This window comes from Juglans regia, chromosome 13, assembly GCF_001411555.2.
Source record: "Juglans regia cultivar Chandler chromosome 13, Walnut 2.0, whole genome shotgun sequence".
Taxonomy (NCBI): Eukaryota; Viridiplantae; Streptophyta; class Magnoliopsida; order Fagales; family Juglandaceae; genus Juglans; species Juglans regia.
In genome coordinates, this window is record NC_049913.1 from 21,637,872 (window position 1) to 21,709,960 (window position 72,089).

Below are 72,089 nucleotides of genomic sequence, written 5' to 3' on the forward strand. Positions count from 1 at the left end.
TCTAAAAGTTTATTGTAGCCCTGACCCTATTTTGGTTTTCAACCTATATTTGGAATTCTAGAAGTCAGAATAAAATAAGCTTAGGTGCATTGAAAATCTGAGAAAGAGATCTAAAACTTTTATGAAGGGCTAACTCGAAAATATGTCATTCTGATGCTCTAAATCCAGATGGAAGTTGGGAAGTCAAGAATTTCGAATTTTCAGCAGCAGATATGGGGAATATCTTTTATTTTAAAATTTGAAAAGAGAATCGATTTTTAATGGATTGGATGAACTCCAGATATGAAAGGAGGATTTTGAAGAAAAAAAGTTCCGAAAAAAAAAGAAAAAAGAAAAAAAGAAATCACAGAAGAATCCACAAGAAATTAAATTTCGAAATGTGCTAGGGATAGCTTGAATATACTTTAGTATTTGGACCGTAACTTCCTACTCACTTTTTGGATTGATGCTATTCTTAATGGGTTGGAAATCTATCGGAAAGGGCTACAACTTTGTCTCTAATAAGAATTTCAAAATTTGAACTTCTAAAGCACGTATGCATCTGCAAAGATAAGTCCTAAAAGTTGGGCAAAAATTAGAAAAACCTTAGGGTTTCTATCTAGCATGTATAAGCATATCATTAGCATGAAATTGAGGGGGAGGAGAGTCTGAGTTTGAGAGTCAAATAGTTCATAAATTATTCTTTAAATTTTTTTCAATGAGGCAGATATGGGGAGCAGATGAAAGAGTCGCATGCTTCTTCAATCGACTCTAACGAAGAACACTAGTTCTATTCTTTTTCTTGACAATTTTATTATGAACTAATTTTATTTTTTAGATTTTTGATGTAGGTTAGCATTGAACACGCAATTTATATTCTAAGTTATTTTATTTTCAATTTTTCTATGATTAAGTATTTATTCATTGTTTTTAATGTTGTAATTTTCTAGCTAATTATTGTTTGATCTATTGAATTGCAATTAGATCGAGATGTGATTTGTGATTAGAGTTTTATGATTAATCACCATTAGTTGAGCAAAAGTAGAGATATTTTACTGTGATTAGTGTGATTTTTAAGAAAAATCCAAAAAATTTAATGAATCTCCAATTAATTAAATTCATATAGAGATATGGAATTATTAATTGGAGATATTTTTAATATTGTTCAAGAGAAAATATTGAATAGTTAAGGGATCTTTTATCATCAACTTGGGATAATTGGAATTCTATAAGAATAAAGAATAAATTGTGTAAGATTCGTTTGGTGAAGTCAAATGTCCTAGATCTATTCTTATTATCTGTAAAATCTTAATTTTAATGCTCTTTTCTTCAGTTTAATTTAGATAATCTATTATGTAAATTTCAATTTTTCAAATAATAATTAATTTAGTAAATTTCAGTATTGAATAACATAATTAATCTCTATGGGTTCGACGTCCGTTTTCTTTAAAACACTTTACTATTTATTATGATTCTATGCACTTGTAGATATTTTCAGCATAACAATTTTAATACAAATAGTTGAAAAAATAGTTGATATGAGCAAAATAAATGTTTTCAAAATCATATTAGTTATAAATATAAAGATAGAAACTAAGTGGTAGATGAAAAGTTTCAAAAATTAAAAATATATTAGTAAAAAGTCATGTATTGCTAGCAATAATTAAAAACAACGTTTAAAATAATATTAAGTGATAGAATAAAATGGAGAAATGATTATGCGATTGAATTTTACTATTCATCATTCTACAAATAATATACTACACTTATTTTTATTTTTTTATTTTTTATTTTCTATTTTTTTTATTCCTCTTAAACTAATTGAGTTATATTTTCTAATCATTTATACCTAATCATTAAGACTTTTCCAAACCTACAAAAACAATAAAAAATTTTGAATTTATAAAACAAAAGATTATATTAAAAAATTATATTTTAATAATATTTTTATTCAATTTTTTTTCTCTCATTTTCGAAAATTCTATAAAATTCTTAGCTCAGACTATTTTTCTAATATAAACTCAATACTTGATGATCTTGTTTTGTTAAAGAGCGTAAGTTACAATTTGAGAAGTTTTGTATTTTTTTGCTTCATATGTTTATATGAGTGCTTTTATGTTATTTCAATAATATATTGTTCTTGACACATGATATATTTTATGTGAAACACAAGTTCTATTAAATGTATTTTATTTTATTTTTTTTATAGGTAAAAATATTTTATTTTTATTTTAGATTTTAATATCATATTTTTCTAAAGGGCAGAGAAAATTCTTGTTATATTTTTAGCTTCCTTGGCCCCTAGCTCTATTAATTTTAGATTGTTTTAAATACGTTTGAATATCGATTAATTTTCACTTGACACTTTTGTGATAAAAAAGTCACAAAGCCTAAAGGTCTCAAGGTATAGGTTTCTCAAGTCGAAGAACCAGAGTTCAATCTCCCTCCTCCTTGTGATAAAAGAAAAAAGTCAGTATACTCCAGAAATTACAAAAGAAGACTTATGCTATAGACGAAGAAGCTGGATGAAATGTAATTCCATTACCTTTCAAATTAATTTAAATTTATAGTTATTTAACCCAAGAATGAATGATGCGGTTCAACTCAAAGTAAGAACTATTTATAAATGAAATTAGGCAAATTGTTTTTGGCATTTAAAATATTTAAATTTATGGTTGATTTTTTTAAAAATCAAAATTTGAAGGATCTTTAAGGAATAGGAACCTTAAGGGTTTTTTATGAATTGAAGGGTAATTTAAATAAAAAAAATAAATGAAAAAAAATACTTGTGAGGAATTAAAATCCTCTTAATAATTATGATACAAATAATTGAACAAATAGTTGACATGAGCAAAATAAATGTTTTGAAAATCATATTAATTATAAATAAAAAGATAGAAACCGAGTGGTAGATGAAAAGCATCAAAAATGAAAAAAAAAAAAAACCCTTTAAAATAGTATTAAATGATAAAATGAAGTGGAAAATTGATTATATGGTTGAGTTTTGTTATTTATCATTCTAAGAATTACATACTACATACCATACTTATTTTATTTTTTTTTATTTTTCTTAAATTAATTGAATTATTCTATTCATGATCTATATACCATAAGTTTGATAAGAAAAAAAAAATCATGTATAGATAGATTGATGGTGAAAATTGATTTAAATAATTAACCTTTTTACTTAAGAAAAACATAAAGAATGGCTTATCAAAGTAAAGACAATTATTTTACGTACAATCGGGATGGGGAATTAGGACTGAACAAAAATTCAAAAATTTGATTCTAACTCTAACTCCGCTCCAACTCCACTCCAGCTCTACTTGGAGTCGGATGTGGAGTTGAACCGTCTCCGACTCCGATACTCCAACTCCAATTTTTCCCTCCGACTCCAACACTAATATTATATATACGAGCCTATAACCCGCACAATGCGCGGATTATTGTGTATGTTGTGTATGAGGGAGAGAAATTTAGAGAGAGATCGGATTTTATAGTGAAGAAATTTGAAACGGTTTATAGGACGGTTTATTTGACGAAACAATATAAATGTTGAAATAATGTCTTTCGGTGGAGACTTGAATCGGTTTATATCTTTATAAATAAGAAAAGAAATAAAACTTAAAAGTTACAACAATTCATAATGAAACATTATTTTTAAAAGGAATATCGCTCCATAAACATAAAACTTAAACTTTAATAGGTATAATGCCACATCGGAGTCATATAACTCCGCTTAAAATACAAAACAATATAAATGTTTAATTAGTGCTTTTGGGTGGAGTCTTGAATCGGTTTATATCTTCTTCTTTTTTTCTTTTTTTTTTATAAGAAATCAGTTTATATATCTATATATTAAAAAGGAAATGAAACTTAAAAGTTACAATGATTCATAAAGAAATATTATTTTTAAAAGGTTTACCGCTTCATAAACATAAAACTTCAAATTTAATGGGTAGAATGCCTACTCTTATGGGTAGAATGCCATGTCGGAATTATATAACTCCGCTTTTATAAATATATATGCATTTTTCTATATATTAATCATAAATTTTTTATATAATTATATTTTATATAATTAGTTAAACTCATACTATACTAGCATGAGCTCATTATTATTAAATAATATATTTATACTATAATTTATATAGATTAAATTGACTAATAATAATTTAGTATATGTAAACATCATACTATTACAATATTACTACCATGTAACAATAAATTATTAACATATAAATATAATAACATGTAATACTAATATATAAACACTAAAATGCATAATAACATATAATACTAATCAACTAAGTTATTAATGTATAATAGCATGTAATACAAATAGATAAACACTAATGACTACTACATAACTTTATAATAACATGTAATACTAATGTATAATAATTAAAGTATAGCTGAGGTCTTTTGAGCCAATTGGCAACATCTTGATTTCTTATTAAGAGAACAAATAATCGAATCCCCTATTCCCCATGTATCAAAAAGAAAAATTAAAGTATAATAACATATAATAATAATATATAATAACTAAGGTATAAAAATATATAATAGTAATGTATAATAACCAATGTTTCAATATATAATATATATCACTAGTGACTAGTATAATAAATTAAATATAGAATACTAAGATATAATTAAGTTAGAAACTAATATAATAATATATGATACTTTAGTAGAACAATATGTAACTAGCTACTAATGTATAAACATGTAATACTATTATACTGATATATAATACTAATTATACTTTAGCTATTAATAGGAAAAAGTTAGACAATAGTTATAGTAAAAGTATAATGAGTTAATAATATGTAATTAAACACTATTTATAAAAACTATAGTACAAGTCTATAGATTATAGCATGTAATTAATCACTATAGTACAAGTGTATAGACTATAACATGTAATTGTTAATAACATGTAATACTATAATATAATAATATTTCATTGTCAATAATCAATCCTATAGTACAAGTATAATACTATAGTATTATATGAATATATGACAAGTGATAATATATAATTAATACTAATAATTATAAAAATTATAAATAAAAAAGCTTAGGGTTGAAAGCCAGAATAAAATTAAAGTAAGCGTATCCATAAAAATCAAAGGAAACGGGGCCGTTTTTTAAAATCCCAAAACACCCCCCTAATTAATACTAACAATTATAAAAAATATAAATAAAAAAATTTAGAGTTAAAAGCCTAAACAAAGATTAAGGGTCAGTTTTTATCTCAAACCCATCTTATATAATTATTATAGTTTTATCAAATTTTAACATAAAATATAATAAATAATTTAACTTTTTAAAATTTTAAAATAATAATAATATTAAAAAATAATATTTTATTTAACTTTCAACTATCATATCAACTCAATTCATCTTAACTTAAAATTCAAATGCAGGCTTGTAAAATTAAAGTAAGCGCATCCATAAAAATAAAAAATCAAAGAAAACGGCGCCGTTTTTGAAAACCCCAAAACCCCTACCCCCGCGCCCCAGCGCGCGGCCTCAGGCCCTCACCCAGTCACTCTCCTCTCTCCCTCATAATTTCCATTTTCCTTCGGATTCAGCCTTCAAAAAACGCTAGCCTCCACAGGACCGCTCTACTCTGTCTCTCTCCCTGACCCTGATCCAGTCCCTGACCCTGACGCTAGCCTTCATAATTAACGTTTTTTATTTAAGAAAAACATAAAGAATGGCTTATCAAAATAAAGGAGACGCTGGATGTATAGAATATTTGATAAATATTGCGTAACGAGTAAATGCGGAGAATCTTTGTCAAGACAATTGGGATCGTGCTAAACCCTCGTCCTCTCCTCTCTTTGCCGCCGCCACTCCATTTTCTATCTTCCGCACCATCTTCCGCAACGAAGCTTCTCTGCAGGCTCTGTCCTCCTCCATTCTCTTCTCTAGCCACGACGTCGGCTACTCATAACATGTCCGATGCCGAATCCGAATTCGTGGAATGGCCGGCGAACCGTGTCAGGGACACTTTTATCAAGTTTTTCGAGGAGAAGAACCACGTAAACTGGCAGTCCAGCCCGGTTGTGCCGGTCAACGATCAAACTCTGCTATTTGCTAATGCTGGTATGTTTCTCGTTTACCATCTGCCTCGGTTTTGGTTCTCCAGAAAACTTAGAATTGGTTTCGTTTTAGATATACTGTTGAGGAAGCCAATGAAGACATAAGTGATGGATGCAATTTTCTTTTACACACCCACTTTGTTTAGATAAGCACTCATTGGGAATGGGAGTTTATGTTCTGGGATTTTATGTTCATTTCTTTGTAGACTCTGGGTTGCATAGTTATGTGATTGTGTATTGAGACTGAGACAAGTTCTGATACAAAAAACAGGTATGAATCAGTTCAAGCCCATCTTTTTGGGTACGGCTGACCCTAACACTGCCTTAAGCAAACTGACTCGTGCCTGCAACACCCAAAAGTGCATTCGTGCCGGCGGAAAGCACAATGATCTTGATGATGTAGGGAAAGACACGTACCACCACACCTTCTTTGAGATGCTCGGTAACTGGTCATTTGGAGACTATTTTAAGAAAGAAGCCATTGAATGGGCTTGGGAACTTCTTACAGAGGCAAGTTATTTTTAAAGATTCATATTAGATGCTTGATTGTTGGGTTGAATGAAAATGCTTTGTAATTATACTCATTGTAATTTCATATTAAATACTAGGTCAACTTGTTTGTATCAATAGATTAGTGGATGGGAAATTTTGTTGATGACCCCATTGCATTGCTTCGACATTCTTGTATGAGATTTGTTTTCATTCGGCTTTTTGATGGAGATTGCTAATGAGATTTTCCTGTATGCCCTGATTTAGAGTGAAAATTTCTTTCATATGATATTCTTGCATTTTATATCTAAAATGTGTCACATCTAATAATCTTTCCTTGTTACAGGTTTATAAACTACCTAAAGATCGTTTCTATGCCACATATTTTGGTGGTGATGAGAAACTGGGTCTTGCTCCTGACAATGAAGCTAGAGACGTATGGCTAAGATTTTTACCACCAGCACGTGTGCTGCCTTTTGGATGCAAAGTATGACTTTCCACGATATTTCTCTTACATGTTCTAGGGACAAGGGTCTACACAACCCCTACGGGTTGGCTCAAGTGGTAAAGGCCTTGGGCTTTGGGGTACGCTCCCCCTAAGTCGAAGGTTCAAATTCCTTTGAGTGCAAACAATTTCAAGGGGCCATCGGACTGAGAGATTTTCTCCTTGAATTACCCGATGTGCACTTGTAGGAAACTCCTTGCCGAGGGCCTATGTATTCCCGGAGTTAGTCGGGACACTATTCCTGAACACCCAGTGCCAATAAAAAAAGGGGTCTACACTTTATTTTCTTTGATAGGTGATTAAGAAATTTTATTCATAGAAGTAGGCAAAGCCCAAGTACACAAGGAGTATACATGAGAATCACCTAATTAGAGAAGGGTCTACAGTTTTACATTCTGTCACAAATATTCTTGGAATTTGATTTCTTATGTGATATTTTGGGACATATTCCATTGCTGCTGAATTTACATGTTTTAAATGCCAAAAGGTGAAAAAAATATAGAAATACATGTAAGGGGCTACTTATGCGTTTAGCCATGAAATTGTCTTTATGTTATTACACGCATTCGTAACTTTGTAATCACATATGTGCTTGTTTTTCAAACAACTTACGAGTGCTCTAACTCTTGCAATCAAGATCTTATTTTTCTGTTTACATTAAAAAAAATTTAATTTAGTTTAAACATCCAACAATATGCCATATACATTCCTTTCTCACTTAAGTGCAAAGGTTCCATCTAGTTGATAATTTTTCTTGTGCATTTGTTTTCTTTTTCATATTATTCTTCTAATTTGGTTTAGTATTTTTGTCTCTAAATAGGACAATTTTTGGGAGATGGGTGATACTGGTCCTTGTGGACCTTGCACTGAAATTCACTATGATAGGATTGGTAATCGGGACGCTGCATCATTAGTTAACAATGATGATCCTACGTGCCTTGAGATTTGGAACCTTGTCTTTATCCAGGTATGTGATACTGCCTTCGTAACAAAGCTAGGAATGTTACTTCACTACTCAATAACATCAAGAAAAAAGAGTTTTGTAAATATTTTAAACTCAGACAGTGTCAATTACTTTTAAATCTCAAAGTAAATATGGATAAACCATAATGCTGTAAAACAGGCATAAATAAAGTCCTTATAACATATGTGATAAACAATGATTTCAATCTTTAATATGTCAAAGGGCTCCTTAATTTACTTTGGCTTGTAGACTTGTCCTTATGGTAACGTAAGATATTTTAAAATATGAAAAATGAGGAAAATATTCATTAAGTAGCACGTGGGCAATAAAAAGGTAATTGGGCTTCTTTGAAAACATCGTTATAACATATCTAGTCTTTTTTATTAACATGCACACAAACAAAAAAAATCCTAGTTTCATATTTTTTCCTTCTCATTCAACTCTCCCACATTCCATGACACCATCTTCGGTTCATTAAGATTTGTTTGAACCCTCCCCTTACCTTTTCCTCTGGTTGATTATCCTCCCATGCGTCATAAATAACTAAATATATTGGCCTCCTCAACTCACGATCTCCTCTTTTAATTTTCTTCAAACCGAAATCTGGAGCAGTAGCTAATCTATTCTTATGTCTACTAACTTTGACTTCTAAGAAAACCCATCACTTGATCATCAAAACCATCACATAAAAATGGTAAAACCCACCACTCGACATAAATCCTTTACCCTTTCTATAATAACCTAGACTAGATCAAGTGAAAATTCCATTATCTAACATCTTTTAGACTATATTTATGCTTAAAAACCTCATTTTTACTCCAAACCATAAGGCCATATTTGCTTATCACCATTTCTCTAATTTTTTGAAAAAATAATTTTCAACTTCAAGCCAAAAATCTTTCAATGTAAAAAAAAACTTTCTACTTCTATTTTTCATCCAATTATTTGCCAAGATTTCAGTGACTAATAAAAAAAAAAAAAATACAAAAACCAAAACATTTAGAAAAACAAAAATAACTAACCTAAAAAAATTTATTCAAACAAATTTTCAACTCTACTTGCCCAATTTCACAAACCCCAACATAAATCATATCTAAAATAATTTTTATTCAAAATTTCCTATCTACTTTCCCAAAACATAGTAAAACACATCTTAAAAAATTTCAAAAAAATTCTTAAAAAAATTCAAAATTTGCCTTAACCAAGCACACCCTAAACATTCCAAAACAAGAAAGTTCCCGTTCAGGAACTTGTCAGAAATGAAAATCATAAATATACCAAGTATAGTTATATAGAGTCAGGATGTTAAAAGGTATGAGTTCTCCACTATATCGCGTGGATACCATTTAGCATCTCTGAAATGAGATGTCTGAATCTTCTTCAAAATATGCCTTACTGTAGCTATGATGTTATTCTTTCTCTTTTTGGTTTATTGTGGCGCCTGGCGATTAATTTGATTTTTCTTACTTGTTTTGGTTATTTCTTACAGTTCAATAGGGAAAGCGATGGTTCCCTAAAGTCTCTACCTTCTAAGCATGTTGATACTGGCATGGGTTTTGAAAGATTGACGTCTATACTTCAAAGAAAGATGAGCAACTATGATACCGATGTGTTTCTGCCCATATTTGATGCAATCCAAAATGTAAGATGGTTATGCTGACAGTTATATAGTATATATTATAATATTGTTTTAAGGTATATATTATTTTGAGCTTTAAGGTTAGAAATATTAACGGAGGTGCAGTGTTCAAGTTGACGTGTTTCCAGGGTATGGCTATGATGGAATGTAATTTTGCATTGGACCGTTGCTGCGTTTTTTGTTTCCATGGTTCCTTTTGCTATAATTTCATTTTTAATTGTTTGTTTTTTAATATCTATTTATAATATTTTATTGAATATTTTTTCTTTGTATTAGCAATTCTCCATTTTGACATTTTTTAACTATATCATCTATTAGTTATCAACAAGGGTTTAGACCTGCATGATTTTCTTGTTTCCTTTTCTTCATCCTAGATAGGTGTTTCCTTTTGTAATACCATCTTGTGTACTTGGGCTATGCCTATTCTATTAATGCAATCGTTGACTTATAAAAAAAAAAGTTATCAACAAGGAGTTTCTTGTATCACTTTCTAGCTCCTTATTATGTAACTTGGTGTATTAGGTCATTATGAATTATAATCGGATAACTGGAAATCCATATTGTTTTTAATATGAATTGTTGACAATCCATTTATTTGTAGGCAACTGGGGCTCGATCATACTCTGGAAAAGTTGGACCAGATGATCTAGACAGAGTTGATATGGCATACAGAGTTGTTGCAGATCACATTAGAACTCTTTCCTTTGCCATTGCTGATGGGTCTTGCCCAGGTAGAGTATTATAAAATGAGAATTGTTTTCCACCCATTTTTTCTACCCGGCTCTTTATTCATCTAGTTGGGTATTTGGTCATGATTGTTGGTTTGAATAGAGACCTTTGATGTGCTATTTTTTTAAACTTTAGAAAATGAATGGGAAAAAATAAATGTTTTTACTTTATAAGAATCCTCTTCTGGATTGAAGTCTTAGATTTGGTCATGAAGGTTTGCTAGCATGTATACCATTTAAAGATAAACCAATGGCAATTCTACCAAACATACTTGATATTTTTCTTTTCCTTCTCATTCCAAAACAATTGCCTGTGCAAATGAGAAAACATTATCCTCAAAAAAGGAGAGACTTCCCTTTGTATCCTCTCCTTGTTACTGAAAGTCTGAAATTTTGATCCTGAAAGCTCCTAATTCTGAGCATTTTTTCCTCGCCATTAGAAAAAAATATGTAAAGATTTTTATAAGAGACTTCACTCAGCCCCTTACGTTGGAACACTAGAACGTTTTGATAAGTAATGTAACTTTTATTGATGATCAAGAAAAAGAAATAAAGGCATTGTGAAGATACAAAGGAGTAAACACCAGATACACCTAACGATAGAAAGAAAAGAAAAGAAAAGAAAAATCCTGGAAGCTAAGGCTAAAGAAACATACATGGGCTGCCACCCAAACGTAAAGGGGACTGAAAAAGAAAGCCTTGAACTCTTATGTGCTCCTTGTGCTATTTTCAAAACTTCATTCGTTTCTTTTCCTCCATATGCGCCACATTGAACATGATTATTTTCTAAAGGTCACATTTTGATGATTATCAAACCACCATTTCCAAATAGATCAACCACCCATTTAGGGATTGCCCAAATTAGTCCAAAAGGACTAAGGGCTCATTTGAACACATAGAATATCTCAGAATATCTGTGAATGGTAGTGAAATAGTTTAACTTAAGATATTTGATTGGGTTTTGGGATAGGAGAGAGAAAAAGTTGAATAAAAATATTATAAAGTTAAAAAAATTCAAACAATTTTTTAATATTATTTTTATTTCGAAATTTGAAAAAGTTATCATTTTTTTGTGTTTTGTTTGGAAGTTTGGGAAAGTTGTATTGAGTTTTGTGTTTGGATAATGATTAGATGAAAAAATTGGATATTTGAAATTAAAAATTGTTGTGTTTGAGTGATGTTTGAGAAGAAAATATCTGAGAGAATCTAACAATACTTGGGAATATCTTGTTACACAAACAAGGCCTAAAAATAGCTTGTCATAATGAGCTAGCCACTTATCAAAAAATAATGAGCTAGCCTCGTCACAGTGAAGTAAAAGATGAGCCATGGATTCCCCATTTCACATGCACTTAAAACACCACTCTATGTCTATAACATGTCTCTTTTGCAGGTTATGCAATTTAAGGATCTTCTCTAATCTAGTCTTGCACTCAAAGAAAGCCACTTTCATGGTTCTTCCGAATGATCATCCATGGAATACTAATGCTATCGTGGGGGTATTAATGCCTAAAAGATTCAGCTTTGAAAAATCCTCTTAGATATGCTCCAACACATCTTGTTTTTGCCATCCTATCTCAATATGAAAGAATACAGTTAAACATAAGAAGAGGTAAAGCGATCAACTTCCTAGTCCTTCGTAATGCACATAGACTCCACTCCCCATTGAGGAGGACCATTTGAAGGCTATAAATTGTCTACCAGTAATGTTTCCTTGGCCTTACTGATGTTGAAAAGCTCCTTTGAGGGGATGATCTCTACACCATACATTATAAGAGGACTTATCTTGGATCTATCGCTCACCATGCATATGATGTATCCGAAGAACTCCCCCGACCCCTTTGGATGTTCTCCCATTGACTAATCCCATAACTCTTATTTATCTTATTGGAGCACCACCCACCCCACATTCTATGTAAGTTTATATTTATCACTGCTCGCTATAGGCTACCTGTTTCTTTGGCATGGCGCCAAAGCCTTTTCTTCGAAGGGACCTTGTAAAATTAATCAGTTTTCTACTATCCCAGGCCCAACTCTATTTGTAAAATGTAATTAAAGGAGTCGAGTTTGAGCAAGTAGTAAGTGGTTAAGCCTTATTCGTTTAATTTTGTTCGAAAATAAGTTAAGTTTGAACTTACTACTACTTATAAAAAAAAAAAAGTTTGAACTTACTACCAAGTTACATTTTATGTTTACAAACAACTCATTTGAGTAAGTTCAAACTTGGTCATGAGTTACTTAAATTTAGCAAAATATATTATTTATTGTATCTTATAACTTCATCTACAAATTTTGATGAACAAAGTTTGAGTTTTTATAAATATCTTTATATAGTTTATGTATATGTATGTGTGTATATGTATATATTGTCAAATTGGTTTGAATGCCCTTTACCGAGGGTTTGCTTTCGTTATATAGAAGAGAATATACAAGATTGTTGCCAGATTCTATGCGTCTAATATGCTATACAAGGTAAGTATTTACATCAATATCTAATCTAGCTATAAAGGAAATTATCACAAAAAATACAATAAATCATATCCCAAATCATATCTCCGTAACATATATATCAATGTAATATTTATAAGGACTCAAGTAACACATTGTATGAAGAACATGATATCCTTTTATCTTTTTAAATAATTAAGGAATATTCATTATAAAGTTAAAAGATAATGCTTGAAAAAATAGTAAAAATGAAATTATTTGAGTTTATACAATCTTAAGTCTAGCGGAGTTTTATACGACTTGTATTGTTTAATAGTTGCTCATAATTTTGTGTTCACGAACAACTCATTTATTAAACTGATTGAGCCAAACTCAGGTTTGACTAAGCTGATCTCCAGCAACTTGTCGAGTAGTTATATATATTTACAGCGCTAACTACCATACTTCTTGTCTATTATCGCTCTCCATATGCTCTCTCTTTCATTGGCACAATGCCAAAGACACTTCTCCAGAAAGGCTCTATTGAATGTAGTCATCTTTTGTACCTAGTTCACCTTGAGTAATCGTGAACACGCACCTTTGTCCAATTCACTGGATGGAATTTCACCACTTCCACTTACCATCCCATAAGAAATCCCTATATAACTTCTGAATGTTGATAACATTGCCTGCTAGGAGAAATAAAGACAAATTAGGCAGGCAAGTTTGAGAGTTTGCTCTTGATCATGGTTACTCTGCCTTCCTTTGACAAATACAACCTCTTCCATCCAACCAACCAATGTTCCATCTTGTATGGAATACCTTCAAATTGTTGTTGAAGCTATTAAAGAGGAAAAGGCGATAGTTGTTGAAGAGAATGTAAAAGCACATTGTACTCGGCCAAGCTTCATCCATTTTTGTAATTTTTGTTGGATTCTTTTTTTTCTTATGAATTTTTCTTTACTAAGTCTAAATGGCAAATTGGGGAGGTGTGTTTTATTCCAACTCGGGCTTGATGTATTTTGGGTAGTTTTACATGGTCTTTTTGGGTCATTAGGACCTCTCTAGTATGGGTTAGGTGTTTTTTGTATATATCCAGTGTACTTGGTTACTTCTATTGATATATATATATATATATATATATTATTTTTACTTATAAAAAACAAATGGTACATTCTTAAAAAATTGTTTATAATTTTTTTTTTTTTTACCTTTATTCTTTTTACTCTCTCGTCTCTCACGTCAAGTTAAAATTTTGTAGTTGCAACTTCAAATGATAATTGATATTTGGAATCTATGCACCCCAGGATTAGTCGGGACACTGTTCCCAGGCACCTGGTGCCAATAAAAGAAATTGATATTTGGAACCATCATAGGGGCATCTAACGTCTTTTTGAGTGCTTTGATGATTTTCTTGTGCTTTTAATTTATTTATGGAATATTAATCTCTATTATATTCTCTTTTAGTGAAAGTGTGGTTTCGTTACTTTTGGATGTGTATTTAAGAAAATATTCAATCTGTTGCAGGCAGTCATCTTGATTATTCTGGTTGTAATTGATTACAATTTTACTTCATATGTAGGCAATGAGGGTCGTGAATATGTTCTGAGGCGTATTCTTCGTCGGGCTGTTCGTTACGGAAGTGAGGTATTAAAAGCTCAAGAAGGATTTTTCAATGGGTAGGGAGATGTATTTTAATTGTTTTTATGTTTTTCATTTATGCATGTTACCTTCTGGTACATCTCTCCATCCCCCTATTTCTTCCTATGAAACTAATTAAACTGCCATTGGGTAATTCAATGGTTATGTTGAATTTAGGCTTGTAAAGGTTGTGGTTGAAGTTATGGGTGAGGTTTTTCCCGAGCTAAAACAAAATGAAGCACGCATTAGGGACATAATTACAGAAGAGGAAGCAAGCTTTGGAAAGACTTTGCTCAAGGTAAGTATATAATATTGGAATTGTTGGCCACAGTATCCCAATGATGAGTTATCTTTTCTGATAATTTTCCCTTTTTAACGCTTTCCGATGAAATTTACTTTTTGATAAGACTATCATTTTGGGGAACTTAGTTGTAATGAATGTACTCTTTATCTATTCATTGATAATCATTCTGGTTGCCATTTGGAGACTCCTTAAAGATGGATTGCTGAACAGATATGCATGAATTGTTTTTATCTATATGTAAAGAAATGTTTTTAATTGTATGTTCAGATCCGTACCCATTTATAGGAGTACAATAAGCTCAGCCTATAGAATAAGTTTAAGATTGTTTGATATACTAAAATGAAATATTATCTGTTCAGTTTTTCATTCTAATAGGATAATTTCTATTACAATGACATTATCCAAGGAATGTTCTTTTGGATGATCTTCAGAGATTCTTCTTCATTGCGTTGCTTTTGTTGGTTACTGCATGTTTAGTGTAAAATGAAGGATTCTCAAAGAAAATAAATTTGGGATTTTATAGATATTATGTTTTTCTTGTAATCCAAGCATTTCCAGAGGCTGAAGACCCTGAAAAGTGCATTTTCCTTTCAATTGGACCATAGGCAAACATAAAAAAATACTCTCCTTTGTAGCCCCTCTCAAGTGAGCAATCGGGGTACAGGCAAAAGTTTGGAAAGCACAGTACAAGACACCTGATATCCTATTTAAATCAAGAAGATAGACCAAATATGGGACAAATGAACACCAAAAAATAAGATTAGCAACTGGAAATGTTTTTCCTTTTCTATACTGCTGCCTTAGAAAATATTAATTCTGTTGAATTTGATTTCTGATGTGCACTTTCAGTTGTCAACTCTGTCTCTCAATAAATTTCAAAGACAATGAAATCAAGTAAATTTTCAAACTTGATTTTTGAGTTTTTCTTTTTTGTGGAAATCATATAAAACTTATTTCTTGTTTTGCTTTCGTCATTGTCCATAGTATTGAAATGGGTGCTTTACCGGTCTGATGCCCTTTTAGCTTTTATGTCCCTGCTTTGTAGAGAAATTTACATTGTTTCCGTCAAATGTGCCATGTCTTTGGTGACAAACTTTGCTCATTATTTGCGTGTCTAGGGCATTGAGAAATTTAAGAAGGCTGCTCAGGATGTTCAAGGGAAGATATTAAGTGGGCAGGCAAGTATTACTGTGATCTCTCTCTCTCTCTCTCTCTCTCTCTCTCTCTCTCATGACTATGCTCTGCGATTTTGGTGCAATTCCCCATTAATTGACATTATAGTTGTTCTTCTAATTTGAATGCCCAATAAATTGGCTCTACCATCCTCTCTCAAATTGTGTTGTTGTGGCTCTTATGGTATATGTAGAAGTTTAGCAATAGAATCAATGACCTTGTTTGGAAGGTGCTCTTTCTTGAAGCTCTCCTCATCCTTCCTGGTTGTTTTCTTTCTTTTGTGCAGCTCATGCATTCACTCCAATGTTCAGTATAATGTACTCCAAGTTTTTTTGTGTATCTCTTTTCATTAAATTATGGTGTTGGCATTTATCGTTTACACATCAATACATTGTTGAATTTCCTCAAATTAGATTATTCTGTGGTACTCAGTGAACATTGACTTTTCAAACAGTCTTCTGTTTTATTACTGTCAATGTAGCCACATCTCTTTCCCATAGAAGTGTCAACTAAGAAATATGTGGGTCTTTATAATTTTGATAGCAATTATTACTTTGCTAATTAAAGACGTGCCTCCAAGAAGAAACTTGCTAGAATTGATTCCCAATCTTGATAATTGGGTTGAGAATGTTGTTTGTTTGGCCGATATCTTTGGGTGCAAGATTTCTACCTCACCCATGACTTATCTTGGTCCTCCCTTAGGAGCTCCTTTCAAAGACATAGCTAATTGGATCGTATTATAGAGAAAATGGAGCGTCGTTTGGTTGGTTGGAAAAAAACTCTATATTTCTAAGGGTGGGAGAAGCACATTGATCTAGGGTACAATATCCAACTTGCCTACCATGTGTCCCATTTCCCACTTGCGGGAGTTAACTGATTGGAGAAGCTACAATGAGAGTTCTTTTGGAGACATATGGGTGGTGTCGCCTAGTCCCCAACTTGTGAAGTGGACCAAGGTATGCTTGCCAATTGAGGAAGGTGGGTTAGGGGTTAGAAATTTAATTCTCTTTAACTTTGCTCTATTGGAGAAGTGACTATGGCGCTATACATATGAAAGTGGGAGCCTTTAGAGGATGCTAGTGGACATGAAGTATAGATAGCTTTGGTGGTGGGTGGGGTTACATCAGAAGGGGTTGTGGAGACATCTCCTACTTTACTAGGTTTGTTATGGGTGACGGTCCAAGATTTGGTGTTGGCATGATTGTTAGTGTGGTGGTCAATCCTTGAATGGTGCCTTCTTGGATTTATCTAGAATCACTCACTCTAGGGATGTTTAGGTGGTGGATTACTATCGACTCTCAAAGAATTATCTCAATGGCTATGTCAATTTTGTTTGCAAGGCCAATGATTGGGAGGCAGATCTCTTCAAATTTTTTTGATTGGTTGCATTTGAGTTGGGTGAGACATAATGGTGAGGATAAAATGGTTTGGGGCCCATTCAGTAAAGGTGTGTTCAATGCTAAGTCATTTACAATGCTTTTTGTGTTCATCTTTGGTCCCCTTTCTCTTAGAAGTTATATTGAGGAATAAGGCTTCCATGGTGAGTTTCTTCAGTTGGACAACAACTTTAGGGAAGATTCTTGCACTAGATAATGTGAGGAAGAGGGGCATTATAGTAATTAAGTTGTGTTGCATGTGTAAGAATGGGAAGCAATGGATCCCCTTTGTTGCATTGTGAGGCTGCTATTTGGGATAGATTGAGTTGTGTTCTTGAGTGGTGGATTTACTAGCATGCAGTTTAGTAACTGTCAAACATTATATTGTGGAGGATGAACCAATGTTTTGAATACCGTACCGGACGTCGTACCGGTCAAGGCACTGGAACGAAATATTTCGGTACCGGTACCGTTTCGGGATAGCGTTTCGGGATAACATTTCGGGATAATCGATATATAAATAAATTATATATATAAATATATATATAAATTATATTCTAAAATAATAGTCTATATATAAATAAATTATATATAAATACATATATATAAAAATTATAAATAGTCTAGTCTGAATTAGGGGTTAAAAAATAAGTTTGTAGTTTGAAAAAACGAAAAAAAAAAAAAAAACACCCAGGCCGAAATATGGGCCGGTACAGACCGGTACAGGCCGAAATTTAGTCCGGTATGGCCGGTACCGGCCGGTACGGCCGGTATTTTAGCCGGTATGGGACAAATATAGTACCTGTACCGGCCGGACGGCCGAAACGAAAAATTTCGGCCGTACTAGCCGGTACGGTACGAAATTTAAAACACTGGGATGAACCCATTGTGCTTGCTTTGCTGTATTTAGAGTGAAAGAAATGGGCATGGATTTGAAGATCACATAAAGTCGGTCTTAAAGCTCAAGTTATCCTTCCTGAATACCTTCTTTCATCAGATAGTGGTGCAAAGTAGTGTCTCTTCTTCTGTTTATACTCTTCCAAGTTTTTTAGCACTTTTCCCTTTTTCTCAATCAGGTATATCTGTTGTATATTTCTTGTATACAGGGCTAACACCATCTTTTTGACCATATCATATTTATCTTATAATAGAAAGTCTTGATACGCATATGGTTTTATCTTTATGGAATTCTGGAGCTTTGAATTGCTTGACCACAGATGTTGAGAGGGATTCATTAGAGCATTAGCATTGAAAATTTAACGTAATTAAGTCAAATTGAAAAAAATGGAAAAGATCTTGGGTACCTGAAATGTTTTCTAAATATAATGATTTGCATCTTTTAAGGGTTTTTCTTCTTACTGTGCTATGGGTGTTTGTGACCCAGTTGATCTCTTGCTGCAGGATGCATTTGTTTTGTGGGATACGTATGGCTTCCCGTTAGATTTGACCCAGGTGACAGGTGTTTTTTAATTGTACAATTACGTATATTCTGTGTACTGATTTGTTTTCCTTATCAGTTGATGGCTGAAGAAAGGGGCCTACTTGTTGATATTGAGGGTTTCAATAATGCCATGGACGAGGCAAGAGAAAGATCAAGGAATGCTCAAAATAAGGTTTGAAGAATTCACATTCTGTTCTATTTTTATGCATGTCCTTAACGGTGTACTGAAATTTTTGGATTAATCTTCTTTGGAGCTAGTCAAGAAAAGAAAGAACTGATGGTTTTGAAACTGAACATGTTAAAAGGAGTGATAGATTAATATTCCTGTCATACTCTATTCTAATAGTATTTGTTGGCAGCAAGCTGGTGGTGCTATTGTCATGGATGCGGATGCTACTGCGGCATTGCACAAGAAGGGGATTGCTGCTACAGATGATAACTCCAAATTTATTTGGTTCAAGGTTTGGGATCAAATATCACCAACATTATGATAGTAAGAATGTTATAGACTGGAGTTTGAAAATTAGTGTATACAAGAGTTGTAAAGAAAGTTTTGATAACACCACAAGTATTCCAACTTTGAAAAGGAAGAAATAATTTCCTGATAACTATGCTAACAGTAAAAAAGGGCTCTTCACCAGAGGCTTAGTTTTCTCTCCCCTAAAATTTTCTCTCCGTACACTTTCTGGTTTTCTTGGATTTTTTCTGTTCTTGTTTCTGGAGTTTGGGCCGTCAATGGTGGTAGTTCCTTGTGGTGATTAGCATGTAGTCCAGTAGGGTGTTAAGTTCAGATTGGGGCTTATCGTGTTAGTGTATTGGTTGGTGTTGATGGGTATGTGCACATAGGTCTTCATTGAACAGAAGTTATTTGTGTTTAGAAGGGAGAATGTTAGGTGGTGGAGAATCACTGAGAGTAGTTGGCGTGTGGTGAAATACATTTCATTAGAGCATGAAGCTTTGGGGTGGTTGGGCTTGATGGTGAGGGAGTGTGCTGAGTCTTTCGGCTCCTCAGAGTTTCTTAGAACTCGTAGAACTGGAAATGCAGTATTAATGATACAGAGGGGTTGCAATCGTAATGGAAGGTATTTCTCCATTTCGGATTTTGGACATGAAAAGAGGAGAGGTATGCTAGTGGTTCCAGAAGGTAGGAAGGGTGAGGGGTGGAGGAAATTTGGAGATATTTTGAAGGAGTTCATGGCTCATCCCTCTGTTTCGGGGGTGAGAAACAGAGTGATGGCACTCCCATGGTCATCATAGGCAGACAAGCCGAAGGTGTCCAGGGGAGAAGGCAGTGCTCCTTCGTTGATGGTTGATGTCTCAAGGTCATATAGCAAGGTCCTTCAAGTGTAGAAAGTACTGCAGCAAGAGGTGAGTGGAGCGGTGCCTATAGTGCCTGAGGTCGTGCAGAGGCAGTGAGATAGATGAAGTATATTTGTTAAGAGTTCTGAGTAATATGGAGATAAAAGTAGGGCTGTTATTGGAAGAATTAATTGGTCTTAAACGCTGCGTTAAGGGGAAGGAAGTCAAGGAGTTGGGCCAGGTTTTGGGCTCCAATTATGTGGGTCAGGCTTTGGATCAGGGGGAGTTGGATTTAAGGGAAGGGAATATGGGCTGGGCTGGCGAAGGGAGTAAGGGCTGGGATGCAGGTTGGGCTAGCGAAGGGGCCGAGCCAGGTCGTAGGCCCTAAAAAGGCCTGGAAGGTGTTTCGGACACCACCCAATATTTCGGGTCAGTGCCTAGCTCATCCTTTTGTGACGCCGGTAAGTGCTGTAATGGCTTCCTTACCGGCATAGAAACCTCCGACCACCGTCGACGAGCATCAGGGTGTGCCAGTTCAGGCACCTCGACGGGAGGTTATCGAGGAGGGTGAGTTGCTGATTCAGCAAGGGCCTTTAATCACTATTTCTCCGTCGTCGGTTTGTGGGTTGCCAGTGGAGGAGGCACAGAATCTGTCGTGTGTGGTGGACGGAGGCACAGTAGCATTACCTGTGCAGTCCTACTCGTCAGAGCATGGGTTCTCCTTACCGAGGGCTCCGATAGTTAACGAGGAGCCTCTGAGTTTGGCTTGTCCGTTGCTGGCTCGTGAGTTGGTGTTGAAGGATTCTCAGAAACAGTCGTGTGTGGTGGATGGAGGTACAACAGTGTCTCCTGGGCAGTCTATTTCGTTGGAACAGGGTCTATTTCTGAGTTGGGTGCTTCTGAGGGGTATGTAGTGGAACCCAGTGTTGATGTGGAAGGTTTCAGAGTTACTGAAAATGTAGTGGAACCCAGGGTTGAATCAGAAGTTGTATGTGGCTCAAAATTGGCATTATTTGCTTCTGCCAGTAATGCTGAGGAGGGGGCCATTCTAACACCCTTGTGCACACTCCCGCCCAGATCTAATTATGGGAGTTCTTCATCAAATTGGGTTTTCAAAAAAGTAGAGGAAATTTAGGAGGTCATTGAGATTTCGTTTGGAGGGTATGAAGAACAAGTTAAGGCTCTCCTTGTAGCACTTGAGGCTAGTCATTCAAAATCAGCCTCTAAGCGGGATAGGGAGCTTAAAAAAATAACTTGCTCCATTAATTATGATGTGAAAGAAGGGAGTGGCGGAAGGGACAGATTAAGGGGGAGGGGTAACATAGTTTTTTATGAAGCCTAAGATTTTATCATGGAATGTACGGGGGCTTAATGATCGCAATAAAAGTCTTTGTATCAAAGCATTATTGTGGTTGTGGAAGGGTGATGTGGTGTGTTTACAAGAAACAAAGAGACGTTTTATTGACAGGAAATTTGTGCGAGGTCTATGGGGGTGTTCATATGTAGGTTGGACTTATTTGGCCTCTTTGGGAGCCTTAGATGGAGTATTGCTTATGTGGGATAAAAGAGTGGTTGAGTCGATTGAGGAATGTGTCGGAGAGTTTTCAATTGCGATTTTATTTAAAAATGTGGTTGATGGATGGGAATGGGCATTTGCAGGTTCCTACGGTCCTAACGTAGATTGGAACAGGAGAAGGTTGTGGGAGAAGTTGGCGGGTGTATATTCCTTATGGGATGTGCCGTGGTGCATGGGGGGTGACTTTAACACTATCTGGTTTCCTAGTGAGTGTTCAGGGCACTGTCGTCATTCTTTGGCTATGGAGGAATTCAACGAGTTCATATTTGATCTGGATTTCATGGATCTCCCTTTGGTAGGGGGTGAATTCACTTTGTCAAATGGGCGGGTTTGGTCGAGATTGGATAGATTTTTAGTTTCTTCTTCGTGGGAAGCTAAATATCCAGAAGTAAGTCAGAGAAGACTAGCTCGAGTCAGTTCAGATCATTATCCTATCCTTTTGGATTGTGGGGGTATTCATAGGGGGCGACAGTATTTCAAGTTTGAAAATATGTGGCTAACAGCAGATGGGTTTGTAGAGAGGGTTAGTGGTTGGTGGTCTTCATATCTGTTTTTTGGTACCTTAAGTTACATTCTTGCAAGCAAGTTGGAGGCATTGAAACAAGACTTGAAGAAGTGGAATTTGGAGGTGTTTGGTCATATTGATAACCAGAAGATTTCACTGTTGGGGAAACTGCAGGAACTCGAGAATAAAGAGTTTCTGAGAGATAATTCGGAGGAGGTGTTATTGAGGAAGGGATTGGTTGTGGCAAACTTGGAGAGGGTTTTGTTATCAGAGGAGATTTCATGGCGTCAAAAATCCAGGGCACTTTGGTTGAAAGAAGGCCATAGGTGTACGAAGTTCTTTCACAAAGTGGCTAATTCACACCAGCGTAACAATGTCATAGAGTCACTTCAATCAGGTTCTCAGGTGATATCTTCTCCTTCCGAGCTAGAAAATCACATAGTACAGTATTATGAGTCTCTTCTTTTAGAATCAGTTACTTGGAGGCCGAAGCTTGATGCTTTGCATTTTGAGGCAATTGATTCGCATAGCGTGAGTATTGTGGAGAGACCTTTTGTTGAAGAGAGATCCACAAGGTCATATCTGGCATGGCCAAGGATAAAGCGCCGGGGCCGGATGGCTTTTCAATGGGGTTCTTTCAAACTTGTTGGGATATTGTAAAAGGTGATGTTATGCAGGTTTTTAGCAAATTTTATTCCTTTCAGAAGTTTGAAAAGTCCATTAATACGACCTTTATTGCTCTTATTCCTAAGAAACATGGGGCTTCGACTATTGAAGATTTTCGGCCTATAAGCCTGGTTCGTGGCGTTTATAAGATAATCTCGAAGGTTCTTGCTAACCGGCTTAGTCCGGTGTTAGAACATATTATCTCCAGGTCCCAGAATGCATTTATTCGTGGGAGACAAATTCTTGACTCAGTACTTATTGCAAATGAGTGCTTGGATTACAAGTTATGGGAGGGAGGTTCAAGTGTTCTGTGCAAGCTTGACATGGAAAAGGCCAATGACCATGTGAATTGGGAATTCCTTTTATACGTGCTTGAGATATGTGGTTTTGGGGATAGGTGGATTGCATGGATGCGTCATTGTATTTCAATCATTGTATTTCAACCGTCCGGTTCTTAGTTCTGGTTAATGGTACACTTGCTGATTTTTTTGCTAGTTCATGGGGACTGAGGCAGGGAGATCCTTTATCCCCACTTATTTTTTATCTTTGTTTCCTATGCCTGTAGGGGTGGTGAACAGGGTGGAGAAACTCTTTAGGGCGTTCCTATGTGGAGGAATGGGGGAGGAGAAGAAATTCTATTTGGTTAGATGGGAGACTGTATGCGCCTCAGTTGTGAATGGGGATTGGGTGTTTGTAATTTGAGAATTTTCAATAAAACTTTATTGGAAAAATGGCTATGGAGATATCATTTGGAGGGGGGGTCATTGTAGAGGGACACTACTGATGCTAGACATGGTGTCGCTTGGGGTGGTTGGTGCTCTAAGGAAGTAAGTGGGGGCTTTGGGGTGGGTTTATGGAAGTATATAAGGAAGGGGTAGCCATGTTTTGTAAATCAAGTTCGCTTTGCATGCTTTGGAAAGGGTTTTTCCGGCCTTATACCGTATTGCAGCTAATAGGGAAGTTTAAGTGGCTGACGTGCGTATATTCTCTCATGGTGCGCATATGTGGAATATCATTTTTAATAGGGATTTCCATGATTGGGAATTACCTATTGTTTCAAAATTTTTCAGCTTATTATATTTCACGGAGATCCCATTGACACAACGAGATAGTTTGAAGTGGAGGTCTAATAACCATAAGTTATGTATAGTCAAGGCGTATTACTTATCAAAAAAAATGTATAGTCAAGGCGTATTATAGCATCTTGACAACACAACTTGAGATTACTCCGTTCCCTTGGAAGAATATTTGGAGGTCTTGTGTGCCCTCTAGAGTAGCGTTTTTTGTTTGGAGTGCAGCTCTTGGGAATATATTGACCACGGACAACTTGAGGAAGAGAGAATGTGTAGTATTGGATTGGTGCTACTTGTGTAAGAAGAATGGAGAATCTGTGGACCATCTATTACTACACTGTGAGGTCACAAGAGTATTGTGGGAAGAGATCTTTATAAGGGTTGATATTGCTTGGGTTATGCCTATGAGGGTGGTGGATTTGTTGGGATGTTGGTCAAAGTTGCAAGGTTGCAAGCAAGTGGCAGCAGTGTGGAAGATGATTCCGTTGTGTATTATGTGGTGTATTTGGACGGAAAGGAACGCACGTTGTTTTGAAGATAAGGAATGCACAAGTACTGAGTTGAAGAATTTTTTTCTCCACACTCTAATGTGTTGGTTTTCCACTATTGTATTACATGGGGACAATGTTCAGGATTTCTTGTCTTTAATTTATCGCTTTTAGAATGTATTTAGAAGTATACGTCCTGTGTACAAGGACTATGTCTATTTCATTCATATATATAATATCTCTCTTTTTACTGATAAAAAAAAAAACTATGCTAAGAGTCTAGTGTTCTTGGATTTAGTTTATCATAATTAGCTATGTTATCAATGTTCTCCCAGATGTTGTACTTCATTAAGTTTTTTTCCTGGACCTTTTTTTGATCGGTGACTCTCTGCTGTAACTCAAACATGAAAGATTCATTATTTTGGTTTTGAAGCAAAAATAATTAGTTGGTGGATAACAAAAATTCCTAATTTTATGTGCACAAATCATTTAGTTTTAGTCTCCCTTGTTGTATAGAGGTTTGAGAAAGCTCAGTCCAGGTCAACACATATCTAATTAAAGGCAGAAAACTCATTTGTATAGAATTTTGTGAAGGCTAAGCCAGGTCAGCACATATCTAACTAATGACAGAAAAAGGCTATTTACACCTTTTATGTGCTGCATATTTTTTCCCACAGGCTCATCCGCTTCCGCATTCTTATGGTTAGACTCATAGTGGGAAAAAATACTTTTGAGATGAACATAGGTGTCTTTGCGTTTCTAGATTTTTTACTCTGTAAGATCTTGATTTTAGTTTACATCAAACTTTCAAAGGGTGGGAATTATTTGCCGCCCGGAGTGAGAGATTGTCTCCAAAGAAATGGTCTTTCTCAGAAGTTTTACTTGATGGATAGTTCCCATCTGTCTGTCTTCTTTTAATAATGTAGTCCATGCAGTTACTGTTAAACGTGACTTTGTTCTCACTGAAGTTTTATCAGTTAGAGATCTCCATTATGTTTCCTACATCAAAAGCTAGCTTCTTGGACACTATTTTTTAAATAAGTGATTAAGGAGAGCTGTTGTCCCTTTTGAAGGCTCTCAAAAGTGTGTATCACTCTCGATTTAATCAATAAAACAGAATTCTTTCCCTTGGTGGCTTTACATCTTTTACCATAGGATCCCCCTTGTGTCCGTGTCCATGTAATAAATATCGGGATACTTTTTATATCTCGCTTGAGTTATGAAATCTCTATCAAGCCCAAGATCGATATGGGGGTGTATAAACAATGCAGTATAATTCTTCATACCAGATGTCAAGGAAGTTCAATGATATATGATTTGATATTGAGTATCAAACATGTTCTGTGTTCTACTTGTGTGTCTGTAAACAGCAGCAGAATCGCGTACCCATTTAAATGTTTACATGATCACCAAGAAAAGAAAAATATTGTTTGTATGATCCTCCATTCTCTGGGATAAAATCTTACATCTTCTAACCTATGGGTAACTTGCATTAATCTGGTCTCTCTCTCTCTCGCGTTGTGTGTGTGGACGCATGCATTTAATTCTAATTTTACATTCTCTCTTCCTGAGGCTTCATGCCTGTATTGGTCAACTTTATGCTTATTTTGAGCAACTACAGCATTCTTTCAGGGGCTTCTGTATATAAAGTGTGATATAAATGATTGAATAGCGTTTTGAACCTTCTGTTTTATGCATTGCATTCAGTTTCTACAGCATTCTTTTCTCAGAATGTCTCTGCTTTTTAATATTAAAAAGCATAGTGTGCAGAATCGACAATTGACAATTCTGATTGTCAATCCTTCTGTTTTACTGATCGATCGAGGGCTCTAAGTGCTGGTTGCATATGATGTTTTTTTTTTCCCTTCGTTCTATCAGTGAAGACATTGCACTAGCAATTACCCTGAAAAAAAGTGTGTACATGACTATTTATACTGGTTAGCTATGCTGATGATAAAAACAGTTTTTTGGTATGCAAGGGATTGAAATCATTGAACTATTACTGGTATATATCATTTGTGCGCTGTAAGAAGTAATTAAGGGTTCCTATATCAGCGGGAGGAAGTTCTTGCGTGCATAAATTTTAAATTTACTTCACCCATATTGTTTTAGATTACCGTTCTTGCGTGCATAAATTTTAAATTTACTTCACCCATATTGTTTTAGATCGCATATTGCATTGATGTTATTTTCTTTTCTATTTGCTATTTCAGGACCATGAAAGTGTTATAAGAGCAATTTACACTGGTTCCCAGTTCTTGGAAAGTGTTGTTTCTGGCAGTGAAATTGGTATAGTTCTTGAATCTACAAGTTTCTATGCTGAGCAAGGTGGTCAGGTATTGTGTGCCTTAGGTTATTGGGTACCTATTTTTAGAAAATGCAAGGTTTGATTAAACCTTTTTTAGCTGTGCAACTTGTTGAAAGCTAAATGGTGAAATAAAAAGAGATTAGTATGTGTGAATGATTCACAAGTGGCTTGGATGCTATCTAAGAAAGGCTGCTTTTTGCGGCAGAGATGGCAGGGGAAGAGTGTGAGTAGAATGTAATACATAAGCTTAAAATATAAGGTGTATCTAATTGTACAGTATTTTTAAATGGATATAAGTACCTAGATCAGTTGATAGAGGGATCATAGTTGGTCATTCAGGGAGGTGAAGGCAAGTCCTCCATCGTAATCCTAACTGGAAGGGGTGGGTAAATATGCTCATGTTAAATATATGATACTGACCCATGTGGTTTGCCACAGAGGATATATGCTTTGAGTTCTGAGTTATTAGGTCTGTTGACAAACTGAAGATGGCATAGAGACGATTAAAATGGAGAAAGTTGATTTAATCACATACATCTAGAAAAAATGAGAAGGAAGGTGAGAATCCTACCTATAAACGTATAAATTTGGAGACAGAATAATTGTGATATTGGAGGTTGTTATATGAAGGGGCATTCATCTATATCAAGGAGGAATGGGATATAAGCAGAAACGTCGTATCCTCATCTTGTTTTTTAATGTAATGGGGTTCTGAGACTTGACCGTTAATTATGCAATAATCTTGGTCATTATGTTTCTTTTTCTTAATGAAGCTTGGGCAATTGATATAGTTCTTGTGGTTCTAGATTTTTGATACTGGATCACTGGATGGTCCCTGTGGCTCATTTCAAGTTAGTAACGTTCAAATTTATGGAGGTTTCGTTCTTCATATTGGTTCTTTTTCTGGAGAGAGTGGCAAATTCTCCTTGAGTGACAAAATAATCTGTAAGGTAAAATTAGCATCATCTTATAACCATTATTATTTGTTCTTGTTCTCTTTTCTTTTTTAACTCTTTCCAGTGCTCTAATGATTTCTGCAGGTTGACTACGACAGGCGTAAGCTCATTGCCCCTAATCATACCTGTACTCACATGTTGAACTTTGCTCTCAGGGTATGCATGACATTGCTAATGGTCATGAACTTGCAAAGTTATGGTTGTTAATCCTTTTGTGCTTGGACTTTAAATAATTTGTAATATGAGTGCAGGAGGTGCTTGGAAATCATGTTGACCAGAAGGGATCTATTGTTCTTCCTGAAAAATTAAGATTTGACTTTTCACATGGTAAGCTTTATTGGACTTGTAGATTGGGTTATTTTGAGGGCACTGAATCGCTTTAACATGCCACTGAATTTTGATAGGCAAGCCAGTAGATCCTGATCATTTGAGAAGGATTGAGTCAATTGTGAATGATCAAATAAAAGCTGAATTAGACGTGTTTGCCAAGGAGGCAACTCTTTCTGAAGCCAAACGTATAAATGGTTTGCGAGCTGTTTTTGGTGAAGTATGCTGCTTCAGTTTGTCATCATTGTCTTCTCAACTCGGCCATTGTATGCCTTGAATGCTAAACTCTTGCATAATTTTGTCTTTATGCTGTAGGTGTATCCTGATCCAGTTAGAGTTGTGGCAATCGGACGAAAGGTTGAGGACCTTCTGTCTGAACCAGAGAACAATGAATGGCTATCGATTTCTGCAGAACTCTGTGGAGGTCAAATTATGTAAATTATATGCGCCTTTTTTTATGTCCTTTCTCTGAATGTTGTATTGAATGTCTCATGGATACATACATCTAGGGACGCATATATCAAATACACGGGAAGCTAAGGTATTTGCCCTTTTATCTGAGGAGGGAATTGCCAAGGGAGTACGGAGGATTACTGCTGTCACAACTGTAACTGCTTCTAACGCAATAGAGTTAGCAAACTTACTTGAGAAGGAAGTATGCGATGCATCAACAATAGAAGCGAGCATGCTGGAAAAGGTTGGTTTTTTTTTTTTCCTGGTTTGGTGCTGACAGGTATAGGTGCTCTGTCTTCTTGGCTCACTTTTAGGCTTTACGGTGCACAGCATCTTGTCTCAGCAGCATCTTATTATTTTTAATCCTGACGTCTCAGTTCCTCTTTTATCATATAAGTGCCACTTCATCATGAGCATGTGTTTGATGCACATTTCTGAGACATCTCATTATCAGTTTAATAATGCAAATATTTTTCAATCTTATATGAAACCAATATATAATAGTTGCCAGCCATGTTTCCACGTTTGTCAAGAAAAACATGCAAGAAAAAACTGCAAGTTAGACCAGACATATGACCTTTATATCGGGAAACTAGGTGATGATATAATGGTTTTGTTATAATTAGTGTTGTGTTAGGATTTTGTGTTGCCATCTCATTTTATTTGGTGAGTATAAATTTCATTAAAAAGTGCAGGTGCAACCTAAATACACAGGAAGTGAAAAAAAAAAGGAGAGAGAGATACAAGAAAGTAACATAACCTAAGCTCATCAAAGTTTATATACTCTGTCCAAAGGAAGAGGGTATTGAAAAGGAGAGTTTTGAGCTGCTGCTTGTTCTCGATGCTTAAAATTTGTCATTTCTAACCCATAGGGGTTGTGGCTCAAGTGGTAAAGGCCTTTGTCTTGGTGGTATGCTTCCTCCAGGTCTAAGGTTCAAATCCTCTTGGGTGTAAACAATTTCTAGAGGCCATCGGACTTGAGGAACTAACCTTTGAATTACCCGAGATGCATTTGCGAGAAACTCCTTGCCGAGGGCCTATGCACCCTTGGGATTAGTTGGGACTTTGTTCTCGGACACCCGGTTCCAATAAAAAAAAAAAATTGTCATTGCTCTCTCCAAATACACCTTATGAGACAAGTGGAGGCCATCTTCCACCCTGTTGTGGTTTTTAGACCGTTTGAACCCTTTCCAAGCACCAAAGAAATCCACTATCCCTCTAGGCATTCCCCAAGTCAAGCACACCCGTTTGAAGAAGGCAGTGCACTAGCAATCTCATTATGGAGTAAAAGATGATCAAAAGATTCTAGACTCATCTTATACAAGTGACACCAATCACTCTTCTTGTGGTTTCTTTAGATTATAGATTGTGAGAAATTACCTAGAAAGGCTGTTCAAGGAAAAAATGAAGCTCTCGAATGGACCTTAGTCTGGCAAATGCTCATCTAAGGAAAGGGGTTGTTATCATTAGGAATACGGACAGTCAACCCTCTCTTGGATGGGGCCTTAAATGAATGCGATAAAGGCCTTTCCCTTCTCTTGATCTTGGGGAATACAACAGACTAATGAATGCGATAAAGGCATTTACTTCCCAGTCATGAGCTGCTTTGATAAAGCTTACATTCCACTGGTGCTTTGACTAACACTTGGGACGTCGAATACGATTTAGGACAATGCTTTTGTGGAACTTCATTCTTTTTCACCACATTTCTTATCCCATGGAGTAATGCATATTACGTGTGTGCATACATTCTGCTATCCGCTTGACACAATCTGATTTTCCTCTTTGCAGACAGTGGCTTCTTTGAAAAGTCGTGTGGACTCGGCACCTATTCCAGCAGCCAGAAAAGCAGATATCAGGGCAAAGATTTCCGTACTTCAGGTATTGCAGTGTGCTTACATGTTAATGGTTCATAAGTTTATCTCCATTGTGCCTGGTTCTGTGTTTTTAACTGCTCCTGATCTGCTTATATCAATGGTTCCCCCCACCCTATGTTCTGAAATGTTGTGTACTTATAGAATCAAGTGAGAAAGCTGCAAAAGAAGATTGCTGAAGAGAATGTACAGAAAGCTGTCAAGGTCACAACTGAGGCAGCTGAAGTTGCTGCTTCCGATGGGAAGGCGTTCTGTATATCCTGTGTTGACGTTGGATTGGATGCAGCTGCAGTACGCGAAGCAGTTCTGAAAGTCTTGGAACAGGTCATTACTGTTCACTTTGCTGATATTTTTTGGGTCTGTCAGGCTGTTCTATGACTTGGGTAGTAGATATTATTTATTTTTCAATCAGACGGGGGATGCATAAATTTATCACTTTGAATTCGGAAATTCAGGAATAGTAGTCTTATTTATAGTGACAAGGCATTTCACATCTTTCAAGAAACTGTTTATTTTAGTTTCTCATGGTGATGGATCCTTTTCTTGGTGGTCTAGTTCAAGATGATGGATTTTTGTTTTGGATGTCATACGCTAGGAATTATACCCTTTAAAGTATGTCTCACAGATTCTTATACATTATTGTTAACTCGAGCATAAAATATTGAGATTGTTGTGATGGATGGACAGGGGATATCTGGTATGGTTTTCAGTACGGATGGAACCACCAATAAGGCAGTGGTGTGTGCTGGGGTGCCAGAGAAAGGAGATAAGGGTTTGGAGGTGTCAGAATGGTTGACTGAAGCTTTAGGGCCTCTAAAAGGACGATGCGGTAAAGGGAAAGGTGGTCTTGCATCGGGCCAGGTTAGTAATTTTCACATGGCTGCCTTCGAATGTTAAATTCCAATGGAGTAACTTTTTTTTTTGTCACAATGGAACCTTGCATGAATCCCTAGAACGATATAGTTATAAGCTTATGAGGGGCAAGGTTTTGAAGCTTAGGTCTGAGCCATCGCTCGAAAGACTGGTTCGATTTGAATAAGTTGAAAGTTGAAAAGATTTTAACACATTTTTTAAATAGTTCACGGAACCAGTTGGATCGGCCAATTCAGACCGATTCTAACTAATTTTTGTTCAATTTGAACCGATTCTAACCAATTTATTCTCGTACGAAAATATGATAACATTAAACATATATTAATTTTTTCTCATTGTGTTTGGTAAATAGATTTTTTTTTTTTATAATTAATAAGCGAATTTTATTCCAAGTAAATAGGCATAGCCGAAGTACACATGATGTATATAAATGAGTACACCTAAATACAAGCTAGAATAGAACACCCCTTAAACAACACATTACAAATATTTCCATTACGAACTAGATTCTTCACCCAAAAACTTAAAGTCCTAAAGAAAAACTCCGTAAGTTCCCCCATAGAATGTTCACTGTCTTTAAAGCACCTATCGTTCCTCTCCAACCAAAGGCACCAAATCAAGCACAAGGGGATCATCCTCCACGCTATTGCACTGCTTCTACTCCTCCCAAGACCCTGCCAGCAAGCGAAGAAGTCCACCACATGCATAGGCATCACCCGAGCAATACCCACCCTAGCAAAAATCCCTTTCCACAGCATCGTCGCCACCTCACAATGAAGGAAAAGATGGTCAACAGATTTTGCATCCTTCTTACACATATAACATCAATCAATCACCAATAAACCTTTCTTTCTAAAATTATCCGTGGTTAATATTTTCCCAAGAGACAACAGAAAAATGCAACTTTACTAGGCACCTTAGCTCTCCAAAAACATTTCCAGGGATAATCTTTTTTTTTTTTTTTTTTTTTATAAGTAAACGATTGTATTAATAACAAAAGGCTTAGCCCAAGTACACAAGAGGGTATACATGAGTTAACGCCTATCTAGGAAGAAGAAAAAGAAACAAGAAAGCCATGAATGCCCAGGCCATTAAAATCTACAGCTATGGCCTATAAAAATAAAGTTCTGGCAAAAGTGATCTAAGTTCTTTTATAGAGCGTTCTTTATCTTCACACGTCCGGTCATTACGTTCCTTCCATAGGCACTACAAGATGCAAATAGGCACCAATTTCCACACAGTTGTGATTTGGGGGGCTCCTCTTAGGTTTGTCCAACTGGCTAAGAACTCAACCACTATGGCTGGCATGGCCCAAGTTAACTCCAACCTACAGAACACATCATCCCATAGCCCTCTAGTGACCTCACAATGTAGTAGAAGATGATCTACAGTTTCACTACTTTTCTTACATATGCAACACCAATCTACTATGATCATCCCCCATTTCCTTAAGTTGTCCATCATCAAAATCTTACACAAGGAAGTTGACCAAGCAAAAAATGCCACTTTAGGAGGTGCTCTATTTCGCCAAACCTTCTTCCGTGGAAATTGGTTGTCTTGCGAGTGTGTGAGAAACTTATAAAAAGAACGAACCAAGAACATGTCTTTATTTGTTGGTTTCCACCACAACTTGTCAGCTCGTTGAAAGTTTGGTTTCATGGAGTATAGAATACGAAAAAAATCCTCAAAGCTACAAATTTCCCAATCTTGGGCAGCCCTACCAAAGTTGACATTCCATTGGGCTTGATCGCCAAATAGTACCAAAACATTCACCACTGAAGCTTCTTTTTCACAAGCAATCCTAAAAACTGAAGGGAATGAATCCTTAAGGGCATTATCCCCACACCATAGGTCATTCCAGAATTTAATTCTAGAGCCATCTCCCTACGTAAGTCTAGTGTGATGAGTAAAAATTCCCACCCTCGCCTAATGTGCTTCCAAACTCCCACTCCATAAGCCCCACTCACCTCTCTAGTCCACCCCCCCCCCCCAATATTTAAGGTCTATCACCGACTTCCAAAGGGTTTCCGGTTCCATAGTGTATCTCCACAACCATTTCTCGAGTAAAGTCCTATTAAAGATTCTCAAGTTTCTAATTCCCAGCCCACCAGAGGAAATTGGAGAGCATACCTTATCCCACTTGACCAGGTGGAATTTGAATTCATCCCCCATACCACTCCAAAGGAAATCACGATGCAATTTTTTGATCCGAGTTGCCACACTTACTGGAATGGGGAATAGAGATAGAAAATACGTTTGTAAAATTGGACAGAGTGCTTTTGATTAAGGTGATACGACTACCTTTCGACAAGTACAATCTCTTCCAACCTGCTAATCTACGTTCAATCTTCTCAGTCACTATATCCCAGATCGCTTTGGCCTGTGGTGCTGCCCCAATGGAAGACCAAGGTAATTTATGGGAAGAGAGGAAACCTTACAACCAAGAATGTGAGCCAACTATCGGATATTGCTAACATTACCATCCGGCACCAACTCTGACTTGTCAAGGTTCACTTTCAGACCAGATATCGCTTCAAAATAAAGTAAGAGAGCCCTCAATGCCCGCATTTGGTTCTGTTCTGCCTCACAAAAAAAAATCAATGTATCATGTGCAAATAATAGGTGAGAAATGTTGAGAGTACCCCTATTGGGGTTCCCAACCAAGAAACCAGTCACAAAACCACTGTTAACCAAGGCTGAGATCGTTATGCTAAGCGCCTTCATAACTATGACAAATAAAATGAAGATAAAGGATCCTCTTGTCTTAGGCCTCTCGAACTGTTGAAGAAGCTAATTGGGTTGCCATTTACTAACACTGAAAACGCACTGTTGAGATACACCATTTGATCCACGAACACCATCTCTCCGCAAAATCACATCTCCCAAGCAAGTAAATTAAGAAATCCCAATTCACATGATCATAAGACTTATCCATATCCAATTTACATAAGATTCCCTTATTGCCCGATTTGATACGACTATCGAGGCATTCATTGGCAATAAGAACTGAATCTAGAATTTGCCTACTCCTTACAAAAGTATTTTGGCATTTCGAAATAATCTTTCCCAACACCTCCCCTAAGTGATTTGCAAGCACATTGGATAAGATTTTATACACCCCATTTACAAGACTGATGGGTCGATAATCTTTCATTTCCGTTACCCCAAACTTATAAGTGCAATAAAAGTGGCATTGAGGCTTTTTTCAAATTTTCCAACCGAAAAAAATTCCTGAAACACCTTCATTAATTCCTCATTCATCACATCCCAACTTGTTTGGAAGAATCCCATAGAGTAACCATCAGGACTAGGTGTTTTATCTTTAACCATTTTCCTTACCACCCCATGAACCTTTGCCCTCCTCAAAGGGTCTCTCCAACCATGGAACACTCTGTGACTCAATGGACTCAAAGGCTAGTTCATCAAGCTTTGGCTGCTATCCCACCTGTTCAGTAATCAAATGTTTAAAAAAATCAGCAACATGCTCTCGAATCACAGGAGTCTCTGTACAAGCCACATCATCAATATTCAGCATTTCAATGTTATTATTTCTCCTATGAGAGTTGGCCACTCTATGGAAGAACTTTGTGCTTCGATCACCTTCTTTCAACCACAATGCTCTGGAGTTTTGGTGCCAAGAGATCTCCTCCAATAATATAACCCTCTCTAATTTTGACACCAAATCTGTCTTCCGAGCTAACTCTTCCATAGAAAGAACCCGACCCTCCAGTATCCTTTCTAATTCGTGTAACTCTCTCAACATAGACTTTTTCCGGTCACCTATATCACCAAAGGACTGAATATTCAAAAGCTTTAAATCTTGTTTCAACGCTTTCAGTTTACCTGCCAAAATGAAACTAGGAGTGCCAAGTATCTGATAGGAGGACCATCATTGCCTAACCTTGTCCACAAAGCCTTCAGTTTTCAACCACATATTTTCGAATTTAAAATATCGATGCCCTCCTTGAATCCCACCGCAATCCAAATAGGAAAGTGATCCGAACAAATGCGAGGAAACCTCTTTTGACATAGATCCGGATAGTGGCTTTCCCACTCCAACGAGACTAAAAATCTGTCCAGTCTAGTCCACATATGGTGGTTTGACCATGTAAAAGCTCCTCCAATGAGAGGAAGTTCCACCAACCCCAATTAAAAAATACACTCCGAAAATTCCATCATTGCAGGTCGCATCCTACTCTCTCCTAATCATTCTCTTGGGAACCTTATAACATTAAAATCCCCGCCTATGCACCATGGTATGTCCCACCAACTATGCACTCCCGCTATTTCGTCCCATAGAAGTCTTCTATTGCTATTTAGGTTTGGGCCATAGATGCCAACGAACACCCACAGAAAATTATCTTCCACACTCTTGAAGTGACAAGCCACTGAGTACTGCCCAATGAATTCCTCCATTTTCTTTACCACTTTTCTATCCCACATAATTAGAATACCTTCCGAAGCCCCATTAGATGCTAAATAAACCCAATCCACAAAAGTACAGTTCCATAAACTTCGAACATTTTTTCTTGTAATAAGTTTCAGTTTAGTCTCTTGTAAACACACAATGTCTACCTTCCACTCACGAAGTAAGGGTTTCACCCGAAGACGCTTATCAACTTAATTGAGCCCTCAGACATTCCAAGAAATAATTTTGGGCTTCATAAAAATGCAGCTACTCCCGTCACTTTAGATCTTTCTCTACTTGCACTGCCTTCATAGTTTAAAGACCAAGTTAGTCTCTTGAGCTCCCTCTATTTTTTTAAACCTGATTTCTTTTGTTGAACATGCCCATCTTCAATGGTTGTGAGCAAAGCCAAGAATTGTTCTTCAAATCCCTCACATTCAATTCCCACAACCTAATCAGAGACTATAACCCAATCAGAGACTATACTGACCTGGCAGAAAGCAGTTCAGGGGTACTAGCTCCCCAACCATGTCTATCACGTCCCTGGGTGTCCACTTTGGCTGCAGCGGCACTCCCATTTCTTCTTCAACGTAGTTTGGCCTAGCACCCCACTTCGAGGGGTCCGTTATAGGCACCAACATCTGAGAGAGTCCCTCTAAAGCCTCCTTTGTGTTCTCTACTTCGTAAAACAACGTGCGGGCCACTTCCATAAGTTGCGACGCCTTCGTCAGTGGGGAGACCACCTGGTTGGGCCTTGTCTGTCGGCTTGTCTGGGCCTGAGAATCGACATCTGACGGTGCGACATAACCATAACCATTTCGGGCTCCTCCGCCAACACCTCACTCTCTAACAGATCCAACATCTGAGCCACCTTCAACGGTTCTGTGGCTATGAACTTGTCTGTCAGGACCTTTGCCAGAGAAGTCTGGAGCCTCCTGCTAGTAGAAGACCCAGCCACGTCCCCACCTCTCGCTCTCCACGGCAAGCAGCTGTCTTGGCCTTCACCTTGGTTTCCTTCATGGGCTGAAGCCCAAGACGTGGGCCCTTTGGATTTGGGCCACTAACTCTTTAATAAGCTGCTACCCGAAGCCCAGCTTGTTTACTGCTATTACCCCCCACGGGTTGAGGCACAACTTGCTTATTACTTGTGTTGGGGCCCAAGCCCGCAGCCTTATTCTCCTCAATACAACGTATTAGAGCAGCCATCTTCTCCTGCAGATCAGTCAGCCGTGCTTGCATGTCCTTCAAAGTATTCTACACGCCATCGTCTGCCAGAGCGATAGCATGCCTGCCACCGCCTCCCTTCCAGTGCTCCCAGTTTGAATTCGTTCCCGGGCTATTTCCATGTTGGGCTATTTCCATTCCCTATCCTTGTAAGCATCCCATCTGGTTTGTTGTTGAGCACCACCACCAGCCCCACCACGATATTGCCCTCGAGACTGCATTGGCGCCATTGTCTGCACCAGAGTCTAGGGAGTGTAGCCTTGGGGAGGTTTTCACCAGATGTGTGGCCTGCCACCCCCCCAGCATGAATGGGACACAGGCCCAAATTGGCCCAGAAACTGTTTCTAGGCCATTTTTGGGCCCATAATTTAATTAAAAAAAATTTAAAAAACATACAAAACTTAATATTAAAAATAACAAAAAATAATTTACAATAATAAAAATTATTAATTATATACTACTAAGTTGCAATTATTAACTAATAATTATAATTAAGCTATTAGTATATTACAATGATAATAAAGAGAAAACTACTACAAATTCATCTAAAAATATTACAAATTGTACTATTGTAGCAATATTACAATTAACTAAATTAACAGAAGAATAACATTTCATTCTTCAATGGAATTTGGGGTGGCCATGGTGGTAGAAAAGTGAGTTGTAACTTGTGCTGACTGCTGTGAGACTGTGAGAATCGAGATCATAAAACCTAAAACATTAATAATTTAAAAGAAAAAAAAATTAGATTCATAAACATGAAACAAAAGTTAAAAATAAAAACATATATTAGAAATGTAATAAGTACAAACATTAAAAGTACTAACCAATTTGAGATTGAGATCAAGATGAGAGTAATCATTGGGTCCTTGGGAAGTTAGGATTAGTAATCATTATAAAATTACAACTTTTATTACTTGTGGGCTGTGGAGGTCATATATATAATTCTAGTAGAAACCTAAATATATGTATTTTCATAAATCTTCTAAAAATATTATTATTATACTTTTTTGGTGGGGCCAAGAATATGTTTTTATAAGTTCTGAAAATTAGAGACCAAAGGAAAATGTATTAAATGTCAAATGACAAATCTTCTAAAAATATGATTATTATACTTTTTCTTCAGGTTGGCATATTAAATGATCAACTTTAATTTTATAAATTAAATCAACTTTGCTTTTAAGTCGTTTGAGTATATGCAGTCTATTTAGACAATACACACACACACACACCCACCCACACACACAAATATTTCTGAAATTCAACACCCAAAGTATATAATTAATAACATCTCAAAATTTTTTCATCCATACAAATTTTCATTGATCTACCTATTCATTTGCAAAATTTGATGCAAAACAGTCTAAAAATTTTACAAATAGTTTAAAATGCAATATGATCACACAACAATTTAAGCAACCTATTAATTTAAATATTGAAACACCTAAATTAATTTAGGGTTTCGGATTGGAACCCTAAATTAGTTTAGGGTTCCAATCCGAAACCCATGCACAATGCACATTCACAATTTCACAAATCATTTCAAAGATTCACAAATCACATGCAAAATCAAGATTCTCCACAGCACACAGTTCACAAATCTCATCCATCATCTCCATTTAATCCCAACCTTCCTCCAATCTCCATAACTCAACAAAAAATAAAATAAAATATGTAAGTTAAGAAGAGGTTCGGATTTGGGGCACCTTCGGCGAAGATGATGCGACAGAGACGGCCATAGAGAGCGACGGAGATTTTGCAGAGGGAGACTGAGAGAGAACTGAGAGTGAGAGTGAGAGTGCGATGTGAGAGTCTGAGACAGACAAAGATGAGAGAACTGAGAAGGGGAGGGAGGGGCTGGGGGGGAGGGGAGTCGCGGGAAGGGGGGGTTAATTTACCAAGATGAAACGGCGCCGTTTTGTCTATAATGACAAAATGGCGTCATTTCATCTGGGGGGTTCAAAACGACATATTTAATATGTCATATTGTCTTTTTTTTTTGGGGGGGGGGGGGGGTTTATATATATATTTATTATATATATATATATATATATATGCGGGGTGCGGGGCTGGGGAAACCCTAAGCGAGGCTGGGCCCCCTCCGGCCCCTGCCCTTGTTCGAGGCCTTAGATACGGGCAGGGCCACCCGCCACCTGCATTTGTGGCACAGGGGCTGCCATGCCCGTCCTGGGGCGGGGCAGTGGGGTGCAGGGCCCCGCTGCCCACCCCTACTAGAGCCTCCTTGTACAATCGATTTTATGATTGACTTCTCATCCCCGGCAATTTCTGTAAAACTTCACCCGAGTTGCGAGACATGAACCCCACTCCGAAATAACCTCCCTCAACGCATCTGCCATCCTCCTCCATCCTGTCCCCTCATCTTTCGGTACAAAGATAAAATTTCACCTTCCACCCCCACCGTATTTTACTAAGGCCATGAAACGACCATTGACATTTGAGCACCTATGAGCAATGAAGCTCCTGGCACCCTCCCTTGAAGTGGTATAAAAGTCCTTCGTCCTCCCCTGTCCTCCCCTTCAAACACTCTAGAGCTTTTGCAAACCATTGCACCGAAATCATCCCAAGTCTCACTTCCTTAACTATCTTCCAGCTACTTTCTGTAATGAGCAGGAAGCTTCCTTCCTTCCTCAAACTGAATGTTTTTGCTTCTGTAACTAAATTTCTTCTGAACCCCATCCTACTCCGCGACCCCTATGATTCAACACTCAGTCATGATCTCAATTTTGAACTCACCGCTTAATCCCACCAGGCCTCATTGGAGTTTTTGGTTGTACAGAAAAAAAAACTTGGTTGTACGGAGAGAAAAAAGTTTGGTTGTACGGAGAGAAACTAAATTGCAACTAATTAGTGCATGATTCCCTAATCCTGATAGAAATGCAAACTATTCACAAGATAGATGATTAAAAAAGACTGGGAAAGATTGAGATGCCTATGCACTGAATACCATGTGATACTTTTTTGGTTCCAGGGATAATCTTTAACGCCATGACTGGTTAACATCCTGTAAAAAGAACTCACAGAGAATCTGGAATTTTCTGCAGGCACCCACATCAGACAATCCTCCCTGTTGTTCAAACTTCATATCATATAATATTCCAAAGAAATCAGAAATTTCACTTGCTTCCCAATCCTGCACATCTCTGGTGAATTCCACAGTCCAATGAAACATATTATTAGAAAAATAATAAGAATCAGCCACTGCAGCCCCTTTATTTCTAGCAATCCTAAAAAGATTAGGATACAACATCCCCCACTTTAAATTTAATATATTTGACAATAGCCCCCCATCCCATCCGAATGGTTTTCCACAAACCCACCCCCATACACCCCTCTTACTTCAGACGTACACCAACTCCCCCACATCCTCCCATATTTAACATGCACAATATGTCTCCATAAAGCATTCCTCTCATTAATATACCTCCAAAGCCGTTTCCCAAGAAGAGCTTTGTTGAAAAGCTTTAAATTCCACACTCCTAAACCTCCACTAGCAACCAGAAGACAAACCTTATTCCAACTCACCAAATAAAACTTTCTTTCCTCCCCATTACCATCCCACAAGAAATTCCTGAAAATCCTCTCTAATCTTGTAGCCAGCCCCAAAGGCAAAGGAAAAAGTGAAAGGAAATATGTAGGAAGATTAGACAACGTACTCTTAATCAATGTAAATGAGAAACAGTAATGCTGACCCGTGACTCATCACCCACCATAAATCCCGACAAAAAACTCACTTCCACAGCCGCTTCAATCATATGACTCAAAGCATCAATAACTAATACAAAAAGGAAAGGAGATAAACAGAACAATTGAAAGATAAACATGAAATTCCTTACTTTATTTAGTTGAATAGAAAATTAAAATAGGGCTGGAATGAGTATCTTGTATTTTATGTGTGATTGTGTACAAAATGATCATTGTTATGAGCTTATAACTTAGAAGAGTTTTTCTTCTTTGTAAAAGAGAATATTTGAGGAAAAATGAGGACAATTGAGGTCAAATACTTGAATTATATCCTTCTTGAAACTATTTAGATTCATATCCTACTCTTATTGAAACTCTTATTGAAACTATTCAATCAATTCATGTTTAAAACTCTTTTATACATGATTTTAAATGCTTAAATTGCATTATATTTATATATTTTAATATTTTAACATTGAAACACCCGATTCAAACTTATGATGAATTGTCCGATTCATTGAATTGGTTCTTCCTTGATTCTGAATCCAATTCCCATTTTTCAAGCCTTGGTTTTAGCATTTGATAGGTTTGATCTTAAGTTCTCTGCGTGGTGAAGGAATTAGTTTTTTTTTTCCTATTTTTTTTTTTCTTGTGCTGAGGAATTAGTTTATAATTTGAACAATAAGATTTCTGCGAGGGACAGGGTGTTAGGATGTAGATTTCCTTGATAGTTATCTTCTTACCCACCACAGCCTTCTCTTAGGCCTTATTTGGAAACCTATCTTATCTTATTTCATCTCAACATCCAAACGAGGTTTGTCTCATTTTGTATACTTCCTGTGTACATGGGCATTGCCTAGTTTCATTCGATTCAATAAAGATTCTTACTTTAAAAAAATATATATATCCAAATGAGGCCTAATTAGAGCATTGACAATGGTCTAGCCAAAGTCAAAGCCAAAATTTGCCTAAAATTACATGTTTTGCCTAAAGCCAGAGCCATTCAACATATAACCCCACATTGGATTATTTATATATTAGCCAAAATATTAATATAATATTATTTTTTTAATAATAATATTTTTGGAACTTTTTTTTTTTCATATTTTGCAACTACACTAGCCGTATGTTAATTAATAAGTAGAGATAACAATATTAATAACCATGCACAAAGTTAGTTATTTAATATTATTATTGACAATGTTAATGAATAGTTGGAGATGCAACCTTGGGCTTGGGTATGTTCCCCCAGGTCTAAGGTTCAAATCTCCTTAGGTGCAAACAATCTCTAGGGGCCTTCGGATTGGAGGATTTTTTTTCTTGAATTACTCGAGCTGCACTTGCTGGAAACTTCTTGTTGATGGCCTGTGCACTCTCGGGATTAGTCGGGACGCTGTTCCTAGACATCCATCCGGTGCCAATAAAAAAACAATACTTGGAGATACAATATTTTGAAATAAAATATGTGTTTTGGCTATGAATACTGTCTTGTCGAAGATGGAAAAAATTTAGGATTTACTGTAGCTCATAGTCTTACTTGAAGGACTTTAGCTAGTCCAATGCCAGCCGATTTAATAAAAAACTAGCCATATTTTTCTCTTCACTAGCATTTGGTTAGTCCAATACCAATGCTCTAGTACTTTTCAATTTCAAATTTTCAAAATTTTCATTGAATCATTATCTAATCATTACACTTTTCCAAACTTCCAAATAAACACAAAAAACAATTCAACATTTTTAAATTTCAAAACAAAAATTATATTCTAATAATATTTTAATTTTATAATATTTTTAATTCAACTTTTTTTTCCCTAATTTATCAAAATCCAATAAAACATCTAAACTCAAACTATTTCACTACTATTCATAGATTTCTCATTTCATCTCATTCTCCAAACGAGACCTTAATTGTTATTGAGATAAGTTCCATCTCTTTGTTACCTAAAAAATCAAAAAAAAGGGAGAAGCTAAAAAGAAAGAATCAATCAAATGGAAAAAGCCCACAAAATGTCTGCTAAAGTGAGGAAAAAGCATCTAGCTGATAGTCTGTAGTCTTTGTATTTAGCTTTTTTTTTTTCCTTTATCTTTTGTCTAATTCTTTTTATGTACTTGTTAATTCCAGGGAACAGATGCATCACGTGTAGATGAGGCAATCAATTTGGCAACAACATTTGCATCAATGAAGTTGAAATGATATATCATGCAAAGTCTGTTTCCCATGGAGCAATTAAGGTTGATATGTCGTTTTGCTTAAAAGATCAATTTTAACATAACAGTACGTTCGACAATGTCCAGTATCTCAAATTCCTTCTTCTTCTTCTTCAATATCATTGTTAGCTTAATAGATATTTATTATTATTACAGTCACTGATGAAGGGAAATGTTTTCCAGCCTGGGGTCAGATCATTGTGTTGGTGGCAGTGGAGATCAGGAGTGAATTCCCTTCAATAATAACCATATTTTTTATGATATATTATTTTTTTAATACGACATCCTAATAATTTTTTTATCTTCAATTTTTTTCCTTTTAGATTAAGATAAAATCAACACAACCATTTTATTTTAATCAATTCTTCCCTTCATGCTTAAATCTTTTTACTTTTTAATCAAGAACATCCAAATGGACGGATGGATTGGTTCTCTCTCTTTTAATTTACAATTTTGATATGTTTTAATGTTCAATAACTAAAATATTTTTTAGATTTTTTACTACTTGCGAGTAAGGCTCTTCTCTAAACGATGTCATTCATGTTTACTACGGATTTACAAAAAAATAATTTTTTATTTTTATCTTTTTTCTTCTTTTTATATTTTTTTAATATATTTAAATATTTTTAAAAAATAAAAAAATATGTCAATATATTAAAAATCACTTTTTTAATCATTAAATAAAAACAAATTAAATATATGAGCAGTCAAAATGAGAGCGCAAATTAGCATTTTCCAAGCACTAAAAGTGTGGCAGAAACGGCCAAACAAGTGATCATTACGGCACTTCTCGAAATCAAAAAAGAATGTTCATACATACCAAAGATGGCCGAAAAATGGATATTTTAAAAAGTACAACATTAGGGCCATGTGAGAAAGGATCATGTTAGCAGGCCGTCAGCATTTATAGTTAGTTATAAATTTTTATTTTAAATTTTGTTTTAAGTATTTTTTTAACATTTTTAATCATTAAAAAAATACACAATTTTATTCCTTAATCATTAATTAAAATAAATAAATAAATAAAATTAAAATGCATGAGAAGTAAGATTGAGCAGTAAGTTTGAGGGGCTCCATTGGCATTTTTCTATAAGAAAACTCGTAGAGGAATTATATCGACAACATAAATTTTCTTTTTAAAGCATTTTTTATGTATTTTAAAAAAATAACGCAGAAAAAATAAAAAATACAATACTAAAAAATAAATAAACACAAATCGTAAAAAAAAAAAACATCTGATCGATACAAGTAATGACAGGTATTGTTAACGCTGTATTTCGCACGCCTTTGGGCCAGACCCCGGCAACTTGGGTCTTCAGAGTACGGGACCTCGATTGATGCTATATGGAGTCTCTGGCAGTGGTTCAGTGCAGCTATGTGGTGTTGGTTCGTACATCATGGCAATGGACAGTATTTAAATACAAAGAAAATAAATGAAAATAGATACAGATTTTACATAGTTCGGCACTAGGCTTACGTCCATGGGGTTTGGGAAGGGGAGGTTCCCCTATAATAAGATTGTTTACAATCTCTCATGGCCTCTCATTTCTCATTGTACAATGAAAGTTGTAGAGCTATTTATTGGAGAATAAGTTCTCTTTGGAGCTCTCTCAATGAAGAAATCCCCAAGTCCGAAAAAGTCGAAGTCATCCTAAAGAGAGAGTTCAAAAAAAGGTCCTGAATCTTTTCCACTGCCCCCACTTGCTTTAAGTCACTTTCATACTTTTTCTCTCATGACACCTTGTTTTATGTCAAATCTCTCATTTTTCTCTCAGACATTACTTTCTCATACCTCATGACACTTTCATGCCTTAGTCTCTTCTTGTTTCATCTCCTTCTCTCGAATTTTGTTTTCTAGTGAGTTTCTCCCCCAATGGCTAGGCCATTCCATGGCTGGATAAAAATCCCCTCACAGCTATCATTATGTTTGAGGGTCCTTGCAAAGAGCAGATGGCATTTGTGATCAGAAGGATTCTCAAGGATACATAGATAATTTGACACCAAGTGGCAGCGGCACCTTGGACGGCCAAGGAAATGTGGCTTGGCCTTATAATGACTGCAAAAGGAATTCTCATTGCCCAGCTCTTCCCGCTACAATGAGACTTGATTTTGTTAGGAATGCAGGAGTTCATGATTAAAGATCCATTGACAGTGAGAACACCCATTTTATTGTATTCGGATGTCAGGACATGAACATCACTCATGTCAAAATGTCGGCCCCAACACCGACGGGATAAAGATTGGAAGCTCACAGCACATCGGAATCTCACATTTGATTATCAGTACCGGTGTTGACTGCATATCCATGCTGCCCGAAACTAGAGAGGTCAATATTTCCGATGTTTTTTGTGGTCCTGGGCATGGAATTAACGCTGGGAGCCTCGGAAAATCCGGGGATGAAGATGTTTTGTCTGGTATTGTTGTAAAAAACTGCACCTTCTGGGGTAGTACTTCAGATGGAGTGAGAATCAAAACATGGGCTTATCCTATGCTCAAGGACACTGAGGCTTCTAATTTTGTGTATGAAGATATTTTAATGGATATTAATGTTGGCAATCCCATCATTATTGATCAACGTACAATATATATTGCCATGTCCCAGCTCCTTGAAAGTTTGTGCCCTCTCGAGTGCAAATCAACAATGTCACGTACAGAAACATATGGGGAAGTTCACAATCGAAAGTCATAGTTACTCTCAGATGTAGCCAAACAAGACCATGCAATAACGTGGTGCTGGAAGACATCAATCTGTCTTATGTGATTGGCAATGCAAATGCAACTGCGTTGTGTTCTCACGTCAATGGACATGGCCTTAGTAAACAAAACACTGCATCTTGCTTATAATACTACTCGGCCTCCTGCTGCATGCATGCATGCATGCCCTTTCTCGAGCAAGTTTTTAGGTTAATTAATTTGCTGCTTGCTGTAGGAAAATATGGAATAGTTATGTTCATCTAATGTTGCATGGCTAACTTCTGTACGTGTGTATACTTGCATTAATCATGCATGGGTGTGATCAAGCTGTAGTACTTTCGTATCGGAAATCGAATATCTGTCTCATATGCTGTGTAGTACGTACTAGTACTACTACAATTGTACCGTCGTTTCGCTAAAACGTGACGTTCTGCATGTTGTCGATCGGTAGAGATCATAAACATGATCAACAAGAAACTCGTCGGCAGCGTTTGATCAGAATATATATTAAATGTTTTTTTTTATTTATTTATATTTTTACTAAAAAAAAATCCCTAAAAATTTTGATTTAAGCTCCATTTGGATGTTGAGATGGTCTTAACTAATATTATCCAATTTTATTTCAACTTCCAAACATAATTAAAAAATAAACACTTTTTAATTTCAATTTTTCTATTTAATCATTACCTAATCATTATTAATTTTCTAAACTTCTAAATAAAACACAAAAAATAACTCAACTTTTTGAAATAATAAAACAAAGATTATATTAAAAATTTATATTTTAAAAATATTTAATTTTATAATATTTTTATTCAATTTTTTCTCTTTTTACTATAAATTTAATACCAGATGCTTTTGTTTGGTTAAAAGAGACCAAGTTAAAATTTTAGACGTTATGTATTTTTTTTGCTTGATATGTTTATATATATGAGTTTCTTTATATTATTTCAATGATATATTGTTCTTGACACATGATATACTTTTTGTGATACATAAATTGTATTAAACGTACTTCTATTTTAGATTTTACTCTCATATTTTTTGAAAAGGCAGAAACAATATTCTTTTTATATTTTTTAGCTTCCGTTTATCCCTAGTTCTATTAATTTTAGATTTTTTTTAAATATGTTTGGGTGTTGATTCATTTCCACTTGACAGTGTTGTGACACAATCTATAGATGTTAAAAAGTTTGATAAGTACTGTTGATTATATGTTGGATTTTGTCTAAAATTAATTGAGGTTGATATTTTAGAAAACTTGCATGTTTTTGTTGTGAAAACCATATCAATCATTCTTTTGCAATATTTTCTATATTGAATACTATACCAGATTTTTTTGTCATAAATAGTGTAAACCTGAGCTATTTTTACGTGATCATGTGTTCCTACTGCAAAATTGCGAAACAGATTTATGTACTTACTGTACACTCACAAGATACTTTCTTTTTATTGCATTGTTACTATTATTGTAATGCACTCTAAAGACCATTAATGCATGAGATTATTGATACTACTTCTACGTACTAAGATTATTGTTATTGTTATTGGTCTTGTCACGAGCATAAGATGTGACAATTGATTAATGGAATTAGTGTTATTGTTGTTGGCCTTGTCATGGGTATAAAATTGTGACAACTATGAATTACTGATTACTGGTATTGATGTATTACTGGCCCCACCTCATGTTTAAAAGTATTATGGTTACCATTATTGATATTGTAATTATTTACGATATTAGGATAAATTCTAGAGAGCTACACTGATATTAATTTTTCTATTTATCGTTGCATGGTTTATAAACTATTGGCTGATGGTCTATCCATTAGTATTGGTTCACAACTTACTAAGTCAGTAGACTTACGGTCAGTTTATTTTCTATATTTTTTAGATGTCATTGATGATCGTGCTGATATTATGAATAGACGTTAATAGCACATAATTGGATGCGAGTAGTAAGAAAAATGACAAATGACATAAATAAATTAGTTAGATTGAAGATAGTTATTTGTTACTTTAGTTCATATTTTTCGTGAAAAATTCTTGAGATAATTGATATTGGAGGATTTTGTATTTAAGTTATTATTTTAATTGATTTTCATTAAAAGGGTTTATCCCTAGGTATAACATATGACAATTAACATATGAATAGCACCACTAAGTCTCGTTTGTTTTCACAACTCATTTCAACTTATTTTATCATTTTTCATCTAATCATTACAATTTTTCTAAATTTGCATACAAAATAAAATAAACAATTCAACTTTTTCAAATTCAAAAATAAAAATAATATTAAAAATATATATTCTACCAATATTTTATTCAACTTTTAACTTTAATCTCATCTCATCTCATCCGCGAAAACAAACGAGACCTAAAATTTCATTTGCCAAGACGTGTGCAATCACAATGGTGCTACTTTAAATTTTTCCTTCCTTTTCGCATTTAAAACAAATAATGAAATTGTGAGATGGGGACTCGAACCAAAGACGTGGTTTGGTTTGGGTAGCCTGACCAATGAACTAACACAATGAACCATGGCAATGGTTCACATTATTATTTACTTAACACTAAAATATTTTAATCATTCTAAGTATAAAACCAACAATCTCCCATCCGATTAAAACTTTTTAAGAACAAATTAAAATAAATTTTTTGACTAAGTACTATGCATTAATAGAGGTAGCTTGTCACTTTGAATGTCTACCCAGTATTAGCGTGTTTCCATATGAAAGATATGTGGTGAACTATGTCTTGAACCAAAATCTTTTAATTCATGTTTCTCCACACCACACAGCATATATCAGGCTCCTATGAAGGTGGTGTATAAAGGTTGTGCATCGTATCTTGGATTCATGAACGCTCTAGGGAATAACCTAATTACCATAGACTGCGGCCCCACAGTCACACTCACATAAGTGATTCCTCCAAAGGTACATGCAATTCAATACCTCACCTTAGTTTTGGACCCACTCAAAGCAATTAGCTTTTCATTTGTCATTGCATTTATAACGCTCACATCCTTGGAATGGACTTATAGTAATATTTTAATAGTGCACTCCAGTCACTGGGTAGCTTGTTCTTTCAATTAAACCTTCTCTCTAGGATCTACAGTTAGGAAGGTTGGGTTGTTGCTATTGTGATCTAACTAATGAGATTCCTTCTCATCCCCTTGATGTATAACCTTCAACTTTACCAATCGTTTCTTCATAGAATCTGCAAGGTTATTTACTGACTTTATATATTCAAAAGTCAAGTACTCATTCTTTATAAAGTATCTTATTATAGAATGTCTAATACTCATATGTCTAATTAACTATCATTGTCTTTTTAACTAGTGAAATTTCTAACAAGTTTTTAAGCTACTATACCTCATGACAATAGTATCCAAGACTATTAATTCAGTTTCCATAATAAATCGTGATATCATGGTTTGCTTGGAAGATCTACAAGCCACAACTGCTCCACCAAGAATGAAAATATATCCACTCTTTTCCTTATAATCTACTGTGTTAGTTATCTAACTAACATCACTGTATGCTTCTAATACAATGTGATACCCTAAATAATAAATACTATATGTCATGATTCCTCTCAAATATTTAAGAATTATGTTCAATGTATTGAATGAGAATCATTAGGCCTAGCTAAGTCTACTCACATCATATGAAACATTAGGTCTAGTAAAATTAGCAAATGTACAACAACATACCAATAGAGCATTGCTATTCATAAGCCTACACACCACACACCATAATTTATTTTTATTTTATTTTTTAATTTTTTTTTGGTTTTATTCTTTTTAAAATATTTGAATTCTTCTACTCATCATCCATATACCACATATTTGGTAAGAGAACAAAATTAAAAAAATACTAAAAAGATGATGTGTGGTATATGAGCCTTATGAATAGAATTTTTCATATGAGAATATTTCAGTTGTGACACAATATTTCCAAAATTCTTACTTAAATGCAAAAAAGAATCAAAACGAGTATTAAAAGGTTTGCATTTGAATCTATCAAACTTCTTAAAAATCGAAATTGATTTATACTAATAGCATTGTGAGATTTCAATTAATTTAACACTCAAAATTACTTGTATCCCATGTTTTTCATATCAAATTTTTTAGATAGAAAATTTTAAACATTAAGAAAAGCATCTATATTGGTATCAAGATGATAATATCATTAACGTAAAGACCTAAACATATATCATAAACTATTTTAGTGTATAAACACTTTTCAAATTCATTTATCTTAAAATCATAAGATAAAATTATTTTATTAGATTTTTTGGTGCCATTGTTTAGAGGCTTGCTTTAAACCATAGAGAGATTTAATAAATCTACAAAATATTCTTTTCTATCCTAGAATCACAAAACCCTTTACTTGATCAATGTATATCTTTCCTTCTAGATCGCCATTAAGAAATGCAGTATTTACAACCATTTGGTGGATCTCAAGCTTATAGATACAACTAGAGCAATTACAATATAAATTGTGGTTATTTTAGTAACAGGAGAATACCTATAAAATTAATTGATATCATTTATTTGTGTATAACCCTCTATAACGAAACCAACTTTAAATTCATCCATAGTATCATTAGGTTCCAATTTCTTTTTAAAAATACATTTACATCCAATGACTTTGCATCTTGAAGGAAGATCACATAAGTTCCAAGTGTTACTAGTCTTAAGGAATTTCACCTAATTATTTACACCTTTCCAAAAAGAAAAATCAATAGAAATCATGGAATATTCCTTAAAGCCTAAAGGGCAAAGGTTATTCCTCAACAAAATAGGTATAGAAATCATGTCCAAAGTTTTTTTCCTTTCTCACTCGTTTTCCTCCTCCGAGTTCATTTTCTAATATAGATGAACTTTTAGGATTAGATAAAATAACGAGTTGACTACTAGTGGAAAGAAAACTTAATGTAGGTAAATAACTTTCTACTTTGTTTTTGAAAGGAAATAGATCTTCAAAGAATGTTGCATCCCTAGACTCCATTGTTGGGAATAAATGTATATCTAAGACTAACTCGAAGTATAGTAGCGGAAATAAACGAAAGAAATTGATGACAATCACACAGAAAGAACACCAAGAATTAAGTGGTTCGACTCAAAATGAGCTTACGTCCACTGGTGGGGTCGGTATCGAAGATTTCACTATCAACAAAGATGGAGTACAGAAGAATAATACAAAACTTCACAAAGAAGTTATCTCTCAAACTCACTCTAACTTCTCTCTCAAGAAATCACTAAAATAAGACAAAAATGATTTCTGAAGTGTTTTAAAATAAAAAGGGGGCGCCGTTTGGTATTTATAGGAACAGTGAGAATTCACTTCTGTGAACATTGGCTCGAGCGAACACTCGAGCGAGTGTCGAGCGAGCGTAGGTTTTGTACACTTCGCTCAAGCCAACAGACGAGCGATGTTGAGCGAAACTCTCGGACTGAATATCGCTCGAGCTGAATGTCGAGCGAGGGTCGAGCGAAGCTCTCTGTCTTAATATCGCTCGAGCTGAATGTCGAGCGATGCTTGAGCGAAGCTCTCTGTCTGAATTCGCTCGAGCTGAGTGTCAAGCGAATGTCGAGTGAGGCTTTCTGTCTGAATTCGCTCGAGCTGAGTGTCGAGCGAATGTCGAGCGAAGCTCTCTGTCTGATTTCGCTCGAGCTGAGTGAACCTCCGCTCGAGCAAACATACAACATTGCACTGTTTCATCTGAATTCAAGCCACCTCTTAACAAATCTCCACCTTAGCTTGAACTCTGCCAATTCCATCACAAAAAACCTCTGACCACAAAACCACTCCCCACCACCAAATCCCTTACGGGAATCACAAAATGCGAACACCAATCAAGTCCAAACAAAGTTTGAACTTGTATACTGCAACTGGCTTTGTCATCATATCTGCTGGAATCTCTGTAATAGCAATCTTCAGAATCTGTATAACACCCTCTGTAACAATCTCTCTTAGAAAATGATACATTTGATTTTTGGTCAAATGTATTGCACTCTGACTGTCACAGAATACTAAGATCCCATCTTGCTGTAAACCCAAATCATTGATCAAGCCTTTCAACCAAATGGCCTCCTTAATAGCCTCTGCTGCTGCCATGTACTCTGCTTCTGTAGTTGATAAAGCAACAGTGGATTGTAATGTTGCTTTCCAACTAATAGCAGACCCACACAAAGTGAAAACATAACCTGTTAATGATCTTCTTTTATCTAAGTCTCCAGCATAATCTGAATCAACAAAACCAGTAACTTTGGAACTGAGATCAACATCTCTATCAAATATTAAGCCAAAGTTCAAAGTTCCCCTCAAATACCTGAGTATCCATTTCACAGCCTGTCAATGAGTCTTACCCGGATTAGCCATATACCTGCTAACTATGCTCACTGCCTGTGAAATGTCTAGACGAGTGCAAACCATTGCATACACGATACTACCAACTGCACTGGAATAAGGAACACTAGCCATGAACCGTTCCTCCTCATCTGTCTGAGGAGATAGGGAAGCTGAAAGCTTAAAGTGTGTAGCAAGTGGTGTACTTACTGGTTTGGAATCAAACATTCCAAATCTCTGAAGCACTTTCTCAATGTACTTTCCCTGGGACAAGTACAACTTTCCAGCTTTCCTATCTCTGAAGATTTCCATCCCCAAAATCTTCTTTGCAGCACCTAAGTCTTTCATTTCAAACTCATTTCTGAGTTGGGTCTTTAACAAACCAATGTCAGATATGCCTCTAGCAGCAATAAGCATATCATCAACATATAATAGCAAATAAATGAAAGACTTATCAGATAACTCCTTATGATAAACACAACTATCATAGTTACTTCTCAAATAACCATGATCAATCATAAAGGAATCAAAACGTTTATACCATTGCCTTAGAGACTGCTTCAAACCATATAATGATTTCTTCAATCTGCACACATGATCTTCTTTGTTTTCAACAATGAGTCCCTCTGGCTGATGTATATAAATGGTCTCGTCAAGCTCACCATGTAGGAACAACATCAAGTTGCTGCAGCTCTAGGTCATACAATGCTACTATAGCAAGTAGCACTCTGATCGAACTGTGTTTCACCACTGGAGAGAAAACTTCATTGAAGTCGATGCATTCTCTCTGACTGAAGCCCTTAGCAACTAAGCGTGCATTGTATCTTGCATCTGTGTCACCTTGGATTCTTTCTTTTCTTTTGAAGACCCATTTGCAGCCAACAGTCTTCACATTCTTTGGCAACAGAACCAAATCACATGTTTGGTTTTTGTGAAGAGACTCAATTTCTTCAGTCATAGCTGCGCACCACTGTGCAGATTCTGCGCTCTTGACAGCTTCTGAATAACTGGAAGGCTTCTGACCAATAATATTCTCTGCCTTAGTAAGAGCATACATCACCATATCTGCATGAGCATATCTCTGAGGTGGTCTAATCTGCCTCCTCTGTCTACCAGTCGCTATATTGTAGTCTTGCTCACCTTGTGCGCCGCTGCTTGAATCAGAATCATGCTCATCTACAATAGCATGATCTTGGGCGCCACTGGGCAGCCCTTGTGGTGCTTCCACCTGAAAATCCACCTGCTTTCTAATATCCTGTTCTTTTCCTGTAGACACAATAATCTCCTTTCTCGGACTAAGCATGGATTTTTCATCAAAAGTGACATCTCTACTGATCACAAACCTGGGTGATTTAGGATCAGTACACCACAACCTGAATCCCTTCACCCCACTGGCATACCCAATGAATATGCCTTTCTTTGCCCTTGGCTCAAGTTTTCCATCATTAACATGGAAATATGCAGGACAACCAAAAATTTTCAAATTTGAATAATCAGCAGGAGTATCAGACCATACCTCATTCGGAGTCTTCAAACCAATCGCTGTGGCTAGAGAACGATTGACCAAGAAGCAGGCTGTGTTGATTGCTCAGCCCAGAAATCCTTAGCCAAGCCTGCATTTGAAAGCATACTGCGAGCTCTCTTCAAAAGAGTCATGTTCATCCGTTTAGCTACCCCATTTTGCTGTGAAGTATGTCTAATTGTACGATATCTGGCAATACCTTCATTTTTGCAGAATTCATCAAACTCACCTCCGCAAAACTCCATACCATTGTCAGTGCGAAGTCGCTTGATTTTCTTGCCCGTCTGATTTTCAATCAAAGCTTTCCACTGTTTGAAGTTAATAAATACATCACTTTTCTGCTTCAGAAAGTAAACCCAAACTTTCCGTGAGAAATCATCAATGAATGTAAGCAAATACTGAGCTCCACCTTTTGACGGAACGGAAGATGGACCCCAAAGATCAGAATGAATATAGTCCACAGAACTTTTGGTTCTGTGAACCCCTGTAGAGAACTGAACCCTGCACTGCTTTCCAAATACACAGTGTTCACAGAAATCCAGTTTCCCTATCTTCTAGTCACATAGCAAACCTTGCTTACTCAAAATTGACATCCCCTTCTCACTCATATGACCCAAGCGCATATGCCACAAACGTGTGGCATCTGAATCTGGATCATCTGAAACAGACACTGCAGCTGCACCTGTCACTGTAGAGCCCTGAAGGAAATAAAAACCATTTGTCTTATCCCCTTTCATCACAACCATAGAGCCCTTACTGACTCTGATAGCTCTACCTTCACCAGTGTACTTGTAGTCCAGAGAATCAAGAGTACCCAAAGAAATAAGATTCTTTTTCAACTCTGGAATGTATCGAACATTAGACAATGTCCTGACAATTCCATCAAACATCTTAATTCTGACTGAACCAATTCCAGTAATTCTACAAGTCATATAATTCCTTAACAGAACGGAGCCTCCGTTGACTGATTCATAGTTAGTGAACTAGTCCCTATTGGGACACATATGAAAAGTGCAAGCTGAGTCCATGACCCACTTGTCACTAAGTAGTCGCTAATTGCTAGAACAAGATCTGAGTCGTTAGACCTATCATCAGCAACACTAACGGCATTAGAGGAACTAGTGCCGTCCTCTTTGTTTTTCAATTTTGGACACTCATTTTTGTAGTGACTAAACTTATGGCAGTAATGACATTTGACGTTTTTCTTACTAAACGTTGTTTGTGAACTGCCCTTGGATTTCCCCTTATTCTTCTCTGAACCCCTGTCATTCAATCTACCCCTGCTTGAGGACCCCTTAACAAACAAGCCACTAGCTTGTTCATTAGTGTTCTTCACACTCAATTTATTCCTCAATTTCTTAGAATTCAAAGCAGATTTTATGTCTACCAAGGAAATTGTATTTCTACCATACAACATGGAATTCACAAAGTTCTCAAAAGATGTAGGTAATGAACATAAAATAATTAACGCTTGATCTTCTTCTTTAAGCTTAATATCTATATTCCTCATATCCATAATGATTTTATTAAATTCATCTAGGTGTTCAGAAATGAGAGTACCTTCCTTCATTTTGAGAGTGTATAACCGTTGTTTCAAATACGAACGGTTGGTGAGAGATCTCTTCATGTACAGATTCTCAAGTGCCGACCAAACACCAGTTGCAGTCTCCTTGTCAGCAACCTCTCTTAAAACTCCATCAGATAGTGATAAAAGAATAGTACTATGTACCTTTTCTTCTTCTTCTTTTGAAGGAGCCGGAGAATCGTCAGATACCGACACTTCTAGTACTTTTGACAAGCTCTGTTGTCGCAGTAAAACCTTCATCTTGATGCGTCATAAACTGAAACTGTTCTGACCGTCAAATTTCTCCACTTTGAACTTAGCCATAGCCATCCCACCAGATCACCCTGAGCCAAGCTCTGATACCAGTTTGTTGGGAATAACTGTATATCTAAGACTAACTCGAAGTATAGTAGCGGAAATAAACGAAAGAAATTGATGACAATCACACAGAAAGAACACCAAGAATTAAGTGGTTCGACTCAAAATGAGCCTGCGTCCACTGGTGGGGTCGGTATCGAATATTTCACTATCAACAAAGATGGAGTACAGAAGAATAATACAAAACTTCACAAAGAAGTTATCTCTCAAACTCACTCTAACTTCTCTCTCAAGAAATCACTAAAACAAGACAAAAATAATTTCTGAAGTGTTTTAAAATAAAAAGGGGGTGCCGTTTGGTATTTATAGGAACAGTGAGAATTCACTTCTGTGAACATTGGCTCGAGCGAGTGTCGAGCGAGCGTAGGTTTTGTACACTTCGCTCAAGCCAACAGACAAGCGATGTCGAGCGAAACTCTCGGACTGAATATCACTCGAGCTGAATGTCGAGCGAAGGTCGAGCGAAGCTCTCTGTCTTAATATCGCTCGAGCTGAATGTCGAGCGATGCTTGAGCGAAGCTCTTTGTCTTAATTCGCTCGAGCTGAGTGTCGAGTGAATGTCGAGCGATGTTCTCTGTCTGAATTCGCTCGAGCTGAGTGTCGAGCGAATGTCTAGCGAAGCTCTCTGTCTGATTTCGCTCGAGCTGAGTGAACCTCCGCTCGAGCGAACATACAACATTGCACTGTTTCATCTGAATTCAAGCCACCTCTTAACATCCATGATAGCGTTTGACGCTTATATTGATATTGTCCCTTGTTTAATAAAAGTTCAAGGCATGTTTGGATTGTCTTTGCTGGTTTTTTTTTTCTTTGTTAACTTTAAGGAAGGGCATCCTTAAGAAGTGTTAGAGCGCTACTAGGAAGCATGGTTGGAATATTGCAAGCCTACATCCTTGCAATGAATGTTGGAGAAGGTCTTGTAGCTTAGAAGATGCATCATATTTTCTAGGCCACCACAAGGTTGGATTGCCATGTATTTGCATGAACACCTCAGTAAGAAGTGTCTTGATTGGCTTGAGTTGCAGTAATAATCACTATCAGCCTTGCCTACTTCATCTGATCTCCCGTTTTCACAATCTTTCATTCCTCATGATCTTCTTACCCTCACTGTGCTTCCTTTGTCCTACCTATCTAACTTTGTCTCTTGTTGTTTCTTCAACATTCACAAACTCTTCTTATTTGTCCATCAACTCTTCAAAGGATGATGTTGCCCTCATAGGCAGCTCTATCGTGAAAATCCTTCTAAGCCAAACTCCTCCCAAATGGGCCGCCAAGATTAGCTTGTCCTCTTGATTGCCGGTTGCAAGTATTTTCTCGTTGAATAGCTTGCTATCTGTATGTGGTAGGCTATGGCTAACAGCCTGCCCACCTCTGTAACTCATCTCTTGTCAACACTAGCATATTGCCATATAGTCTTTAATTAATTAAGGGATCCACTCTTCCTTTGTTTCATGCTAAAAATAAGATGTAGGCTTCCTTTGCCTTCTATTTGTTAAAATCTAGGTAATAAACTACTTTCTCAAGTTGTCAAAGGTTTAAACCAATGATATATGCCAACCCTTTCAACGTTAAACAAAGGCACGACATGTGATCATCTCATCAAGAACACCATCGAGTTGCAAGTGAACTTGATACATTTGATCTATATATTAGATAAGGTCCTGGTCTGATCCATCAAAAGAGTAGTCCATTTGTAGTATTTTCACGACCATTAATCTCATTTCCTCAATGAAAAGGAAGATTAGCACTTCGAAGGAGGTTGTCGATTAGCGACCATGCTCTCTATTAATCTCATCGTATTTATCCTGCAAATCTCTTATCCAAGCATATGCTTATATATTCTACTCATCTTGGTCCCCACATGCTCTTTGTCTTTTTGTTTGTCCTTTACCCTAGTGTTGCATGTTGCATATCTAGATTTTATTCTAACAAATCTTCCATGGTGAGTTAGTTGTGACAATTGTTTTCCCAACGTTGTCAACTATGTGTTTTTGAGGTGTGTTTTTGAGGTTGAAATGGTTTTTAACGTTTTGCTGGTTACAGTAGTCCATGGCACGAGGTCATCTTTTATTTTCCTCCTAGTTGACACAATCGAGGCATGGGCTTTTATTTTTGTGGGCTCAACACTTCATAGGCTTACAGGCGGCCTTGGGTGGCCCATTTGGTAGTGGACTTTATTTCTTTTACGGCCCAAGTTAATATGATGTGTTTTTTTTTTTTTTTTTAATAATGTATACGATGAAGTTAATTTTATTAGACGATATATAATTTTTAATAATTTATATTACAAATTGGAAAAAATATTTATACAACCCAAAAACCCAAGAAAAAAAAAAAAAAAAAAAACAGAGGTCGAGAAAAGGAGCAGACAGAAAAGCAGCAGCAGCAGCACGCTCCTCCTACTCACTCTCTTCTTTACGTTCCAATGTTGTTGCCCAGCTAATTCAAAACAGAACTTCTCAAAACCCTAAACAAAATTATCCTGCTTTTTCATATCTACACATACACACTTAAAACAACACTGCAAGATCAATTTAAAGGACCTCAAAACTTGTGTCTTTTGTTCTTACACACACTGTGAAGCTATGCGACAACGATTATTTTTGGTCAGGCAATGAAGCATTGCAAAAATTATCCTGAAAATGATTCCTTCAAAACCCTAATCCAACGCCTTTCTTTTCTAAATTTTTCTTGGGTTTTGCTCCACATATCCATACAGACCAAAACAGTTCAGTGTTTTCAGAATGATTGATGGTTGCGACGGTGATGCAGCAGCAGCAGCAGCAGCAGACTTCTGCAGTGGCATCGCAGCCAATAAATTCCCAATCCTCCCTTAGATCACCCCCATCCGCAGCCACTGCGAACCCCAAGCAACCCCCCCTCTCTCTTGCACCTGGTCCCACTCCCCAACGCGAGCAGCCGGTAGATCATGCTTTGGTGCCAATTGCGGCGGCGCTCCGGTCGGGCGAGCCGATGGCCTTGATGTCGTGCCCACTGGCGAGGGTCCGGCTCTCGGATATAGTCCCGTACGAGGGGGCCCCCAGCGGGCCCTATGGAAGGGCGGTGGAGGCGCTGGCCGGGTCATTGATGAGGCACAATGCAGCGGTGATCGAATTGGGGAGCGGAGATGCGGCGCTCATGCGGTGTGGCTTGGAAGCGGGCCGGTTGTACTTTAGGAGTAGGGCTCAGCAGAGTGTTGTTGGCAAGGGGAGCCGTGGGGTTTACATGTACAGAGCTGGAAGGTACTTTTTTTTTTTTCACTAGTCAGCTTCATGTCGTTTCATCAGTTTGAGAAGCTTTGGATGTCTAAAGAAGTGGGATTTTCCTCATAGTCGAATTGCATGTTTCTTGTGAAACACGTCCAAACTAGGGTCACTTCTCATGTCTTGGTGTAGCTCCTTTGTATCGCACGCTTTATAACGTGTTTTTGTTTATATGGAAGATGAAGATGTCATACATTACGATTCAAAGATTTTAGATGTTATATGTCCTTTTCTGGTAAGACTTGGGTTCTTACCAACCGAAAAGAAAGGTGTGGACATTTGTCTAAAATGTTTGGGATCCATTGGTTTGTGAGTCAAGAATAGGTTCTCTGAAAACTGCATTATGGTGAATATAAGATTCTGGAAACGGACTCATTTCTGGATGTTTTCAATTGCTGAAAGGGCCAAATTCCGATAATGCAGCAAACAAACTTGTGGTGTTTTCAGGATTTTTCTTCCTACGCAAAGATGTCTTGGAAAATTCCTTGATGATTATTTTTTTCGATGCCGTTTGTTGTTCTTTTATTTCTGAAAATAGTTTTCAAACCATTGATGAAATGCAGCCTTAAACATTTTCCTGCATTATTGGAAATCAGTCTATAGATGGGGATGTTACTGTTTCTAGAAACGATGAAAGGCATGGTGTCCTGATATGGAATCAATTAAGAACAATGTTGCAGCCCCAAAATAGTCAATTCTTGGTGCCCAGTATGGCATTTTGTACATCTGCAATTGCCTGGCCCGATAGCATAGTATGGCAGTTTGAATGAATGTCATATGGTGATTGCTTTATGGAGCTGTCCCCATAAGGCCGTACATGTAGTCTTGGTTGTAGGAGTTCTGTCCCGAGTTAATTATAATTCATATGGTGATTGCTTTATGGAGCTGTCACCATAAGGCCGTACATGTTAGTCTTGGTTGTAGGAGTTCTGCCCCGAGTAAATTATAATTCATATAGTTTTTGTTCGTATTGTTTTTACTTACCATAACTCTTTAGAAATTAAATAGTTATGTGCTTGCTGTGTTGCAGGGCTTTGGAAGATTGGGACTCATCTCCCCCTTGCATGGCTGATGTTTTTAGGTGCATGGGAAAGGCAGCTCGTGCTGCTATATGTGCAATAGCAAGACATCTTCGTTTGCGAAGCGAGTAAGTATTGGATGATTTATTTTATTTTTGAAATTACTATTCTTGTGGTTTTCTGATTTCTATTTTTTCTCTATATTTCTACTTACAACAGCATATATTGTTCAGTGTTTTCAATCATTTGCTTGATGATACCCCATTGCCAGCGAATGAAGCGTCCTCATCGGTGCTTGTTGTGACCTACTTAAATGCTTCTTTGCAAAATGGAAAGGGTGCTATTGGAGGTGGGAAGCTGGGAACAAGTGGTGAATTTGAGAAGGGATTGGTGACATTGATTTCCTCAGACAGTCCTGGACTTCAGGTGTCCCCCACTCCTAACACTTGTTATAGTTTTCTAATGTTATCTTGTTATTCTGCTGTTATATTTTAGTTTCTGGGTTTGATTATCTATTAAAGAAGTGTTTTATTATATTGGTTATAATTCGCATACTTGGTCAACATGTATGGGCAATCAGACAAAGTTTGTGGTGTTTTTGATTGACGCCCACCTCATATTATTTATACACTCTTTTCTTCAACAGGTTTGTGATCCCAATGGTAGGTGGTACCTAGCAGATGGTGGGTCAGCTCCAGGGGATCTCTTACTGCTCACAGGCAAGGCCCTTAGCCATGCTACTGCAGGCCTTCGTCCTGCTGCATCATATAGAGCTGCTCCAGATTATTTGTCAGGCACTAGTGGTAGTGGGAGGTACAAGTTATTTTATAGCAGTGTATCATGATGAATGTGGTGAAACATACTTTTCAAATTTGCAATCTACTTCCCAAGAACTTCGTTTTGAATTTAGCTCTGCGATTGTAGGACATCACTTGCGTTCAGGCTCATGCCGCAGGGTAATGCTATATTAGATTGTTCTCCCATCGCATCTGCTGGTCACGTCATTCCCCAAAGTTATGTACCGATATCTGTAAGCCAGTTTATGGATGACCTCTCTGCCGAGGAAGATGTATTGGGCAGTTCTGATAATACTTATGTAAGTTCTATCTTCAAGCATCTCATCTTAAAATAAAATATATTTTTTTTGATAGGTAATCATGGAAATATTATTAATAGAAAAAGGCAAAGTCTAGGTACACAGGTAGTATCCATGAGAAATGCCTAGTTAGAGTTTACAATCGAAAGAAGAAGGTCATGAACATTAAAATATGCAGAAGATCTCAAGGAAATTTTTTTTTTTAATCAGTAATCTCGAGGAAAACTTTACTAACTACAAAACTCAAAATGCCTTTAGTTTCTTTACTTTGCAGTTTTTTTTTTCTTGTTCATTTTTGTCTTTGTATTTGAGAATTCTAAAGTTTTAGACAGCCAAATCCATCAAATACTCGATTCCAATATCCAGTTTGAATAGCTTTTCATCCATCATTAGTCATTGTTTATGCTCATTTTTTTTTTTTTATAAGTAACAATCTTTCTAGTACAATGCACAAAAGGTGCTCTCTAGGGGCCATAGGACTGGGGGACTTTCCCCTTGAATTATCCGTAGTGCACATGCGGGAAAATCCTTGTCGAGGGCCTGTGCACCCTCGGGATTAGTCGGAATGATGTTCTTGGACACCCGGTTCCAATAAAAAAAAAACAATGCACAAAAGGCGCAACTCAAGTACATGTAAGTATATAAGAGAAATCTATCTAGAAGAAAATATGCAAGGAATGATATAAATTTAACCCATTAAAGTCTATAAAAATAGTCCAAGTAAGTAGGTTCTGGTTAAAAGAAAGGTTTTGAGCTCCTCCAAGGTCCTTCCGTGATCCTCAAAGATTCTTTTTTTCATTTCCTTCCAAATGCACCAAATAAGGCAAATGGGAATCATCTTCTAGATTGCTATAACGTGTGGGCTGCCACCCAACCCTCTCCAGGAACAAAAATAGAGTCAACTCTTCTTGGCATGACCCAAGCCATTCTAATCCGATTGAAGAAGCCATTCTACATTGCACTTATAGTCTCACAATGAAGTAAAAGATGGTGACCAAACTTCCCACTCTTAGACATACGACACCAATCGATGATAATGATGTCTCTTCCATACATTATCCATGGTGATAAAATTTCTTAGATTGGTTGTATAGGGAAATAATGCAGCTCTCAAGGCAACATTTATCTGCTAGGTATTCTTCCAAGGAAATGGATTATTATTATGAGTGGTAAGCATACTGTTGAAAGAACTAATGTTGAACACCCCTCTTTAGGATGGGGTTCAAAGAATCTTGTCTTGACTTACTCTTCATAATCTAATGGGGATTTTGGTCTTGGTAGTATGCTCCCTACAGGTCTAAAAGTTTGAATCCTGCATATAATTTCTAGCCAGCGGATTGAGAGAATTTCCCCTTGAATTACCCGAAGTGCACTTGCGGGATACTCCTTCCGAAGGTTTTGTGCACCTTTGGTATTAGTCAGACTTTGTTCCCGGACACTCGGTGCCAAGGCTGTAAATAAACAAGACTACTCAACAAGCCGCTCGAGATTGGCTTGATCAAACTTGAATTCGGCTCGATTCATTTGTTAAATGTGTCGTTTGTAAATCCAAAATTATAATTGATTATTAAATGATACAATTCGTATAAGTTTAGCTCGACACACTTAAGTTTGAATAACTTCGTCTTTGTTATTTTCTTAAAGTATGATCTCTATATTTATAATGAAAATATTTTAAATATTTTTAGAGATTTAGAGAAAATGATGTTCCTGCTGGCTGCTCATGAACATAACACGCTACTTAGTTAAAAGCTTGAGCTCGACATGTGTTTGAATAAAAATGAAATGAATAAGGCTTGACCACCCACTACTCGCTTGAACTTGACTCATTACACTCTACCCGGTGCCAATAAATAAAAAAAAGATTAACAATTGACAAAAAGCATCCACCTCTCAATCTTGAGCTGTTGTGATGAAGCTTATGTTCCACATAAAAGAATCACTATAAATCACCAGATTATTGTTTGCTGCTGAAGTATCCTTGGTATGTGCAATGCTGTAGTACCCCATCACCACATCACATATCGTGCCTAAATATTCTCTTGGATCCATTCCCCCTCATCAAATATAATATGGTTAGAAATATGCCCAACCTTTCTTATATTCTTCCATAGTCCCATTCCATGGGACAAGGGACCCCGTTAAAATCCCACGCTCACAATCATGCATACTCTCCACAAAACCTCTTTCTCATACTGGTAACGCCAAAGCCACTTCCCCAGTAATGCGTGTTTAGCCCTGAGCATATTCCAAACCCCCAATTCACCAAATGATATTCCCTTTGTCTCATAAGGAATCTCATTGCAGCTTCTCAGTGTGATTAGCTACACTAGAAGAGAGGGGAAAAAGAGACATGAAATACGTTGACAAGTTCAAAAAAGTGCTTTTAATCATTGTAATACGAACATCTTTCGAAAAATACATTCGTTTCCATTTGGCCAACTGACCACCCTTGATCTTTTCTTTAACTTCACCCAATTGTCTTTTCCTTAAAAGTGGCTCCTAGAGGGAGGCCAAGATACTTCATAGGTAAGGAATCCACCTTAATTCCAAAGTACCTATCAAGCTCTCCGCATTGTCAACCTGACTCACAAAATTCCCCCCTCTGCAAAGGAAATGGAACATGTTCCAACATCACCTAAGGATGTTTACTTGATTATCTCTTGCTCCAGGTGGGCTTTGATCCATTTCAGTTATAAAAGGGCTTTCTTTGTCTTGCTCTTCATTTTCCATTGGGCCCCTTCCTTTTTTTGGGCTATTAGAAAGGACTGGGCTATGATCTCAAAAAGAAAAAAAGGAGTGGACTAATACATAGTGGGCCCAGTAAGTAGATACCTGTATAAGATGTTTTGAGCAGTTATGATCAGAAAGGCATCTTGTTTGGGTTCAGCTAGTTTATGAAAAAACATTTCCCTTCCACATTTTTTGTGCTCTCTCATGCAATGAGCGTCTGATGTATAAGTTCTTCATTCCACAGTATTAACAAAAAAGGGGAAAGCAAAAAAGAAATACCTTTTCTTGTTGATATGTCATATATGCCCTGTTGAGCACGATTAAAACTACTAGTATGTGATTAATAGCATCTCAGGTTGAAACCATCAACATTTGAATTGCTATATCTTTCTAAATCCTGGTAGCTACTGTTATTTACCCCAACAACAATTATCAATGTTTGGTCTACAAAATCTTTGTTAATTATGATAATGGTAAGATGTGTCTGCATGCGTGTGTCCATGCTTAAGTTATATTTAAATGGACTGAGTTTTCACTATTTTCTCGTCCTTTTTCTATTTCTAGTTTGGTGTTCTACTTGTATACTTCTTGTGCACTCAGGCTGCATGCTTTGCGTTTTTAAATAATATCTTCTATTAATTGTCAAAACAAAAAACTAATCATGATACTGTGCTGGTCTTTGTTGTATACTCCATGTGTAATTGGATGCCATTTTGCTAATTAACAAAGCTTCTCTTATCAAAAGCAAAAAAAGAAAAACTGAAGTGGACTTTGTCAAAATATTGTAGGTGGGCCTAAAATGGTTAGTGGTCCCATTCTATCAGCAACATTTAAATGTTTGCATCTATCATGGCTATCTTTTCATATAAATGGAACTTTATCTTCTGATTCTCTGCTTGCATATTTTTCTCAATTATTTTACTCATTTCCATTGCATCTCTGAGTTTTTTGCATTTTTGAGTTTATCAAATAAGACAGAAGGGAGAAGACCGTTTCCATCCCCGAGTCTAAATGTGCTTTTTTCAATCAATATAGGGGAGCCCTATGCTGAGTCGCTGACTCTAATTTTTGTATGTTTGTTGTCAATAATCATCTGTGAAGAAATCTTACTTGAGTTTCTGATTTACAGGTAGCTCAGAACAATTTGAATAAGGAACTGTCATTGAGAAGCGTTCTTTCAGATCCCATCTCGTGAGTCTTTCCCTGGGTGTGGTTTTTTACTGGCACACTATAAACAAGTGAAATCATGCTGACTTTTGAGCATCTACATTGTATATGTTTCCTTCCTGTGTACATGGGCTTTGCCTATACATTCGTTTCTAATAAATTACTTCTTGTTTATAAAAAAAAATCTACATTGTATATGCAGTGTTTTCCCCCTTAATTAACTTTCAGTCTTTCAGTAACCTTTGATTTTGTGATAAATCTTTTATGATTGGCACTGGTGTCTTAGAACAGCATCCCAACTAATATTGGGGGTGCACAGGCGCTCGACAAGGAGTTTCCCGCAGGATTTTGTGAAATCTTACATATCTATACTAACAAAGTGTCAGTTTATGTTTTATCATAAATTTATTTGTGTGGTGTGATGGTGGAGCTCTCAAATAAAGTTTTGGGTTACCAATCACCAGCATATGATTTAGATGTTAGGAAACATTGTAGGCTGAATTATTTATTCCGGATCATTTACTGTTGTCTGCTATGAATTCTTAATTTTCGTTATAAATTCACCTCTAAAAATCTAGATTTAATACTGGACGTTTATTTATTTATTTTTCTTTTCAATTGGTTTGCATGGAATTTCACTTTCTAACAGTAGATGGGCTTTACTTTCTTCCTTGTTAATCTAGTAAGAAAATTGGCATGAAAATATTTGTGTTACTAAAGCTTTGCTTTTCTTTCATTAATTTTCTTTGCTTTAGTGGTACATTTCTTGAAGATGCCGTGGTTGTTTCCTGTGGACATTCATTCGGTGGCTTGACGCTGAGAAGAGTAATTGAAACAGTAAGTAGGACTATCTCTTGTTCTTTTCCAAAACGATGACTAATAATTGATTTGTTGAAGTGGCCTTTGGAGTTATATATATACAATTATAATCATAAATCTTTTGGGTTCAAAACATGATTCGGATCTTTTTGTATGGGATATTTTGTCTTGGAACTTCTTTTTCTACTTAGTTGTATAGCATACACTGCATGGTAAACAGTCTTGAAACTCAACTTGTAGTGCTGGTTTAGTAAAAGCGGGTGGAAATTCTTTTTAAGCTATTTCTGAAAGTTTGGAGTAAGAGGAGAGAAGATAATGGGAAAGGGAGACAAGAGGGAATAATTATCACCCTCCCTTATTTGGTTATAAACTGTAGGAGAGGGAGGGCAGCATAATCTTTTTCTTTTATTTGGCTGTAGAGTGGAAAGGAGAGAAATGGATAAGTGATCATGTTCATTTACAAGGATGGAGAGAAATGCAAAGGGTTTACTTCGATTATTGATGATTATGATAAACTTTTGTGGGTAAAAATGAAAGTTCAAGCGAATCACTAACCCTGGTGTCATCTCCACTCAAATTTCCCTAATATGATAGACTTGTTAGAAGGGGTTTCAAGAAAGTTTAGTGTTCTCTGGCTCCTCTCCTATCCTCCATCCATTCCCTTACAAATAACAGTTGAAACAAGAAGAAGAGGCCCCACCCTTCACTCAGTATCCAATATTACCCTTGAGTTGGGCCTGGATAGAAACTTGCTGTGGGATGTAGGTTTTTATTCACTGTGGGATTTGCCTTGGTGCATTTGTGGGGATTTTAATATAGTTCGTTTTCCTAGTGAGAGGGAGGGTCTATCTTCTATGACTACAGCTATGGAGGATTTTTCACAGCTGATTTTTGACTTGGAACTGCTGGATTTGCCACTGTTGGGGGGTGAATATACATGGTCCAATTCTAGAGGCGGCTCAAGACTGGACAGATTCTTAGTATCGTCGTCATGGGAGGCTCACCATCCGAAGTTATGCCAAAAAAAGATTGCCAAGGGTATGTTCTGACCATTTTCCCATTCTTCTTGATTGTGGTGGTATTCACGAGGGTAAACGCTATTTTAAGTTTGAGAATATGTGGCTTGAAGTGGAGGGTTGATAAGGTAAGAAGCTGGTGGCTTTTGTATCATTTTGAGGGGACTCCTAGTTTTGTTTTGGCAAGTAAACTCAATACTTTGAAAGCTGATTTGAAGATATGGAAGAAGACTAGTACCTAGATGTAATTAGGTTTCATGATCTGTTTGTACTAGTACCTGGAGTACTTTGTTTCTATTCTTATTTCAATAAAACTTACTTTTACCTATAAAAAAAGAAGAAGATATGGAATAAGGAAGTTTTTGGGAATGTAGAGCAGCAGAAAAAAGCCCTTTGGGATGAGCTTCAATCCTTGGAGGCTGAAGGGGACAGTGAGGTGAATTTGTCTAGGAGAATGAAGTGATAACAGAACTTGAGAGGGTTCTTTTGAGGGAAGAAATATCATGGAGGCAAAAATCGAGAGTTCTATGGCTTAAAGAGGGGATAAGTGTACAAGCTTTTTTCATAAAATGGCTAATTCTCATAGATGGCTTAAAGAGGGGATAAGTGTACAAGCTTTTTTCATAAAATGGCTAATTCTCATAGATGCAACAATGCCATTGAGCTGTTAAAAATTGAAAATAAGCTGCTATCCTCGCCTGCTAAGATTCAAGAGCATGCTGTGCAGTTTTATAGTTCTCTCCTAAGTGAGACGGAAGCTTGGAGACCCAAAATTGATGGCTTGAATTTCGTAGTTGTGGATGATTTTTCAGCAAGCTGGCTTGAGAGGCCTTTTGAAGAGCTTGAGGTGTATCAGGTGGTTTGTGGGATGAGGAGAGACAAAGCTCCTGGACTGGATGGGTTTTCTATGGCCTTTTTCCAAGATTGGTGATTGTGCGGGGGGAGGTGATGAAGGTATTTCATGAATTTTATGAGTTTCAAAAGTTTGAGAAGTCATTGAATGCCACTTTTATTGCCTTGATCCCAAAGAGAGTGGGTGCTTCGGAGTTGAAGGATTTCCACCCAATTTTGGTAAGCGGTGTCTATAAGATTATTTCAAAGGTGTTAGCAAATCAAATGAGCAAAGTGATGGAGAAGATCATTTCTAAACCTCAAAACGCTTTTGTTAGAGGTTGACAAATCATAGTTTTAGTGCTGATAGCAAATGAGTGTTTAGATAGTCGTATGTGGGAAGGGGTTTTGGGGGTTTTTTGTAAGTTGGACATGGAAAAGGCGTACAATCATGTAAACTGGAATTTTCTTTTATACATGCTTAGAAGATGTGGTTTTGGTGACAAGTGGTGTGGCTGGATAAGTCATTGTATTTCAACTATCCGGTTTTCTGTTTTAGTTAACGGGCAGCCTTGTGGGTATTTTCAGAGTTCAAGAGGCTTGAGGCAGGGATCCCTTATCTCCCTTCCTATTTGTTCTTGTTTGAGTCATATGGTGGAGGCAGTGGTAGAAGGAGGCTTTATCTCAGGTTTTTCGATGGGATCTAACTCTAATGGCTTCACTACAATATCTCACTTGCTTTTTGCTGATGATACCCTTATTTTTTGTGATGCTGTTGGGGAATAGATTCAAGTTTTGAGGGCTGTCCTGCTATGTTTTCAAGCCATTTCTGGACTAAAAGTGAACTTGAGTAAATCGGAGCTGGTCCTGGTGGGAGATGTCCATAATATTCATCACTTGGCAGAATTTCTGGGGTGTAAAGTTGTTCATCTGCCCATGAAATACTTGGGACTACCATGAGGGGCGTCTTTCTAGGCCAAGCACATTTGGAATTGGGTGGTTGATAAGATAGAGAAGAGGTTGGCGGCATGGAAAAGAATGTATTTATCTAAAGGGGGTAGAATCACTCTTATTTTTTTTTTTTGATAAGTAAGGATCTTTATTGAATATAATGAAACTAGGCAATGCCCAAGTACACAGGAAATATACAAAGTGAGACACCTAATTACATTCTAGTAAGCTGAAAAGAAGATAGGAGCTCATGAACATTCCCACCCTTAAATACAATAGCAGAAAACCACTGTAAAAGAGAGAAAACAAATAAGTACCAGATTTCCCCCACTGTACGCTCCTTGTTGTCAAAACATCTATCATTCATTTCCGACCATAAACACCACATTAAGCACAAAGGTATCATTCTCCACACTGCTGCCAGTTGAGCGCTATTATGTCTCTTGTTCTAGCACGCTAGTAGTTCCACCACACTCTTAGGCATTACCCAACTCAGCTTGGCTCCCAGCCCATAACTCCCCAGCCACGTCACAAAGTAAAAGCAAATGATCTATCGATTCTCCATTCATTTTACACATGAAGCACCACTCCATGACCACTTTACTGCGCTTCCTTAGATTATCAACCATCAAAATCTTCCCAAGTGCAACTGTTCAAATAAAGAACGCAACTTTAGACGGCACTAAAACCTTCCAAATACTCTTCCACGGAAAGAAGGTGGCTTCTGGACTGTCAAGGCCTTGTAATAAGATTTTACAGTAAACTCTTTTCTCCCCGTGTGAATCCACAACATACGGTCACTTCCATGGCCTCCTAACTTTGCTGATTACAGGTAGCTATAAAAATCTGCCAGCTCTTCTAGTTCCCAATCCTGAATATTTCTAGTAAAAGTGACATTCCAAGTTACTGTCCCATTTGCACGACACAACAAATTTGAAACAACAGCTTGCTGATTTCTAGCCAAGTTAAATACAACTGGAAAAACAGTGGAAAGAGGGCTCTCCCCACTCCAAACATCGAACCAAAAACGGGTTCTTGCTCCATCGCCCACCTCAAACTTAATATGTTTTTCAAAATTGTTCCACCTCTTTCTAATAAATTTCCATAGTCTTACTCCATTAGACCCCCTACCATTCTTAGAACACCATCCCCCTCATGCACTACCATACTTGTGATCAATAAGCTCTCGCCACAACGAGTTGCCTTCCATTTGGTACCTCCACATCCACTTTCCTTATAGTGCCTTATTAAAAACACACAAATTTCGCACCCCTAACCCACCATTTGCAATTGGACAGCTCACCATTTGCCAACTTACAAGGTGAAATTTAATTTCCTCTCTCATACCACCCCACAAGAAAGCTTTAAACAACTTTTCGATCTGATTAGCCACACCCACTGGTAATGGAAGAGAGAAAGATAATAAGTGGGAAGATTGGAGAGGGTGCTTTTGATAAGTGTTAATCTCCCCCATTTTGATAGATATAACCTCTTCCACCCCGGTAGTCTTTTCTCAAATCTTCTCTACCACACAATCCCAAATACTCTTTGCTTTAAATGACGCCCCCAAGGGAAGTCCGAGATATTTCATAGGAAGAGAGGCAATTTTACAGCCCAACAACTCTACTAAAGAAGCAATTTACTCATCCCCCACCGGAACCACCTTCGTCTTCCCCAAGTTTACCTTGAGTCCTGAAACAGTTTCGAAGCACAACAAAACCGCCCTTAGAGCTTGAATCTGGCCACTAGCATCACAAAAAATGAGCATATCATCTACGAAAAGTAAGTGAGAAATGGAAATGACACCATTACTATTGTTACCCACCGAAAAACCAGCAAGGAATCCCCCCTGACGGCAGCCTCCACCACGAGACTCAATGCCTCCATTACTAAAACAAAAAGGAAAGGGGATAGTGGATCCCCTTGTCTCAAAGCCCTCGAAGTCCGAAAAAAACCACAAGATTTTCCATTGACTAAAACTGAAAACCGAGCAATCGAAACACAATGTTTAACCCATTCACACCACCTATCCCCAAAACCACATCTTCTAGGCATATAAGAAAGAAAGTCCCAACACACATAGTCATAAGCTTTTTCCATGTCTAGTTTGCAAAGAATCCCCAGGATACCTTCTCTTAACCGGCTGTCCAAACACTCATTAGCTATCAAAACTGAACCCAAAATTTTCTGACCCCGAACGAAAGCATTTTGAGGTTTGGAAATGAGTTTGTCCATCACTAAACTCATACGATTAGCTAACACATTTGATATGATTTTATAGATCCCACCTACCAAACTAATAGGCCGGAAGTTTTTCAATTCATGGGCGCCAACTATCTTCGGGATGAGAGCAATGAAAGTAGCGTTTAAAGACTTCTCAAACTTAAGATCAAAATGAAAAGCATGGAAAATTTGCATCACTTCCTCCTTTACTATATCCCAACACTCTAGAAAGAAGGCCATAGAAAAGCCATCCTGGCCCGGGGCTTTGTCTTTACACATACCTCTCACCACTAGATGCACCTCCTCCTCATCAAATGGCCTCTCCAACTAACTTGCTACATCCAAATCCAGTTGGTCAAAAATTAAACTATCAAGTTTGGGGTTCCATTCTTCTTTTTCAGCAAGTAGGTCCTCATAATTTTGCACCATGTGATCTTGGATCTCTTCGGGAGAATGTAACACATTAGGGCCGGAATGGAGGACTTCAATAGCATTGTTGCGCCTATGAGAATTAGCCACCTTGTGAAAGGAAGGTGCATTTGCCCCCCTCCCTTCCAAACTAAAGCGCCCTTGATTTTCTCCTCCAAGATATTTCTTCCATCAACAAAACTTTCTCAATTTCGGCACCACCACATTCTTTCTTAATGAAGAATCCTTCCTCCAATGCATGCAGCTCATCCTAAAGGATGTTTTCTGCACTTCCGTATGTCTAAATACTTGTTCATTCCACTTCTTTAAATCGGACTTAAGGGCTTTAAGTTTACCTGCCACCATGAAGCTAGGTGTATCATCAAAATAATAAGCATCCCACCAAGCCCTTACCTTCTCCACAAATCCTTCAACTTCCAGCCACATATTCTCAAATTTGAAATAATGCATACCCCTATGAATGTCACCACAATCAAGCAAAATTGGAAAATGATGGGAACATACTCGTGGCAACCTTTTCTGATATAGATCCGGAAGGTGCATCTCCCAAGAAGAAGAGACTAGAAATCTATCTAACCTAGACCATCCTCGACTTGTGGACCAAGTATGAGCCCCTCCAACCAAAGGAAGATCCACAAGATTCAAATCAAATATCAGCTCTAAAAAGTCTTCCATTGCACTTGTCGACGTAGATGGCCCTGTCCTCTCTCACTAGGGAACTGAACAACGTTAAAGTCTTCACAAAAAACCCAAAGTAAGTCCGATAAAGAATACAGCCCCGCCAATTCCTCTCGCAAAAAAAACTTCCATCTCTATCTACATTGGGACCATACACGCTTGCAAAAGCCCAACTCCACCCATCCTCAATATTCTTAAAAATTACAACCATTGAAAAAGACCCGATACAATCCTCTACCATCTCCACCACTCGCTTATCCCACATCACCAACACACTTCCCAAAGCCCCCGACGAAGCTAAATAACACAAAGGAGCAACCCCACAAATTGCGAATTATGTTTCTGTCAATACCACTCAACTTAGTCTCTTGTAAGCAAACAATGTCAATTTTCTAGCTGCGGAGAAGGGATCTAATGGGGAGACGTTTATTCACGTCATTGATCCCCTTACATTCCAAGAAAGGATTTTAGGCTTCATTAGAAAGCCATGACCCCCTCCCCTTCAACCTCTCCCTCCCCACACTTCCCTCATTATTATCGTAGTTAATAGAACTTTTTAGGCATTTCAACTCCCTATCCCATTTCACTGCTGATTTCATGGCTGTAGAACTCCCTGTCTCTATTGCAATTAGAA

General features: G+C 36.7%; 3 protein-coding genes across 5 annotated transcripts in view; all 3 read left to right on the forward strand.

The window, feature by feature from the left end:
• The first annotated feature begins 5,570 nt into the window (after positions 1-5,570).
• LOC109006031 (alanine--tRNA ligase-like) lies at positions 5,571-42,996 on the forward strand. 3 transcript variants are annotated; one of them, XM_018985186.2, is made up of 24 exons: positions 5,571-6,096; positions 6,364-6,602; positions 6,928-7,068; positions 7,907-8,053; positions 9,540-9,692; positions 10,291-10,420; positions 14,427-14,523; positions 14,663-14,783; positions 15,908-15,967; positions 18,740-18,790; positions 18,856-18,951; positions 19,139-19,240; positions 26,600-26,722; positions 27,501-27,644; positions 27,735-27,806; positions 27,902-27,977; positions 28,055-28,197; positions 28,293-28,401; positions 28,487-28,674; positions 30,222-30,311; positions 30,449-30,628; positions 30,992-31,165; positions 42,634-42,743; positions 42,876-42,996. In XM_018985186.2, the coding sequence occupies exons 1-23, from the start codon at positions 5,772-5,774 to the stop codon at positions 42,703-42,705; spliced, it is 3,033 nt and encodes a 1,010-aa protein (XP_018840731.1). In that variant the 5' UTR covers positions 5,571-5,771; the 3' UTR covers positions 42,706-42,743; positions 42,876-42,996. The 3 variants fall into 3 exon arrangements, with proteins under 3 accessions (XP_018840731.1, XP_018840738.1, XP_018840722.1); XM_018985193.2 differs by having other exon boundaries at positions 42,903-42,982; XM_018985177.2 differs by having other exon boundaries at positions 42,634-42,996.
• Positions 42,997-44,898: 1,902 nt separating this feature from the next.
• LOC109005759 (exopolygalacturonase-like) lies at positions 44,899-45,408 on the forward strand. Its single transcript, XM_018984807.1, has one exon. The coding sequence runs from the start codon at positions 44,899-44,901 to the stop codon at positions 45,406-45,408; it is 510 nt and encodes a 169-aa protein (XP_018840352.1).
• A 12,168-nt stretch (positions 45,409-57,576) lies between these two features.
• The window catches only part of LOC109006023, a 21,966-nt gene continuing 7,453 nt past the window's right edge, over positions 57,577-72,089 (forward strand). Inside the window, exons 1-7 of the mRNA XM_018985167.2 lie at positions 57,577-58,472; positions 59,524-59,640; positions 59,746-59,938; positions 60,159-60,325; positions 60,437-60,608; positions 64,471-64,532; positions 65,264-65,345. Of these exons, the coding sequence (XP_018840712.2) occupies positions 57,982-58,472; positions 59,524-59,640; positions 59,746-59,938; positions 60,159-60,325; positions 60,437-60,608; positions 64,471-64,532; positions 65,264-65,345 (1,284 nt within the window). The 5' untranslated portion in view covers positions 57,577-57,981. The remainder of the gene's footprint in view (positions 58,473-59,523; positions 59,641-59,745; positions 59,939-60,158; positions 60,326-60,436; positions 60,609-64,470; positions 64,533-65,263; positions 65,346-72,089) is intronic.

Excerpts from the sequence above, each read along its gene's own strand:
- LOC109006031 (XM_018985177.2), top strand. The coding sequence starts at position 5,772 with ATGCGGAGAATCTTTGTCAAGACAATTGGGATCGTGCTAAACCCTCGT. Across the intron at positions 26,723-27,500 it reads ATGCTGAGCAAGGTGGTCAG|ATTTTTGATACTGGATCACT; the intron begins GTATTGTGTGCC and ends TTGTGGTTCTAG. Across the intron at positions 30,312-30,448 it reads CAAAGATTTCCGTACTTCAG|AATCAAGTGAGAAAGCTGCA; the intron begins GTATTGCAGTGT and ends GTGTACTTATAG.
- LOC109005759 (XM_018984807.1), top strand. The coding sequence starts at position 44,899 with ATGTCAGGACATGAACATCACTCATGTCAAAATGTCGGCCCCAACACC.